Source organism: Astatotilapia calliptera, chromosome 15 (genome assembly GCF_900246225.1).
Source record: "Astatotilapia calliptera chromosome 15, fAstCal1.2, whole genome shotgun sequence".
Lineage (NCBI taxonomy): Eukaryota > Metazoa > Chordata > Actinopteri > Cichliformes > Cichlidae > Astatotilapia > Astatotilapia calliptera.
In genome coordinates, this window is record NC_039316.1 from 21,382,329 (window position 1) to 21,452,926 (window position 70,598).

Genomic DNA, 70,598 nt, shown 5'->3' on the forward strand with positions numbered 1-70,598 from the left:
TTAAACCTGTATTTCAGCCTTTACAATACATCTTTATTTGGCCACTGTATGCTCTCTGAACCACGGCTACGTTCTGGTCAAGCCACTCATCTCTCTGTACAATTTAACTGTCTCATTTCTCCACCAAAAAACTGTGGCCATCGCACGAGTGATTTATATCTTCCATGTGTGTGTGTGTGCGTTTCTCTCTCTCTCCCCTTCCTCTGACTTTTCTGGCAGGCTGAAATTGCTTTATTATTCCCCCAGAGTCTGTCAAATCCCCCAGCAGCTACAAACTCATCACCCATCACTGGCTCTTTGTCTGAAAGGAAATAAAGTGTCGGGATTTCCTGGGTGACAGATTTGTGTAATCGTCCTTTGTCCAAGCTGGGGGAACAACTCAGTGGACACAGGAGGAGAGAAAAGGAGAAAAGGAGGGAGAGAGAAGGGCGATGTGACAGGGTGGCAGATCAGTCTGCCTTTTTAAGTGAAAATTGAGTTTCTTTGAGAGGAGGCTCCTCGGGTAGTGGAGGTCTAAGACCTATTCTTTTGACTCCAGAAAAGTAGAAAGTCACCCTTCCAGTCCCTGGTTTAATGCAACACTTTATTATAGACTGACTGGAAAAAGAAAGAAGAAAGGAAAGCAGGGAAAAGCAACATTCGCTGGGACTTTTCTCTCTGCAATCCTGGGTGATATCCAGCAATGCAGATCAGTCATGTGTTACTGCAGTCTTATATTTTTTTTGTTGTTTATTATCTTCATCCTGTAGCTCAGACGAGGAGACGGGTAAGTCAGAGTTTGTGTTTATTGTTTAATAAACTAGGAAATATATTTGGAGGTAGCAGAGCTGAAGATTTTCATCAGGACCGATGATGATGGACAAGATTGGAAAAGAGTGCATCAGAGAGACAGCTCATGGTCATCAGCTTGGAGACAAAGTGCAGAGGAGGGACAGCTGCTGAAGATGGAGCTGCCAGGCACGAGGAGAAAAGAAGAGAAGGAGGACATGCTTGGGTCGGTGTTACAGAGGAGGATGTTAGGGACAAGGTGAGACGGAGGCGGGTGATCCCTAAAGGAAGCTGCTGAAAGAAGAAGAAGGAAATATCCGGACATTCATTTCGTGAAATAAATATTTCTAGTAGAAGCTGCTCCTCTTGTCTTCAGTTTCTCATTTTTAAGAAACAGGTTAGCATTTCATCATCATTGATGGCAGGCTCATATCTGTCCAACATGAGTTGGAGCGATTAGCTTAGCTCGCCATGTGGAGAGGTTGTGGAGGCTTTGGCCTGGAGCTCTGCTTTGTAGCTGTGGTAGTTAAAGGAAAGTTTACATTTTTGGGCAATAGCTTCATGGAGCTACAGCTCATGAGAACTATTGATTACACTAATTATATTATATTATAAGAACTTATTATATACAAAACAGAGTTATAGCAACGGGTATCCTTCTTTTTCTAGGGCGGCCATTCTGCTCTATTTCCAACAAGACAATCCTGGCTGCTTTCTTACTTGTCCAATGGTGTGCCACGTCCAGGGTGACTTTCTGTCAATGAGAGAGAGCTGTGGTTAGATTTTTACATTTCCCTTTAAATCAATTTAAATGCAGCTCCAAACTGTTGATGCAGCTATGGGAGTACTGCGAGTGTGACACATCAAAGGTCCTGGCTAACAGCAGAGCAGATAACAAAATCTGTGAGGTGGAAACCTGATCGCTTTCTTGTGTGGGAAAAAAATCCCAACCACAAGTGCAGATGACCCACATCCTGATGCTGAACTCTATGTGAAAATGGAGGCTGCTAATCCAGAGTCCAGGATGCCCTCTCAAGTCAGATATCCAACTCAGAAAGCCAGAGAAGCCCCACCGACCCCAAAGCTCACATCCACGATGGTGGATGGTGCAAACAGTAGTAAAGCTGTAGAACTTGTAGTCTGTGCGGCAACTGTTATGTATTTGTGACTCAATATAAATAAGCACAGGGTGTGAACGTGCTGCAGCAGCGTGTTTCTGAGAGTAGCGCCGACGTCCAACCTCGGAGGTAAATGTTACACAGCACGCTGTACAGCAACACAGCTGTTCTTTGATTTCAGTGGGACAATGCTGATGGCAGCCGACTCGAGTCCAACTATTTTCTGGAGAATTTGTTGAATCCTGACTCGGTGCCTGTCTGGATTTCTTTATGCGCCTTCGGTGGAGGTTTTGAAGTATCTTCGTTTCCTGTTTCTGCATTTAACATAAACGCGCTTTCTGGTTCACACAGTCTTCTGAAGCTGGTGCGAACAAAGAAAACACGTGTTTCTGTGATTCTCGGATTGCATGTAAGCACTTCCGCCTTTAATAAATGCAACACCATCTTTCTTGTACCATTTGTATTGTGACTATTTTTGTTTGCCGAGCAAACCTTAATTACAATAGGCAGCACTAAGTGACTAAGAAATATAAAAAACTGCAGCTGAGCTCACCAATGACCCCTTGATGGGTGCAGTTGTTCTCTATTATTTTCTGAAAGGTTCGAGGTTAAACCCCGCGGCCTTTCATTAAGAGTTGTGGAAAACTGGGGCGCTTTGAATGGGAGTAATCAACCTGTCATTTATTATGCACCCGCCAGGCACAACTATTGTCTGTGAAAATCACTCACAGGGGAAACAAAGAGGTACAGAAATTCAACTGACTGTTGATAGATGAATACCATGAAGATTTCAGCCAGGGCCAACTTTTTCTCAGCTTGTTGACTCTTCACATGTCAGCCAATTCTCTCTGGGCCCCGAGGCTATAGGAAATAAGAAATCTGGTCCAAGAAGACATTGGAGACAAACTGAAGGACCAGTGTAGTATGGTTTCTCACAACAGGGAATAGCGCCTGCTGCAGCCAACTAAAAATCTACATGTTAGAAATTCCTTTTAAGAATCACATCCCGAGGCAAGTAAGTGTACGAGGCATCCAGTGGAAACAAATCCTTGTGTGCAAATCGGGGGATTGGCGCTGATTCCCTCCCAAAGCTCGGAGATATTATCCGCGCTTAAAAACATCAGCATTTCTCGTCTTCTCACTCATCGGTCTGATTCTGCAGTCCGACTGCCGGGATGTAAGGTTTCACACACTGCAGCCCTGCAGAAACAAAGAAAAACAACGTGTTCCTTTGAATACTCCTATAATCAAGTAAAACTTGAGATTTCGTAAAGTAAACTCTTGTCCTTCCCCGAGGAATACACAAAGTAAATCAAGACTTTCATAATTTATGCTTTGTGATGATTGTTATTCTCATTTATTCAAAGACTGAATTATTGGCTTTGTCTTCTTTATCCACAATCAGTCATCTGATGTGTTTCGGTCGGAGATTCATATTTATTTTCTTGTTTGCTTTTGATTTCATTGTCAATCTGTCAGCTTTCTCAAACACCATGTGCTTCTCATTTTAAAGGCCGACAATAGTTGCAATCATTTTTATTGTTCTCGCTGTCACACATCGAACATTTGTGTAGGCTGATACTGTACTTTTAAGGAAGTCCATATAAATAAATAGTCACTTTTTAAAGGAACTGTTTGTTTTCAGTCTTGACAGAAAATGCCAAGCCAGACCAATGAGGTCAGATTTTCTCATACGCAGATTAACCTTAGAAACTGTGCACAGAACACACAGTATCACGTAAGAGTCTATTAAGTCTTCAAAACACGCAAACCTCAAACAGGGGAAAAGTTGACATAGTTGTCCATGTCCCACTATTGTAAATGCTGTGTGTGAGTGTGTGTGTGGTTTGTATGGTGATGGGCCAGGTCCCCAAACCGATATAGCCATCTAATTTATAAACAAAGATGGACTGCCAACACGTTGATACCAAGTCAGCCCTTCCCAGTGACCACAACTCATCTCCAATGTGTCACTTTTCCAGCGTCACTGGTGTGAATGGTCCTTTGGCCTAGCTTAGCATCCAACAGCAGCTAACTCAGCTAGCTAGCAGCTGACTGAGTGAAGTTACAGAGCGAGTGGAAACGTTTCTGTTTGTCTTTGAAACATTCTCATCATTCTCCTATATTCTGCACTGTCTGTGCGAATAAATGCATCATGTAAACGATTTCTGAGACAAATAGGTGAAACTACACGGTTTAGCCTTTGTTAGCGTAGTCTTCCACTTTGCTGTGTCATAGTTTTTGTCACGGCGGCAGATGCGTGGAGTTATAGAGAAGTGGGCCCAAACGCAGACAATGTGGATGGTATAACAGAAAACGAGCCTTTATTGGTGGCTGAACGAGCTGAAACCTGGAACCAGAGCTGAAGAGAAACACCGGGGATGATACACAGACGATCCGACGAGGACTAAAGGGAAACACACACTATCGAGGAAAGGGCAGGGAGCACCGCTGAGACTAATCAGACAAGACCGGGAGGAAGCAAAACAGACTGCACTGGCACAGGATACGGATTGCCAAAGTAAATCAGGAAATACATGAACGTAGCGCCTAGGACACTAGACGTAACACAAGGAGCACACGGTTGGCACGATGGCAAAACCTTGCAACAGTACCAAAGAGTAACTGAGGAAACTAGAACCATGAAAGACAAAAACATAAAAACACCATGAAGTCATATAAGAAAACAAAAAGACTCCAGTATGAGAGTATGAGAGTGCACAGGCCCAACATAAACACCCAAATCGCTCTGATTTCAGTTTGTCGCTGATTAGCTTTGGTCGATTTGATGGAGCTACAGGGTTCATATTTTCCTCAGCCAGACTCACAGATCTGATTTTTGCATCTGTTGTGGTCACGGAAACGTTGTTGAGACTCGGACGATAAAGGGCGTTAAGCTTTATTAGTAGAAACATCCACCTAATGAGTCACTGACGTTAGATTTTTGGCGAGGTTTTGCGTAACCGAAATCATAAAGCTTATGCAAATCTGAATCAACCCATTTTTTATTTAGACATGAAGAGAAGCAGGAAATGTGATGTTTTCGAACTCCCCTCACGCTGATATTTCTTTCTGTCTCTTTTCTTGGCTTTTCAGACCGTTGGAGAAATCTAACTTCGGTTCCACGAAGAAAAGACTACGAGATCAAACAAGAAATAAAAACTGTATTCCCATCTTCCTATCACAGCCAGCAACACAGCAGGCACCCCAGGATAAAAAGGAGAAGCTTCTGGGTGAAGCTGTGCAAGCTGTCAAGATCCAGTCATTCCAAATGAAGCAATGCCCGGTAAGAGGATTTTGGTTTATGGGAATATCATCGTGGTTGGGATATTTGTTTGAAAACTGCTGCTTCTTCCAAATGATGTCCCTGGGGACGTATTTACTCATTGATAAAACTTGTTTTTTAAAGGCAATAATCAATAGAGGTGGGCAGGTGACTGGCTGAGCCATTCGAGCAGCTTTATTTTCTTTCTGTAAAACCAGCTGAGTTTCCTGGGCTGTGTATTCAGGATCATTATTGTCTTGTTGAAACATCCACCCTCATCTTCATCCACCTGGTAGATGGCAGCAGATTTGTATCAAGCATGTCTCGGTACATTTTTCCATCCATTCTTCATTCAAATATATGAAGCGTGTCCATGCCGTATGCTGAGAAACAGCTCCACATCATGATGCTCCCACACGCAGCTTCACCGTTGGTGTTTTGGGCTCATATGCAGAGCCTTTGACCTCCAAACCTGGTGATTAATATGGCATCCATAGGGTCTATATTCTCCCAGTATTTCACAGGCTTCACTAAATATTGTTTAGCAAACTTTAAACGCCCTTCAATGTGCTTTTTCTGCCACAGTGGAATGTTGAGTGGGGTTTGTGCATACAGGCCTGAGAGCATTACTTATTGTTTTCTTTGAAACAATTGTACCTGGTGATTCCAGGTCCTTCTGCAGCTCTCCACAAGTGCTCCTCAGCTCTTAGACAACTCCTCTGATAATTCATTTCTGTCTGAAATCTAGTGTGGAGCCTGTTTGTGGTGAAATGAACCTCAGTGCTCACTGGATCCTTCAGCAGTTCTTTGGTAACCGATGCCATCAGTATGTTTCACATCAGAAAGGTTGTGAAGGTCTTGAGAGCTCAGTGGTTTTGCTCATCAGGAGATGTTTCTTGTGTGACACCTTCGTAATGAGACACCTTTTTATAAGCGATCAGTTGGGACTGAACCAGCTGATATTAATTTGCTGTAAGTGTGAAGCTTGTTTTCTAATTACTGACAGATTTCAGCTGGTGTCATGACTTTCCTGTTTTTGTGTGATGGTGACTGTACGTAGGGGGGCTGTGCATTTGACCTTGAGCTTCAGTGTTAGTGACCAACGTTATAGCTGACATTGAAAAAAGTTAAAGAAACTGTATAGCGTGTCTTATGAAAGGCGATAAAGAGGGACAGAGAGCTGCACAACGTTTTATTTTTTCAACAAGTTGTCCTACGATGTCACACTGATGCCATAACAAGCTGACGTCAGCATGTTGTCATTAAAAACATCGTAAAACATCAACGTTTTAGTACGGCCCGTGCTTCAAATATATAAAAGCGACGTTCCTGACCGCCTCTCTCTGCCGTCCTGCAGCAGCTGGGATGCTATTTGTCCCCAACCGGATCCCGACCTTCAAGCAACCATGGGTGGGGGTGCACACAACCAGAGGGTTAAAGGCAACAAGATTAAGAAGTCTATTGTACAGTTGCAGTAATTTTGGTTAAGCCATTGTCTCCATTCACAGTTGTCTGTAGTGTGACTGTAACACAAACTAAAGTAGCTCACTAGGGTGGATCATTACGTGCTTTACAAATCAGGCCTGAATCTCTCAGGCCTGATTTGACCCTGAACTGGATACGCATTTAAGAAAACCGATATATTGGGATACTAAGTCATGGTAAAGATGATATTATTTGCCATCTTGACCTTGACATGTACATCAGCCAATCATAAGAGTCGCTATGACAGCGCAGGTACTGATGTCATCGGGGAAATCTCTTGTTTAGAAACTCTTAAATGTTAGACAGAAACACACACACACTTGGGGTGGGAGGTAAAAACCACCTCTATCAAAATGTTTCACTGTGTGAATTCTTTTAAAGATGATATATCAATAGGAAAATCCAGCCTGACAGCTGTGTGTTGTGAAATAACTCTTTGGAGCAAAGTCAGTGCCATGTAGTACTGAGACTGAATTAACTGGAGGCTGACAAGCAAGTTATAAATACTCCCATGTTGTAGATGCATGCGTGCTTTTATTATTGCTGCCTCCCTCTGTGTGGCTCACTCACTTTGCATTTATGCCTCTGTGCTTGTTTGGGCTTCCTTACTATACCATTCGGGGATTCCTTTGGTTTTGCAGTTCCAATGTCCACAAGCTATTAAAAATGATAAGAAACAAACCACTTTACTCTTTTTCTCTATCTCATTGGGAAATAACTCCACCTCTCTTGGACCCACAGTAAGTCACGGCTACATCTCTGCTCAGGGGTATCGGCAGATGACAGAAAATGGTCAAATATGATGAATCGAATGAGGTTTTGCAAACTGTTTTTCCTTGGACGCGGTTTCTAATCCTCTATTTTCACCCAACAGTGTGATTAGTCACGACTGTTTATTTGTTGAACAGGTGAAAAACAGAATATAGGGCGAGTCTGCCTGTAATTTAAACAAAATATATATATAACATGTATGTTTTGAGTGTTGGTTTCATACTGACCCTGAAGACTTTTATTAAAATTTGAAAACGAGCACGCCCCAAAAACTGTAAAATGAAACTCCCAAGTGCTGCCCTCTAAAAATACATGTGCAGCTCTTGTCGTTTCCTGAACGGTTCAGAAGGGCTGCCTGTTCCACCAACTTGGTTTAATTACGCTGATGTGAGAAGCCAGCGAGAGCTTGTTAAGCCTCTCTGATTGTTCTCCTCCGGAGTCCTTCCCCTATCTCTCCCCCGACGATGACACTGCCCAGCATCACACCGGCTCAATTATCCGTGAAATATTCTCCCACATGTGTCCTCTGATGATGCATTATAGTGAGAATGACTCTCTGGTTGTGCTTTTTAGCTGTGCGACGATCCCACAGTGTGCAAATATAAAACAGAAGAAGGAAGACCTGCGTGTGAGATTTGAGCGTCTTTTTCTTACCTTTAATTATCCAGCTGATGTTACTTATGGCTGCTTGTTTTTGGTCTTTCTCTCTCTCCTTCTGTGGAGCAGATTGGTGAGTTGCTGGTCACGGTTGCTATGACAACAGCAGGAGCACCGGCGACTGGTGTTAAGTTTGCTTTTCATGGTATAGATTGGGCCCATTGTTCTATTTATCTACAAAAAGGGGTCGGTGTGTTGGACAATAGAAACGTGGCGTAAAAATAAGCTGTGGGCTGCGATGTGAATGGCATCTGAAGAAATTTGAAGAGATCCAGCTTTTTGTTATTCAGTGCCAGAACCACAATGTGATAGCAAAACTCCAGCCTCATCTTTAATTCATGTTTTACCACTTCACAAAAAAAATACACCCAGCTTTTCCAAAACAATCCAGCTCTACAAAAGCCCTGCATGTGTGTTCGAACTAAACCTGCTTCCTTGCTTGAATCAGGACAGGGAAGAAAAAAACAAGTAACAAGAAAGGAGCGGAGCTGCAAACGCTGTCAGGTGACCGAGGTTTTTCATCAAAGGGAGCGCTGTAACTGCCAGTGGCAATCATGCATGGAGCCTCTCCGGAGCCTGTAGGTGGTTGTCAGCGCCGGGACGAGAACTTCGCGGCTCATTCGTCTCCCGGTTGCTCGGATCGTCTCTGCAAACTGGGCCGCATTGCTGGGCACCGACGCAGACATGCAGGATCACTTCAGCTTGGGGACAAAGAATCATTTGCAGTACAGAGACACACTGCTAAGGTTGAACATACGGCAGAAAATATAAACTTGCACATGCTCACACTGTACACTCATTATCGCAAGTTTATGTTTAACTGAGTCCAAAGCAGTTGTTTGGTTAGAGGAGGGGGACGAATCCAGCATCCAGTGATTGATTACAGTATTTGGTCATGCACGCGGAAAAAGAACTGGCATATGTATAATAGCACTATTCTAGTCTCACAGGCAGCTTGAAGCTTCATTGACCTCACATCTGGACCTAAGGCAAACTTTGAAACACCAGTTAACCTACCGTGCACGTCTTTGGGCTTTGGAGGGAAGCAGGGCGCTAAAGCCCCAGGTGGTGCTAACCTCTGCACCGCTGTGCTGCTGATGCACAAGATGGAGATTGAATACATTAGATGCTTTGTCACTGAGCCTAAATAAACACCGTAAAATCTAAAAGTAAATTTAATATTTTCTGTCATTTACAGATACTGTCATTTAAAATCTAGGAGAAACGGCAGTTGTGCAGCTTTCCAGTCCTCAAAATAAGCCCCCAGAGGTACAAAGGTACAGAGCTGTGGAGACCGGGCTTAGTGCAGCTGAACAAAGCATCCGTGTTACGGTCTGCATTGCTTTCCATGTTTTTGCTCTTTTCTAATTATTGTTTCCATGTTCCACAAATTTATGGGTGAACAGGCTATTGCACAATCCGTTCCAGGAAACGCTGCTGCATAATGTTTGTTTTTAACCGCTGTCACCACAACGTAATGACTGTTACCGCACTTATATGCTCATTTAGAGCTGCAAGGTGTCCTTTATTGCAACGATTTAGGTCCCTCAGCTTGTCAGTCTTGTCCAAATGCAGAATAGATTTTGTTTTGTATTCATCTTCACAGTAGTGTTGATGTCATTCATATTAGGACAGTGTTCTGCCACCTAAAACTCAAACATGTGGTAAAACACACTGTGGCCGTTCTTCACTTCTGCTTTCACTCAAAATATTACAGCGGTGAAGTGTGAGTCTCTGTGTGCTACCTTCTCATCTCCATGTAAACTTGATATGCAGTCGGAGCACTCAGCATGTGTGGGAATGCATATGAAGGGATGCAGTCGCTGTGGGAGATTTTTGGCTCTCGACTCCAGACTGAAAGAAGAAAATCACTCTAAAATAACTTTGAGGGGAAGACTGCACAGGTTCATCCAAGTGGCAACCAGTGCAGCTGAATGTTAAAGCCAAATGTGGATGAAACTTAATACTGCACCAAACAATATTTCTTATATTATCAGTCAATCGATAATTGTGTTTGATGTGAAGGAGAGCTCTCTGGTTCCCACGCAGCTGTTTCGCTCCTCTCAGCTCTCTCTCGTAGTCTCTTAGGTCAGGCTAGCTGCTCAGCACAGGGGAGCATGCTATGGAGCCACACATTTCCTGTGAGAGTTGGTAAAAATGGCACTTATCTATATATCTATCTATATATGTTAAACTACTACAAGACTCACTCACATACGGGTGCTTTTGTTCTATGTCAAAGAGTTTTTAGAGACATCAACTCGAGGTTCATTTTCTCACCCAGTGATAATTTGACTTGTCGGTTGAGGGAGGTTATGATGAACTCCCCTGCTCTACTTCCTGAGCCACGACCATCACAGCTCTATTCTGGTGGAGACCAAAACAGAGCTAAAGGGAGACTGAACGGTAACTGTGAACCGTTTATAGTCTGGTATGTACAGTATTTTAGAGGATTGATTCATCTCAGCAGTGTTTTTAGGGAATTTGTCTAAATAAAACATGCTCTTATTTTGAAAAGGAATCTATGGAATATACTGTTCAAAAACATTTTTATCAGTTTTTTTAACAAATGCGAGCGCTTCGATTGCTCTAAGAATGCTTTTTACTTAATAATGTGATTTATGATCAATGCAGCTCAACAATTCACTCCACAGTTGTTTTGTATGAAGTGTTTTCATCATGTTGTGGAGTACATCTGCACCCAAATGACCAAAAATCCATTAATGCCACATTAAACTGCAATTTTTCTTTAATGTCCTCAGCTTAAATGTAATAGCTTACTTATTCCTGAAAGGGATTGTTTGATCAAGGGCACATTTACACTTCCATTAGCTGATGTCTTTAGCCACTCTGGTGCAGTTTCAAACAATCTGAAACTGTTGCCTAATTATACATCCAGCAGCATAAGGAGCAACATTAAAATTTATTCTGAATCATGTTTATGGCCAAAACTATTTTCTCTTTCCTTTCGGCTCCATATTCCTTTGGGTCTTTACTGCTAAATGCTGCACTATGTTGGGTGATTATTGATTGTCTGCTGTTTGCTATCAGGCTAGTTTTTGTTGTTTCTTTATTCATGGAGCATCTGCTGCTAAAAACCTGACGAGTAAAGCAGCGAGAGTGAAGACAAACAACAAAGCTGTGAGCGTCAAAACCAAAATTATTAGCTGAAAGATGCTAAAAAGCATTTGACAGCTGAGAGGAGCTTTACAGTCAGGTGGAAAGCTCTGCATTTCCCATTACACGCAGTCACTTTTCTATTCTGTCACTGATATAAAAGTTTCAAAAGTGCAACTTTAATAAGAATATTTTCTCTGGCTATGTGCTTTGATTAGCTCGTGTTCCTTCTGTGGTATTTCCTGCTTTGTCATCTCATTTCACCTCCGCGCAGCCCTGCCTCTGCTCTACAGTCCAAATTTTAATTTTGGATGAGCGTCACGAGCACAAATGTGTGGCTGAGGAGGAGAGACGGAGATCAATCCGAGCTGAGGGAACCGAGGCCGAAATCTGGAAAGCAATTCCTGCCGGTCAGGCCAGAGTTGGAGGAAGTAAAAAGCAGGCAACCCAGAAGGTCACAGCTTTTGTTGAAACTGTTGAAATGACATCTATTACCAGGGATCTGGAACACATTACCTTTTGTGCTCCGGGTAATAAACTCGGTTTAGCCGTAGATACGTTTCCGCTGTTTTCCTGCCCATCATGTCGGTCACATTCAAACTTTCAGTAACCTTGGCTTTGCCATGGGAGCTCATCATTAAAACCAGGTTCACGTGGAGCGGCGTGAGACTGTCGGATTCATCCGGTGTTACGTTAAGATGAGACGTGCGTGTGATGACATTTGGCTTAATCGAGGAGCTCCGGCTCACTTCTACATCTGAGAGGGAGAGGAGGGCGAATGTGAGGTGCTTTGTTTGCTTTGATGAATCATCTTTTTCCTAGATTAAATACATATCTGTCTCCAAAAGTGTAATTGACAGCGAGCAAGAGCATTTGAACTGTACCACCGGCCTCACTCTGCCACACTAATAAGCTACATTTCAGCTTTGATGTGCAAGTGTGTCACCTCCTGAGGAGAGCAGCAGAGGGAGGGGACGCACCTTCCCTCTCTCCCTTTTTCCAACTCCTCCACTCACAGATATTATCAGAGTATCTGTGAGACGCCATCTGAAGTGGGATACACACACACACACACACACACAGTTCTGTACATCAAATTATTAATCACCATAACAAGGAATCGTCAGCAGCGCCCACAAACTGGCACAACAGAAAGTGGCGGTTCTGACTGTGGCTAAAGGAGCGATATCCATAATTAACTGATTGCAGAGATGCCACATGGGACGGGCAGCCTTCCTGACAAATTGCAGAGCATAAAGTGAAGATCAATAGGATGGAAGGAATAAAAGTCACCCCGGAAAATTCATTTTTTTAGTCCGTCACAATGTTCCCGTCTGTGTGTGTCCATCAGTCTTTTCACGTCCCGCCTCTTTGTCATCCTCCCTCATTAGCATGCCTTTTAACGGCGACATATAAATGACATTTAAACATAAATCACAAACATTAACATTTATAAACATGAGGGTTTTATGATGGCTCGGTAATGAGGTTGTTATAAATCCCTAGGCCACAGTTCACAGTGCCAGCAGACGCATAAACTGCAAAGTGCACTTTAACAAGGGCGCAATGTGGTGTCTCGCCACCTCACTGTCCCAAAAGTCATTGACGTCACTGGATGACTGATTTATGGGCTCGTGCTGCAGGTGACACACATATGCATATATTCATATAATGCACATAATGAACCCAGATGTGCAGATTCAGGCTCAGATCCTTCTGAGAAGCCTTAGGCTCGGTGGGTTCTGGGGGAAACGTCCTGTTTGGCTCGGGCCTTTCTGTCTGGAATTTGCATGTCTGTCTGTGTCTGTGTGGGTTTCCTCTCAAAATCAGACATGCTGATTCAGCTAATGGGATGTAGGTGTGGATGTGAGACCGGTGGCCTGTACGGTGTGTACCCCATCTCTCACCCTATGACAGCAGGGGAGGTTTTCTTAAGCGGTTAGGAAAATGAATGGATGGGTTTTCCAGCAGAAGGCATCGGTGTTAACCACAAAGCATGTCACAAAGCCATTTCAATGCCAGAGCATTTGAAGGTCATAGATCTGTTCCCCCACACTTGTTTTTTATGAATGTGGCATGAACACTGTGCGCACTGAAAAAGTCAGGACCGCAAAGAGCCTCGAAAAACCCGAGGATGTCCCCGAACAACATGACCCTTAATCGAAAATCAGTGACCAAGTTGGGAGTTTCACATCCAACTAATCTGCCTTATCTGGATACATGTGACGAGCACACTTAGAAGCCCTGTCTTTATATTTTTGAATACCTGAGATGAGATGGACCCTTTTTGTCAAAAACGATTTCTCAACTCACGATTAGATCAATGCTGACAATCCTGAACAACAAAGACGGAAAAATCCACAAAGAGTCCGAATGAAAAAAAGTCAGAGACACTGACGTGCACGTCGCAATTAGCCACCGATAAATAAGTAAATACATAAATGATGAAGTTCAAATGATGTGGTGACACTACAAAATAACAAAATATTATTTGTAAGGACTGAGATGACATCAGATTATTCGAAAGTCTCCTTTATTTGAAGGGAGGTTTGTCTCGGACTGTTACACACTTTACTTTGAGCGATGTTTGTTCATCTACATTTTTATTTTTTGTTGCCATTATTCCCTCCCCATGTGATCAGAGTGTGATAGATCCCTGCGCTTTAAATTAAAAAACAGACGACCCCACACCTGATTGTCATTCCACTGACTGAAGAAAGTGGAAAATCAGAAATTAATCAGAAAATCGGGTTCTTTCAATCCTGCCAAATGCTGCTAATCCTCCAGGCTTACGCACACCCACAGATGTGCAACGGTTGATCCTCTTCCTCAATAAATAAATTAATGACCCAGGTGTTATATTTTATTTCACCTTTAATTCAATTCTCTTTCTCTGCTTTTGGGAGAAATTCTGATGATGTTTCACAATGATGCATAATGTTAGCAAATCTCAAAGATAGATAGATAGTAGGGGTGCAACGATACTCGTATCGATATTGAACCGTTCATACAGTGCTTTCGGTTCGGTACGCATATGTATGGAACAATACAACATTTGTAATTTATTTGATCAACTTTCCTTCTGACTATGCTGTCTGTGTTGAGCGCTCAGTGGATCTGCGCTCGACAGTGCAGCCTAGGCGGAGTAGTCGAACGCAGATTCACTGAGCGCAGCACAAGCTAGCAGACAGAAGCTAAGCTCTCCTTGCAACATGGCAAATTGAACCTCCCCCACCCTCATTCAGATCTGGCGTTTGGAATTATTTTGGTCTTCATGTGACGTATGACCCTGAAGGTAAGCGAGTCATGGACTAAAGTAAAACAGTATGTTGGATGTGCCACGCAATGCTCAATTACATGGGTGGGAGCTAGTGTGTTAGCGCAGTTAGCTCGTTAACGTGTTGGCCGTCTAGCCCCATGCACGGGGCGATCCGCGGTAGCTCGTTAACGGAGATTTGCCGTGTTGTGGCGTTAACGTCATTTCAGATTAACGCTGACAGCACTAGTGGGAACACAACGAATATGACTGCACATTTACTCCGACATCATCCTAGTGCAAAGACAAGTGGAAGCAGACAAAACAACAAGCACACATGCTACAAACTTTACCCGAGTCATTTAGACAGCTGTTAGCACAGGATTCTCCTTATGGGGACCTGATATGTTTAATATGCTGCTGAGAATATAGCCCAGAAGAAGCGTATAGTAGAGCTTTTATTTTGAAAGAGACATTTCTCTGTAATAAACTCTCTTTTCCAAAGATGAGTGATTCCTCAATCAGATATTTATTATTTTATTACTTTGTTGTTTCAGCAACATTACATTTAAAAACTGTACTTTTGAGTTAAAATATATATTTATAATTTTAATAAATGACAAATTAAAAAGGCATGAACATTTTTTTTTGTATCGAAAAAATATCGAACCGTGAATTTTGTGTATCGTTGCACCCCTGATAGATAGATAGATAGATAGATAGATAGATAGATAGATAGATAGATAGATAGATAGATAGATAGATAGATAGATAGCACTTTGGTACATTTAAGGATAAGTGCTGTAAGAAAGAATCGACGACTACAAAAACAACAGCAATAAAGTGCAGCTTGAATGATGCTTGTACAAGGAAAGCCATTACGGAGTGGGTCAATAGTGTAGGACAAGCAGCCTGCGTATTAAACTGATCATGACATCAAGCTAAAGACAGAAAAGGCCTCTGAAGACTTCCTTTTGGCAGCACTTTATTCATCTGCAGCAGAGCCTTTTCATTAGGCACTGGACATAATAGATGATCCATTGATTCTTTCGCTCTGTGTCACTCCGTCTATACCAGCGCCGTCAAAGACTCTGCAACATTTCTGAGTTTTCGACTGTGGCGAGCGATCAAAAACAAACATTAATCTTGATTATAGTCCACTCTGAGACATGAGAACAAGATCGTTTTTGTCTATTCATCATGCCGCCTCCTCTCTTAGAACCAGAGAACCGGGCCTCGGCTCCTTCTAAGCATTCAGTTCAGATTCTGTTTTCATGTGAAGGGTTAAAGGCAAGCGGAGAGGAGAAAGGAAAAAGGAGAAGATGCAATGAAATTTTGCCACCACCTATTTTCTTGAGTCGTGGCTGCACCTCAACAGTTTTGAGGATGTAATTTTTTACAGCTATGTGCTTCTGTGTGAACTCCCCGAGGAGGCAATAGTGGGCTTGTAATGTACCAGTTTACAGCAAGTACTGAGTGATGCAAGTCTTTATGGTTATATTACCTGTAGATGTTATTTAACTGCAACCACAGCGTCTAAGTGTTGGAGGAAAAGCAGATAGGTCTGGCCCGAGTTCGCCTTACAAACGATGCACGTTGAAGACTCAATTAGAGCTCAAAGAGGCAGCATTCACCGTTGCTAGGTGCTAAATGTTAGCAATCAAGCAAACATAGGACAAAATATATGATGAACAAAAGAACATTTAAATTCATACAAGTATATATAGATATACATTTAAAAAGTGTGTGACATTTAGCTAAAGCTACAGTAAAAACATTACTAGTGAGGTCCTCATGCTTAACTCCAAAGCCAAACTTCATGCTGCACAGCCCACACCAGCTGCCTGAAGGGCCGATGTCAGGTGGGTGTGAAATGCACTGCTGGTGGTATGAAAAGCACAAAAGCAGATGGATGACACGTCAATACTTCTGTGAAAGTAGCTCCAACTGGCTCAGTGTACCTGCCAGTGGCTCACCCCCCACAACCAGCCGAGTCCAATGTTTCACTGAGCACTTACAGTGTCATGAAGAAGAAAAAGAAGAAGAAGAAGAAGACATGTTTGTAACTCAACAACTGCAGAAGAAAAAAGCACTGATGAAAGAAGACAGGGGCGTGTCCAGATGGACGGCATGGGGTGGCACCGCCCCTCCCCACTCATTTAAGTGCAACAGTAAAGTGATATGCACAGTAATGAGTCTATCATTATAATCAGTGCATTAAGTCTAGTTTGTTGCTAAAATGTATGCCTTTAACTTTTAAGGGATCTTAACACTTGTTTTGCCAGTTTGTCAAACAGCCAATAAAGAGAAAATCATTTCAGAATTCTATTTTTTTATCACTATGCCTTGTTCATGGTCCACCGTGCTGATTGGTGGTGTGGTGTACTTTTTGTCCAAAATGTGCACCGTAACTCATTATGCAGGTACAAAGACTTCTCTTTGCATCAGAGTGGTTCGGTGATAGCTGCCAGTGCGTACAGCAAAAGGATAATGTGGATGGAAAATCATTCAATCTTATTAAGTTTCCACTCGCTCTCTAATGGCCACTTGAAGTTGGTTCTAAAAGCTCCCATGTTAAAAAGTCCAACTTAACAGCATTAAAAGGGATGTTTGCAGCCTGGTACATGAAGCAGTTTCAGTCTCTGTAGCTAGTTAACCCCTTTATAACCACTTTAACACAACTCACCTGTTTAAAATGCATTAAGACTTAAGTCACGCATTATTTGAGATGTGGCCACTTTAAGTGAAAGGGACTTACAGTGGCCTTGTTTGTGCTGTCGGTGCCTTTTGGAGCATTGTTTGTGCTCACTGTAATAACTTGGTTTACTCCAGGTACTCTCAGCCTGTGTACGAAATTAAAATTGCTGTGTTATTCTTATATCTTTTCATATTTTGCATCTTATTGGCTGGTGTTCCTGAGTGAGTGATGCACCCATACGGTTTCGGTTCATGAATAAACTTGAAACCAAGCTGCCTATTACCAGCTGATAAATTAGCACTTCACACTCCAGTCATGTGACGGACATTTCTGGCTCCAAGCATACATAACATAGCATAACAGTCATACTGTGTGACTTATATATATATAGCTCTACCCATATGGAAAAGATACATATAAATCTTATAAAGTTTGTATCTGTCTTGTGCGAAAACAGATATAAGATCCCTTGAAAAATTCTATAAATGAAACTTGTATGTTTTGGATACTTCCTAAAACAATATATGAAAGTAATGAGAAAGTGGCCACTTTCATGAGTAATCATATCAGCCTTATGATTCACTGTATGAAGTAGGTCACATCTGATGCAAGTCTTTTATAAGTGTTTTCCATATGTGTATATCCCAACACATTTCCCCTCAGGGTGCTTTATATTGTAAGTAGGTACCCAACAATAATACAGAGAAAGCCCAGTAATAATAACACAACCCCCTATGAGCAGCACTTTGGTGACAGTGGGAAGGAAAAACTCCCTTTTAACAGGAAGAAACCTCCAGCAGAACCGGGCTCAGGGAGGGGCGGGGCCATCTTTTATATAATGTGTATGATTACTAACTTCAGACCCAGCCCAGCTGTTTCCCAGCTGAGAAAGGTGTGTTGTTTAAAAATAAGACACAATATATAAACATATTAACATAACATAAAAAAACGTTTGTGTAAACAACAGGCCGTTACACCATCAACATGTTCAAAATGTCATACAGGTTCAGTTCTTAAATTGTGAAACTGTCAGATTTGTTTTCGTCCTTGTAGCAAAAATGTACATCAAATTACAAAATACAAAACAAACAAAAACAAATGACTAACCAGCTTTTGTTTAATCAGCTGTAGAGAACAGGTCAATCCAAACTGAGCGAAAACATTTTTCATGGTGATGTATAAGTAATGATTTCTAAGTCACTGAGTGTAAGCGATGTTAAATTATGATAGGACTGTGTGTTTAATGACAGTGCAGTAACTCTCATTAACATCTGACATCTGTCTGCATATTAACAACTCATTTAGTCTAAGGAGTTAAAGACACCTAACCGGCAATGAGACATAAAATAATACACGCCGAGTAGTTGAGATTTCTAGATTGTTACAAGAAATTCTTGATTACTTTGTGATATATGGCTTACTATTAATTACCCGTCAAGTAAAGTAGAGCGATGGATTAGCAGACCTTTCTTTCTTTCTTTTTTTTGGTCATAATTCAAGACAAACAGAAAGGAGACAAATGATTTGATTTACCAGAGTTCAGTTAATATTCACATCCATAAACCTTCTGAGGTATCGTCCATAATGTTAAAATGAACGTAGAAAGCTATTGGCATAATTACAGCCATATTAACATTATTAATTAAAATGTGTTGGGTTTTTTTAATTGTCTGAACCCACCATAAATCAGAATAGCTGTAACAGATGTGATAACAGAGCATGTAGCAGTTCACCAGTTAGCGTTAGCCGCTCGTTTGGCATACAGATGTGAATATTAATGTAAACATGCTCTGCATTGACAATGTTGTGTTTGTGTTGCTTTTTTGTTTGTGTTACTCGTGTATTAATTACGCAACGGGGGGCGAAATTAATTATTCAGCATTTATCTTATCTGGAAACCTATAAGCAGTGTATAAACTCACATACGGACTTGATTGTGTAGCTTTTGATTTTGTTCTTTTGTTTAATTTGATTGCTTCTCCTGATTCGTTTCCAGCTGGGTCTGCATCTCCTAAACACTCTGATCTTTGTCCCGCTGGTTTGTGTTCTTTTCAATGCTTTTTAATTGGATGGCGGCCATTTTTTTTTCATTGCGTTCCACGATGCTTTTAATGCGCTGCTGTTTCTCCTTGAAGACATTCACTGCATGTTTTTGCTCTGCAAGTTTAGAGTCGCAGCACAGCACATGAAGACTGTCTGTTGGAGATGTTCACGTTTGCAGAGCATTGTTTACAATCCTGTAAATCTTCACTGATTGCTGCTATCGTTCAGGTAGGTGGTTGGGTCATGTGTATGTATGTTGTGTGTATATATGTGTGTGTGTGCATGAATGTGTCTAGTAGCCCCGCAGCAATTTCACCCCACGTTAGATGTGATGGATCAGCCACACGCTGCCACACACCTTAGAGCTGCAGGTGTAAAAAACAGTCAACACATGTATCAAGGAGCCACAGAGAGCAGCGTGATTCTGCAGGGCTGATGCAAGACGACAAGGGAATAATAATGAAACACAGCTGCTGTTTTGCCACTGACCTGGATTGATACAGTACAAAGAGAGACACAGACGAGCTCAATCCTCCAACACAGCTGGTTCTCCGCTGAAACAAGCTGCCTCTAATCCCATTTGTCAACTGCAAAGATGCGCTTCGATTTTAGGGTCGTGGCGCCCAACAGCAAATTCAAACGCGTCTAAATGGCAGCCGTCACCACTCGGGATGGCTTTCCAGATGCGCGTGTTTTCGCGTGTAAGCCCAGACGTATAGGTCAGCACAGTTTACGAGCGATGTGCTTTGGACTGTCAGCGTAGCTTACTGTAATAAGACATCACAAGCATGTGCACGGCGCATACAAACATGAGTTTATCCCCTTTCTGCCACAGAGGCCTCAACATTAAAAGGGGCTCGATCGCTCACTGTACATCTCTGCCTTTGTGCGTGAAGGCAGCATAAATAATACACATGATCAGTTTCCTTATTGTTTGTCTTTGATGCAGCAGCAGCCTCCTTCTGTCAACCTGGCTTCTCTGCCTCGTCTTTGTTGGCTTTGATGCACATTTAACGAGGTTGTACTCAGTCATTCGGCATGTTAAGTGGATGCCACTGTGCGCTGTATACTCAGTGGATTGTGCGAGTGAGTCTTGTGTACTGGGGGACCGCTGGGTTTTGTTGTTGATGTGTCTCTGTCCTGGCAGTGGCAAACAATACCACAGATCTGTGTGAAGAAGGAGTCCAGGGTGCCTCTTTTGTGAGAGCTTCACCCTGAAACAGAATTTTTTAAACTATCCATGCTGTGATCTTGGACTTTATATTTCTCTAAATAAACAAGCTAGTTTTAGTTGTTGCAAACTGAAATTAGGCGCTAATCTGTGATCGACGCGCTGCCTTTTTTCCTCTGCAGAGACAGATTAAAGCTTTGGCTCTTGTTTGCTTGCTGGGCCTGTTTACACTGTCCAAGTTCTTTTAAAGCCTCTCGCGTTTTGTGCAGATCCCCCCTTTAATGTGTTTTCCCTGGCTGAGACTGTGGCACAGAAAGCACACAGATGATAACTGATGATAGGAGCGTGAGTCATTCCATGACCTTCCAAGCATTCAACTCATTTGACTTTGATGTGTAAAGTAGACCAATGAATGGAGCAGCGGCTGCGCTTTAATTTTGGTCTAAATTACAAACTCGAATGAGTAAAGCGTTAAGTGAACAAAAGCAAGGTGCAAGGGGCCCACTCATTTTCCCGTGACACAACAGTGCCACCTACTGGTGTCTACGTGTGACTATGTGTAATTGTGAGTCCTAGGAAGCGTTTGATTTTCTTCCTTTCACGTTTTTTCTCTAATGTTTGTTCATGAGTGTCTCAATGCTTCTGTCTGTGCGCTAAAACTCCACTTTACAAAGTTTTGAAAGCATGTAACGCTCTGTGTTGTGAGCACTCACTGCTTTCTTTGTGTTTTTCACCCTGAAAAAATCTGAAGTGCTTAAAGAAAATTCCCCCTGATTGAAATCGAGAATCTGTGAATATGTGCACATGCAGTATCTGCACAGCGTGAGTTCAAAGGTCAAGTGAACTCTAATAGATTGATTAGAAATAGGATGCACAGATGGGGATGGGAGCACGCTGATTGATTGACAGCCTTTAATTGTGCAAACAGACGGCGCTGCCTTTTCATGAGACCTTCGATTTCATCATATTCTGAGGCACACGTGGGTTTGTGTCGAAGCATTAGTGTGTTTGCACATTTAAAAGCTTAATTAATCAGCGCCCTGCTGTTCCCTCTATCCTCTCTAACTTTGCTATCTGTAAGCTGAGCTAATATAACTGGACTTTGGTGGACGATGACTTTTTTCCTTCTTTTTTGTTGTAGTTTTGCCTCGATTACACGATCAACATGTGATCGAAGAGCAGACTTCCAGCTCTAATTCCAGGGGTTTAACAGAAGTATTGCTTTCAATAAAACACTTTCATCCCTATAGACAGATTTAAATCCACAATCTCTTCTTTTCACCAAGATTTCCAAGAGCTGGACACCACAGAAAGGAGGGAGCGACTTTTAAGGAAAAGTCACGTGACATAAATAAGGAAACTCTGAAGTTGAGCTTCGTAGGTGTTCACGTTTCACCTGAAATATAATGGAGTGATACTATTATTAACTGTAACCTCTGAACATCAGTGAATTTCTGATTGCAAGTTCAAAAATAAACCCATAACTGAAAGTCCAAAGAAGGCAGGAAATCACGAGGAGTACTGGGAGATGTGTTCGTAGTCGAGCAGCCAGTGACAGTGACAGCCAAATGCCTTCCTGTAACTTTCACTTGCAGTGCTGTTGCTAGGCTGCCTAAATTGGCCTGTTGTTTCCTCATCCGTCAATGTTACTGTAACAAGAGCAACGCATGCAAATCATTGCCTGGAGCAAGCAGAATACAGTTTTCCTCTTATCTCTCTTCACTGGTCCCCAGATTCCTGGTAAATGAGATTAAATCATCACGAATCAACAGTCTTCACAGCCTGAATCTTATTATGTAATGATTGAAAACCTATGAAATCCCTTGATGCTGTCTCCATCAGGGAAATGTCTTATCAGGCACCAAGCTTCACTCCCTGTGCTTCAGATGTGTGCTACTTTTGTCAGCCAAACACAGTCACTGAAATGTCATTTATTCCACATGCTGATCTTTTCCCTCTCAAAATCAATACTGCACACTGTGCTTAATTCAAAGAGGCAATACAAATGTTTTTGTCTTAACGCATAAATCGCTTTCCTCACCAACAGACCACATGAGGCTTCAGCACTGTGTGAGGAGGTGGTATCAGGTGCTCTCTTCCTTCCTCTTTACCTTCAGTTATGTCACCACTAACTGCCACCTCCAGAGCTTCTCAGAGGATGCAGGCTTCGTTGGACGTGGACCTGAGGCGAAACGATCTTGAGCATAGGAAGGTTATCACACACTCACTCTCATCTGGCCTGCACATCAGCACCTGCACATCAGCACCAGCGTATCAAAACAAGATGTTGGTTGATTTCTGGAGAAAGCCAAGCTCATCGGTGCGCTCGGTCTCGGCTTCCTCCACAGAATTTCTCCACAGGTTGGACTGGTGCAAATTGCCAGGTGATAACAGATAACACTCGTGCTCTGCTCAAGAAAGGCCAAAGTTGGCTCCCTCTGCTGGACAGGCTGAGCTCTTCTGAGATGTGCAGGACAGTACTGAAGAGCTTTCATGACGTAGGTCCTTCATCTCCTCAGACTGTATAATACCCACACAGGATAAAGGTGTTTAAAAAATGCATGTGTGTTATCATCACTCTCACTGTGCTATATGTACATATTGTTTTACTTTATTTTACATTTTATAGAAACCATCTGTACATAGTTTAGTATTGTGGCCATTGTGCACTATTTGTACTTTATATCTCTCATTCACTGCTTCTTCCTCCTCCTCGTGCTCCTGTAACAAGGGAATTTCCCCAGTGTGAGATTAAATAAAGTCTATTTGATGTGATAGACATAGAAATAAACATTAATCACACAGTGTTTCAGGTATAGAGTAATTACACCATCAGCTGTTGGTTGATTTCCTGCTAGCCTTGCTCTGACTCTACAATAATAAACGGGTTCTTATGTCGCACTTTTCTATGCTGGTTGAGCTTCAAACCCTTTGGTGCAACATGCCTCGTTCACACTTAGATTAATGTAACAGAGAGCAACTCTGGGTTCTTTATTTTGCCCAACGATACTTTGGCATGCCAGGAAGTGAACCACCAACCTTCCAGTCAGAGGATGGCCAGCTCTACCTCCTACTGAATTTCCCGGAGGATAAAGTTTCATCTAATCTATCTAATCTGAACCACAGGCAATGACCAGCAGATCACAGGCATCCAGTATCTTTTGTTGATGTCATATGAATATGATGTGATATCCAAAGTGCGATTTACCTCTGAGAAACGCTCCTCCTCTCCTCGTATTACTGACCTGCTGCCAATTAACCTTTTAAAGCTACGATAATTAATTAGATTTGCAAATCATTGCATTCTGATATTATTATTATTAAGTCACAGACATTTAATCCCATATTATATTAGATATTAGAGAATAATCCCACACTGGGAAAATCCACGTTACAGTAGTTCACCGGTCAGGAAGAAAAGGGGAATTTGGGCTCTAGTTGTTGTCTGCGTGTCTTGGGCGGCTCTGCTTTAGTGTTTCTTTGAAATAGTTGAAAATAGCTGCCTGCCTAATATAGAGAACAACATTGGTATTCTTGATACAGTGCACTGGGCTGCTGGGACACGCTGGGTCCTGATATTGCATGTACTGCAGATAAGAATAGTTAGACACGTACCACTCACCTAAATGTTATTGCAAACCAATCTGTCTCCATGGCAAAAGCACTCCTGGTGGCAGTGGCCTTTCCCTTTTTCATCAACAGCATGCACTCTTAATATATATACAACAAAAACCAAGGCAGCTCCAGGGATGTCAGTGTGATCGAGCATCATTGGCAGAGGACGTCTGACGTGCAGAGACGCCGCTCGGCGGCCCACAGGTCCAAACTGGATGTGCCACTGTCCTCGTGCAAAGCGGCTCGCGGGTTACACATCCACGTCTTTCGTCTGTGTTTGGGAGGACGTGAGCAAACAGAATTGTTTTAAAGAGTTCCCTTTTTTAGATCACAGCAGTGTCTTTCCTGAGTGGCATGCATGTGCTGAGCGTTGGTGTGTTATTAAGCATGATGACTAAAGCCGGAGAACACCCAGTTCTCTCATCAGTTCATGTTTCCGATGCGCCTGTCTGTCAGTGTCACTGCAAAGAGACATGCTTTCCTTCCTCCTGTTGCATTACAAGAAATGCGCTGCTGTGTGAGAGCGGCACACTGAAATAACTGCCATTAGGACCCACACACTCTAACCCCGATGGCGAATGCATTATAGATGGCCACTTCACAATGTGTCAAATCATATCTTGATTTGCATGTGTATCACACATTTGATCTTCTTCAAGCAGGAATAACAACCAAAGCAGAGAGATCTGAGAGATTTTCAGCGCTAGAAGAGCGAGAGACATGGAGCTCAGCACTAATGAAGACGTCTTTCTGCTGAGGTTCAGAAATGATGTTGGGCTTGTGATGTTTTCCACAGCGAATGTGTTTGTGCTACAGAGCAGACTTCGCCTGTTCAAATGAATAGCAAAGGATGCTTTGCAGTGAGCGTGTGCTACTTCCCTGACTTTGTTTTTCAAACCTAAAATGAAATATCTGCAAAAGCCAGTGTTTAACAGCGATGACACCTACACCTCTGTAAATGCACAAAAGCCATCTGTTAAGTCCGTAGCAATGCCGGCAGTCTTGTATCCAGAGCACATCGAAGCACAAGCTGTGGGAGTGGTAATAAGCCTCTCAGCGTTTGCCAACACTGTTGTGTTGTACTTTGTACAATTAGTGCAGATAATTTCATTCATGGTTTAGTCTTCTGTCTACAGGAGCTTTCTTGGAGCCTGCCAGGAGGATTTACTCTAATCTATGGGTCTGTCTGGGATGCTACCTGGGTGCATTGTGACAAACGATTAATGCACAGCCGAATGTAGTTCTTAGAGACACTGGTCAAAATAAAATAGAGTAAAACATACAGTGAAAGACCAGAACACAAATCACATACACACTAAGAGCAATTCGCCTGTTTAACCATTTATGTCAGAGAGCAGAGCTGTCGTGGTCTGGGTGGTTTTCCACAGCACCCTCAGCTTCCTCCCCCACTGGGTGGAGTCTTTGTGTTTCCTCACCCTGATTGGCAATCATACCAGCAGTATTTTATGACCGGCGCACTCAACTGGTCGGACGCCAGAATTATCGTTGCCAACTTTAAGTCAGTTCTCGGCCTCTCCGTCAATTCATTGGTGACTCATCATACGTATTAATCGTAATCTCCTGTTTTTCTCGTCAGCCTCGGAACCCACACCTACCAAAGCTCTCCTGCGATACCAGTTTGCTGCCGCCGGGAAATCACTCGTCTCGTGTCGGAGCTAGCCACTCTGCTCCTGCCTGCCTCCCTTGCATTGCATGCAGCACCCACCTGGACCTGCTCCTGCCTCCCCCTCTCCACGCAACCCTCACCTGCAAGTTTGCCCTGGCCCGCCACAGTTATCCCCTGCCCAGTACCTGCACTCCATATCCCCTGCCATCGTAGTTATTATTCACAGTATTTTCTCTCGCCTCAGACATCTAGTCTTATGATTCATTGATTCTAGTCTGCACTTCTTGTTAGCTTTTTGAACATTGTAAAATAAAAATCTCGTTTTCGTTACACTTCACCCCTGGCCCTCGCGGGTTTGAATCTGCACTTGAGTTCATTCCATTTCCACGGGCCACTGCGCCTGACAAGAGCGTGGCGTCGTCTTCAATCACAATTATCTTGAGTTTGTCTAGTCCAGCCTCCTCACGTTACCCTCCAATAATCCTTCGACATTTCTCACACCTGAGTTTTTTTCCCAAACCTAAAATACCAACATCGTTTTCTCATTTATCTGGACTGTAAACAGGCTTTTATGCTTCTTCGATCTCACTGAGCACGTAACCAAAATGAAACATAAACCTTTAAACTGAGGACAACCGTCTCTACCCAACCAACCCGGTTACCCGAGCATTTGTATTCCACCGGTTTCTTTACAGTTCAACATACTAATTAATCCTGTTTGACAAGCAGACGGGATTATTGCGTTTCCAGTCACACTCTGATCAACTCATCCAAAGAGGCTACACACACTCCAACGTGTCCGGCTAAGTGTGCAGTGTTTGCCTGTCCCAGTGGGATGGAGCGTCTATGAATTTCCACTCCTGGAAATTAGTCGTAGTTTTACTATCTGTGTGCACACTCGCATAGGCCACAGAGATTTCAAGAATTTATGTGAAGTCCTGATCAAATTTAAACTGGTGGACTGCTCGTACTGGGACTTTCTGCCCAGTCAGCTTTTTGATTGGGAAACGTCCTGCCAACTTTCTTTACAGCAGCGATTGTATGTCAGCGCCAACAAGAGAGACAAAGTGTATGTGTACTCAATGTGTAAACACTCTGCTGCAACTTTTCCACTGACGGGTCAAAGAGCAAAGGGCTGTTTGAGGCCGATGGCCGTGGGGGGCACGTACTGTCCCATCTGAATCTGTTACAACCCTTTGAAACCTCTGGGATTCACCAGTTAATTCCCAAAAGTTTGAATCCATCTAATCTGCTAACCTGACATTTCTTTATTTGTTAGTTGATTTATTTAAAAAATGCTGGAATGATGCTTCCATGAGTTTAATCCATAAACAACATGTTTTATTTCATGTTCTACAGCTTTATTATGTAACTTGTTTTTTACATTTTTTATTGTTTTTAAGTGTTTTGGTGTTTTTAACTTGTATTGATATGCATCAGTTTTATTTATTTATCTCTTTATTTTCAAATAGCTGTACAGCACTTTGTTTGAAAGCGCTTCATAAATAAAGTTATTATTATTACTAACTTAAGCAAAGTGTTTTTAACAGTAATTTAGTCAAATATTAAAATGCTTCTGTGAAGACTGGTAGCCGTTACAAATATTTCTATAATGTAAATAATGTTTTCAATCGTGATCCTCAAAATGACATCATTACAGTGGCATCATCTCACAAGCAGCTGCCGTTATATAACTGTCAGGTTGGTGATATTGCCCATGAACAGTAGCTCCCAGCAGAGTTTTCAAAAATGAAAGCCAAGGAGGGCCCGTCATTTCTGACTGATGGTGGAAGGCTGAGCCAAGCTTTGGAGATGTGATGGCTGCTGAATCTCTTCCTGTCTCAGTGACACTGAGGGGGCAGTCTGGGGCTGTTTTCTAACTCCACTGTTAGTCTCTTTTAGTGTCTTAGAGCAGCGGTCCCCAACCCCCGGGCCTTGGACCGGTACCGGTCCGTGAGTCGTTTGGTACCGGGTCGCGAGAGTTGAGGCTCAGGTGTGAAATGTCTGGTTTTCAGGGTTTTTATCGGTTTTCAGCGTTATTTTGTTATCGTTTTGATCGTTAACTCTGTTTCCCTGGGTCTTTTCACGTGTGTTATGAATAAATCGTCTTTTTTTCGGTACCAGTACTAGTTTTATTTTGTTGCATTTATCTGCGACACCTTAAAGGCCGGTCCGTGAAAATATTGTCGGGCATAAACCGGTCCGTGGCGCAAAAAAGGTTGGAGACCGCTGTGGTAGAGTCCAGCAAAAGTAAAGGAGTGGGAATGTTCTAGCATTATTCCCTAATAAGAATTAAAAAAGAAAGTCAGCATGAGAAGCAGAGACTGGTGCATGCTCTTTTTATGGGGTTTCTGGGGCAGCTGTAGATCAGAAGTTAGAGCGGGTCATCATTGGATACTAATCAGAGGTTTGGTGATTGATCCCCGGCTGCTCCAGTCAGCAAATATCCGTAGGGGAAGATACTAACCCAAAGTTGCTCTCTGATGCATCCAGAATCGTCAATGTTAGATAGAAAGCTCTTAAGCATAGAAGGTTGGGCGTGTATGGATGGGTTAATAATAGATGCTGTATATACAGTGATGGTCAAGTTAAAAAAAAGTAATTAGATAACCTTTCAATAAACCTGCCAGTCCTATTTTTTGCAAAATCCTTCATATAAAATATAATCAAATGAAAAACTCTCTTTTAAAAATGCTCGTTTGTCATTGTGTCATGAGACACTCTCACAAAATCATAACCGCATGTTTGGATAATGTGGGGATTCTTGTTTGTCGCCTATGTTGTCAACACTTGCACGATGTGGACATACAACAGTTAATCTCTCTATTTTTAAACTACTTTTACCATTTCTCTCACATTTCAAAATAATATCAGGGAAAGATGGAAGGTCAGAATGACACCCAAATGAGTCTTTAACTTGTTTTAACAGGTTTCATTAAAAACTGCCAAACTGTTAACTCAAAGCCTAAAAGGATTTGAGTTCATTTGATCGTAGATTTGGGGTTGATGTCCACCTGAGCAGTTTCCCTTCCTTTTTTAACCTTGAACAGCCTGAAACATGAAATAACTACAAGAATATTCACATTTTTTTAAAACTTAAATGTTTATTGAACCTTCTGACAGTTTTTTTTAGAAAGAGAGTGCAATTAAACATCAGTTTTCACATATGGATCTTGATTTTTCATATTTTTGCTACATTTGTTCCTTAAAAATGTGCAACTTATTCAGATTCATTCATAAGTGGACGAGAGATGAGAATATTCTGAATATTTATTAGAATCTGTTGAAATGCTACTCGGCATCTAATGTCAGCGAGCGGGTTAGATAATAACCTTCTCCCATTGGAGGGAGAATTAAACAGAGATTTTCCTGGAGCAGTCGGGACAGTGACCCCCAAACTGAGCAAGTGGCTTCTGTAAACCCCAGAGTGTCTTTGTAAGTCTGGGATTTAGTAACTAGTTTTCTTGCCCTATGAGCCACATCTTAGTGGAATATCTCAGAAACAAACCACAGCAAATTTCTCATTTATTTAGTATCAATATTTTTAGTTAAAACTATGGTAGTCTTAAGATTTCTTCTTTTTTACCTGAGCAAAATGTCCTCAATATTACTTTGTAGACCACATAAATTAGTGTGTGCAGACTGACAAATATGTGTTTAGTGTGAGCGCTCAGTCTTTTATATCATGAAAGGATCCTTATGATGACAACTGTGATCAAACGTGTCATCTCACAACTGTGTGCCGTTATGAAGCTGTTGGTTTGTTGATCCTGCCCATGAAGAGGATGCTTCCAGTCGAGTTTTCTACAATGAAAACTAAGAAGGGCCTGTCAATTCTGACGGGTGTTGGTGTAGTCAGTAGGATCCATTCAGAAATGGTGATGGCTGCTGCCTCTGTTCCCATCTCGGTGACACTGATCGTGGCCTTGTGGGATGCCTGTGGGAAAAAATAAGAAAGCGGGCAGATCAAAGCTAATTTCTCAGAATTCAGTTTAACCAAAAGAGTAGGCATGCTCTAGTCCTGTTCCCTAAAAACAAGTAAAAAGGAAACTTCGCCCACCTTTGATACTTTAAGTGGAAACTTGTTTGACACAGCAGAGAAATCCGCGGTGTTTTCAAAAGCACTTGTGATGCCCATTTCTTGCAATATATTCCTCAAGGAGGCATTAGTGGCAATGGAAAATTTTGGCATATAAAGTTCCACATACCTGAGAAACAGAGAAACCATAATTATACAGTTACACTGCTGGTGGTTCCATCTTTTTCTAACTGGCTCAGCTCAATCTTCACTGCAACAGTCTTGAACAACACCCGCATTCCTGCTGACGCCAATCCGCCAGTGCAGCTTACACACCACCTTCACATCACTCATGAGGAAGCTTGCACGATACTTTAGCTCTCTTGCTTGAAGCTGGAATTGTTTCTGGGTCATTGACTTAGTGTTTTGATCTTTTCTTTACTGCTTTTGTAAGAAATGGTTTTTGTTTCTAGATTTTGTTTTCAGTACTTGGTAATTGTGTTTATTATAATCCTTATATCAGCTTTTGCTGCCTTCCCTGTGTTTCCTGTGTGCAGCTGTTAGGTCTCCCTCACTGTAGGTTGGTTTCTTCCCTTTTTATTTTGCCAGTCTCTGATCCCACCTGCTGTATGTGCACATCCTTACTACTTGGTAGTGTGTTTTCCTTGCTCCGGATTCTCTTGGCGATAGCGGGGTGTTAATCAGCCAAAGACCTGTCTCATTTTGGTTCAGCTCTCAGTTGAGAGGTGTCCCATCACCCTTACCATTAGCCACACTGAGGGTCTTCACCACTTACATCGGCCTGCAGCCAAGCCGCCTAAATTCTCTACATGATCATCGGCCTGTAACAGCCACCAGAAGGTCTTCTACACCTTCGTTGATCTCTGGCTGTGCTGCCAGAGGGTCTTTGCAGAGACCCTCAGCCTCCAAAGGACAAAGCTTTCAGTGGTCTCCTATCAGACCCTCCATCCCTATCATCCAGATTCATCTCAGCCACCAGGGTTGATTTGTTTCACAGCCAGCCCCTGACCTGGCTTCCCACTTCTGCTGGTTCCGTGGCCAGCACCCAGAGCTGCTCCACTCAACACCACTCAAAGAGTTCTTTAAGTCTCCCCTTTGCATTTCCATTCCTTCTCATGAGTCCTGCATTTGGATGCACATCCTGTCAACTACACTGGCAAATTGTGACAGACGCAGCCTCATTCTCCCAAACCAGAGGGTGCATTTCATTTGGGTGCAAACCACTCCAGTGCATGATGAAGGTGACACTCTGATGAAGCCAACAGTATCACATCGTCCACAAAAAAATACAAATACGTCTCCTCAGTCACTTCTCCAAGTCAACGAAACACACGTATACTGGAGGGTCAGCCTGCCATGATACCCCAGAAGTCCTGCAAAGGGTAACAATCTGGTTGAAGGTTCAATGATTGCCAAGAGCCTCCTTTCCAGCAGTGTAATAAAGCTATAACTTGTTTTTTTAAATGCACAGGCGATATAGGAAACGCTCGGGTCACCAGACTCAAAGTTCCTCAAAGTGCTCTTTCCATAACCCAAAAATATCCCCAGTCCAGGTCAGCATTTCTTCTGCCCAAACATGACCCGAGCCCAGCCCTGCTTTCACATTTATTCATGTAATATTGAGATATTTCAGTGTTACCTCATCATACCAAAACAAAGAACACACTTTTCCTCGGTTTGGGTTCTGTTAGTACACGTAATATACAGTGTTGAACTTACACAGTGTGCAGATTTATACTAATCAAACACAGAAAGTTGTTCTACTATTGCAAAATGATCATTTTGACTCCACAATCCTACAAGTAGCCACATCTGCAAATGTTTCTAGCTTGTTGTGCATCTGATCATATACAACATTAGATTATTCTACATACAATGGGAATTACTTTTTAACCTACATAAACGATGGCACAACACGTAGCATCAAAACCTGATACACAGCTGCCCATTGCGCCTGTTTGCTTCTTTAGCCGTCACAGTTGTTGTCTGAAAGCCAACAAAGACGGATTTTTCTTTACCAAGTGGATCATCACAGCCTTGCCGTGTTGGTCCATTTCACCGACTTTTATGGTTACTATTTTTATTGTTTTATTTTCTGTTGTTACAGACGGGACAGACATGACTGGGGGGAAAAAGGGAGAAAGAAAGATGAAGGAAAAGAAAAGCAGGGGGGAAGAGGGAGAGTGAGGAAGGACACTTAAAAAGAAAAGAAACTCCCGGATCACCTGCTGAGAGAGAAAAAAAGAGAAAACAAGCAAAACAAGAGAGCAACATAATAAACACAACACCATCGCATTAATCTAGCTAAGTGTAAATAACAGTAAATACTAAATATTGAATTTTGTTGTGCAGTGCGGCGCACAATGTGCTATGAGGTAGTAGCCAAGAAAGGTGTAGTTTGTGTCTGTGAACACCCGTGTGCACACCTGTGTGGATCAGCACGCTTGTATTCAAAAAGCTAAGGAGCTTCTTAGACTACGATGACCTGGAGGACTGAGAACCTTCACAGGCATATTGTATTCAAAAGGTTTCTCCACATAACGATCTGCTAGAGCAGGGGTGTCGAACTCCAGGCCTCGAGGGCCGGTGTCCTGCAGGTTTGAGATCTCTCCCTGGGTCAACACACCTGAATCACATGATTAGTTCATTACCAGGCCTCTGGAGAACTTCAAGACATGTTGAGGAGGTGATTTAGCCGTTTAAATCAGCTGTGCTGGATCAAGGACACATCTAAAACCTGCAGGACACCGGCACCTCGAGGCCTGGAGTTCGACACCTGTTTGCTAGAGGGTGTGGGGAGCTATAGCCCCGTCCCCCAGGGCAGGCATGGAGGAGATCCAGGCCCCAGACATCTACATGCCCCCAGAGTGCGAGAGCCCAAGGAGGACCGCCGGAGGGACATCCGAGCCACCCTCCTGGGAAGAGCTGAGGAGAGCCACAGATGAGGGGTCACCCAGCAGCCACAGAGCAGAAGCCAGAGGAGGGCTGCTCTGCCGGCAGCCAGCTGTGCCAGAGTGAACTGAGCCCCAGGCCCAGAGGCTGGAGGTCTGAAGACCCCCACCCCCCGGAAGGGGCCCGACTGAGCCATGGGTGGCAGGCCCTGCCATGCAGCCACCGGGAGTGAGCCGGTACATACCCAAGCACCCCAAGAAACAAGATCCACCAACGCACCTACGCCTGAGGGCATCAGCCACCGGCAGGGAGTGTGGTGAGGGGAGATAGGCCTCCATTCTTTGGAGGGGCTGAGATGTTCCCAGAGAGGTGGAGTCTGAGACCCGACCTGACGCATAGACAGACAAACAGGCACACACAGACACAAACTTGCATTCCCCCCTCATGCACACATATACAAACACTCGGCACTCAACCAATGTGGAGACAGACACAAATGGACACTGTACACACAATCACACTCCCCAAACATAGTCTATACCCCAGGTCCAGGTACCCTCGCCCGCAGAGAAGGAAACTGCACCTTGACCCAGAAGATGTTACCCTTCCCCCGGGGTGGAGACAAGCAGACCCTGCCCTGCAGCAGCAGGGAGGCCCAGCATCCCAGACCCCAACTGGACGGCCAACACCTCCGTCCAGCCCCTCCGCCCCAATGGCTATCAGAGAATGGGGGTGTGTGAAGACCCCATACCTCCCTCCTTCCGCTCAGTGTAGTGTTGCTGCGTGTTGTTCTAAAGTGCATTTAAAACATGGGTGGGCATGGTAAAATTTAGAAAATTATAGCCAAGATGACGACCGTTAAGGGAGAGAAGTGTACAACCTTCCAATGGTCACAAATAAACTCTATACCTTTAGTGCATTGCTCATCCATCTGATTCTCAGTGTAAATAAACTTTGGGTCTCGTAATAGCAAAGCTAAGAGCAGTTTTATGAGACACAGAAATGGGTAACACACTTCAGCTACTACCAAGAAAGAATAATCAGCCATAATGCAATAAGTCTTACATCATAGATGCTGAGTTTTGCCAGTTTCTTATATGGTCCTTGTTGATGTTTTCCTCTACACTCCTCATCCAGCCTTCATCAGGAAGGACAATCATCATGGAGGTTTGACTCTCGTATGGCAGCAAGATGATGCTGGTGTGGTTCGCTCTGTCCTCAAAGATGTGGTAGTATCCCGTCCTTACCATCATGTCAACCTGAACTTTGGTTCTGCTGTCAACATGGAAGTCCGCCTTATGTGTCATTTCACTATTAAATGGTTTCTTCCAGTATCCTGCCCGACACAGTGGAGAGTGGTGATGACAATATTGGGATGTGTCAGCATGAATCATACTACTTGTTGAAAGTATATTTCAATCATCAGCTGACATCTAAGCTGACCTTTTTTATTTAAATATATGTAATATTCATGTTTGTCTGTTGTAGCCTAACAATAGACTTGATCAGGCTGCTTACCTTTAAAATAGACATAGTTAATGAGCATCATCATGGTTTCAGGGTCAACATCGTTCACCATATCTTTGATCTTGTCCTGTGTTTTATTGGCAATGTGTCTGTTGATTTTATCTGCAGCCTCAGCAGGGTTAGTAAAGTTGATTTGTAAGACCTCACCAGAGTAATGCTGCTTGACATCATTCAGAAACTTCTCCAGGGGACTGAAACCTGAGTGCACTGCAATGGTATTGCCAACATCCAGCTTTTGGTTCTCCTGGCTTTGTCCAAGCACGTGGAAAAGATGTTGGTAGGCTTCATTGACCTGAGTCTGGTTTAAGGTGCTGTAGCCCAGGCTGGAGAACAGCTGGCTGTGGGTTTCACTATGGGCCCCAGTAGACAGTACGGACAGGGCAGTGGAGATGCCCAGTGGTGAGAAGAAAATGTTGTTTCCAGCAGCAGTCCTCGCATTCAGACGTTTGTACAGGGCAAAGGCAAAGTCAGCATTAGGAGCAGAGAGCTTGTGGCAGCTCATATGGTCTTCAGAACCACGGTTGTGGTGGAGATGGTGGTCTGCCGAGGCTACAGCGAGCAACAGTGCAATGAGTGCACAGCTACAGAAATGCATCTTTAGAGTCTGTGGATTGGAAATCAAAGAAGTAATACAAAATGAGTTCCAGTTAAAGTTTTTCATTACAGGCAGTTATCTATCTGTAAATCATAATTCCTCAACCTTTGGTAAAAAGAAGTAATCTAATTAAATCTTTCATCTACCACCTTTACAGGGGCAGCAGTCTGAGCAGAGAAGTACACACTTCCCTTACCCCAGCCACCTCTTCCAGCTTATCCGAGATAGACTGACTTGTTCCCAAACAAGGCAAAAATTATAATCTCTCCAGCAACTCCTGGGCCTGCCCTGTAGCCTCCTCCCAGTATGAGATTCAAACAGCTCACCTAGGTTTCCAGTAGTCATCCTAGTCAGATGCCTGTACCACCTCAGCTGGCTGTTTTCCATTTGGAGGAGCAACAGTGCTGCTTTGAACGTCAAAGCTCCCACCCTATCCTTAAGTAAGAGCTCAGACATCCTTTAAAGGAAACTCAGTGCTGTTGTTTGTATCCGCAACATCGTTCATTCGGTCGCTTCATGGGATCTTGTGACAATAGGACCATAGATTGACTGGTAAATTGACAGCTTTGCTTTTATGCTCCACGCTCCTCTCACTCATAAACAACACCTTGAGACCCAGGCCTGAGTAAGCTACCCCACCCTTTTCCTTCGGAGAACCATGGTGCTGATTCTCATTTCTGTTTCTTCACACTTGACCGCAAACTGCCCCCGATCAAGCCAACAAAACTCCATCATTGTTGTGTACATCCTCCACCACCGTGCAACATCGAAATATTCTGTCCATAAGAATTATGACCAGAATTGTGACAAGCTGTAGCAGAGATGGAAGCAAGTCCGGTTTACTGCTGAAGATACAAACTAGGCACTCGCCATGGCCTGCAACAACAAGCCAGACACCTCATAATCTCGAAGCACCGCCCTGCTCTAAGTCCACAAAACAGATGGTTGGGCAAACTCCCATCCCTTGAATGTCCTCAAGAGAATAAAGAGCTACTCCAGTGTAGGGATGAGTACCGGTATCCGGTGCCATCATGGCACCGGTTCTGACATAAACGGTAGTAACCAGACCAAAAGCAGCGCACATTTCGGTGCTTTTTTTCGGTGCTTTTTTTTCCTGAGCTGTGATACACTTTGAATTCTAGCCAATCATTTTACCTTTCCGAGGATAGTAGGCGGGTCCAGGTACGTACGTTCTTTTAGAGCAGAGCTACAGATTAAAAATGTCCCAAGGCGAAGCGGTCAAAAGTCTGGCTGTACTTCACAGCAAAAGATGCAAACTCAGCAGCAACAAGTGCTTTAAGCTGATACTGTGATACTGTCAAAGGAGGTAACACCTCGAATCTGATGAAACACCTGGCGACGCATAGCGTTTTTTTAAAAGCCGAGAAATGCGCCGTATTTGATAGCTTGCTGCGAGACCTCACACCGAGCACATCTACTGCGGTGTGGTGCCTGTTATCGGACCCGGAGTTAGCAACATCCCCCAAAAACCCAAAGAGGAGAGTCCTGGCCCCTAGCCCTGCCAGTGTAGCAGAAATGATGAGGATGATGATGCAGCAGCAGCCGTTCTTCTCTGCGTGAGTAGCTTCATGTTGTTCGTGTGTAATTTACGTTGAGTAGGCTAACCACGTTATTACATTAATGCATGTAAGGTGAACTAGCAAACATCATCATAGCTACATGAGGCTGTCTTCTTGTTTGATGGCAGATACTCCCTTCACCCTGGCCAAAAAGGCTAAAATGACCAAAGTGGAAAACAGTTAAACATGAGAGGTTTTTGGACAAAGTTTGTGTTTTCCATTGTTTAAGCACTGCTTCCAGCCAAGAGTGATACCATATATGCCCCATAGCTGCAGAAAAGGCTAACATTGTTATCTTTTCACAAAAAAACAGCTGAACATGAGAGGTTTTTGGACAAAGTTTGTGTTCTCCAGTCTTTAAGCACCGGTGTGAGCACCGTTTGAGCACCGGCACCGTTTCAAAAGTACCGATTTGGTACTGGTATCGGATAAAACCTAATCGATACCCATCCCTACTCCAGTGTTACATGGGCAGAATGATAACTTGTCCTGAAGGTATTCGAACCTGAAGGCACAGAACCACAGGCAGAGAACCAGGGGGATACAAGTAACCTACTCCTGCTCACTGCCTCTCAGCTGGGGCACCTCCAGAGTGGAACAATTATATTTTCTAATGAAATAATGCAGTTACAGTATCTGAAGTCTAAAGGGAGTTATTATTGTTTACCTTTATCTTTCATACTTTAGCAGACTCATTTTCCCAAATATTTCCTGGTAATGTAGTCAAAGGAGCTTTTAAAGAAAAGCGTCTGGACTTCTTTAAGTTGCTTGAAGACGTTTCACCTCTCATCCGAGAAGCTTCTTCAGTTCTAAGGACTTAGAACTGAAGAAGCTCCTTTGACTACAATGACCTGGATGACTGAGAACCTTCACAGATATTTCCTGTTAATCTACTGTCAGCTTACATTACTGTGGCTCAATGAATCACTCAAACATTATTTGCCATTACAGTAGCTTACAGTTGTACTATGATGGCCACACTCCCCTCGAAATACGCAAAATATCTGCACCTACAGTCAAAGAGGCAGAAAAATATAGCAGTACACCTTAAGAAAACTTGGTTGCGCTCTATTACAGCAGTAATGTTGCAATAGTGGGTGGAAACAAGGTAAACATATGGAAATAGCGAGTTACTATCACTTTATTAACAATGTAATATTCAAGTAATAAGCAAGTAACATCCTGCACCAGCAGTGGTGTCAGCCGCAAGTAGGTAGCAGGCGGCCACAGCACAAAACCACAAAATAATAGCAAAGTAATGTTTTGGTAAAACTTTTAAAACCTGCTGCCAGCAGAACAGAAACATCAGGGAAACTTTTCTATACTTACTTCAAAGTCGTAGCAGTTTTAGCATTTTGCAGTCCTGGTTGTTTTTGATTACACAGAAATTAATTCACTTTTTTCTAAGTAATCATCAGACTTTATGGATTTTGCTTGAATGCGTTATTAACATAGAATTAAAGCTGTATTTGTCAGGCTGGATTCTCTGCACAGAAAATACCAAACTTGCTTCCACATAACAGGAAACCAAAAATGAACAAAGACAAATGCTGGAGATAAAAGCATAAAATCAGTTCCGATATTATATTGTTGTAATCTGATCCTTAAAATGTTGGAACATCTACAATGATTAATTATTTATTTTGAGGTTTAAATCATTTTAATATTAGGAAACTCGAATGCACAGAACTTGATGTTTCCATATCTTCCCCTTCTCGTTTGTGCCGTATTGCCGCACTGTCACCTGTTACTGAAAGTCAGTGTCTCTGCCACAGTAGATGTTTGACTTGTACATACGGATAAAAACAAAGAGCAGAATGAACTGAAATTTTGAGAACAACTCATAACACCGTAATAAAATACAACGAATGAAAAGAATGAAAGAAGCAGTCAATTAATGGAGGCTTATGCTTACCATTAACATCTTATTTAGTGCAGTTTCCAGAAACTCTGTTTTTTGTTTTCAGCAAGATTAAAGACAGTTCGCTGACATTTCTGTTAAAGATTAACACAGATCAGCACTCTCTTTACAGAACTTTTGGATTGATTAATTTGACTTTGTTCATGCAACAAGACTTGCTCAACAGCACAGGTAAATAACTGAGTGAAGAAATGAAAACAACTGTTCGAAAAAACAGAAGACAGCAGAAATCTGGAGCCTTTTCATGAAATACATGGTACCTTCTTTTCAACAATCATGTTTAACTGAACTTGCAAATCATACAGGCAACAGACAGCAAAACTTTATATTGATATTTATTTAACCTCCTAGGACCTGGCATCCACATATGTGGACATCACATTTTGGGTTATTTAGACCAAAATACTCAATTTTGCTCTACAAGGGCCTGATATCCACTTACGAGGACATTATATGCTACTGTTCTATCAACATTTTAAATGAATATCCTCATATGTGGCTCTCATTTTTCTTAAAAACAAAAATAAGGTAAAAAAAAATCTGGTAATTCTTTGTTTTTACATTCATCGGGCCCCAATCAGCCCAAATATCAAAGAGAAATTAAAAATGCTGCTGTGGAAGAGTCTGGGTCTTAGGAGGTTAAAGATGAAGATGTTAAACAACATTTAGAATATATACACAACACATGCAGTATTATTAACCATGTTGTGTTTGGGGTGAAAATGATGGAGCAACTAAACGAAAACCAGACTGGATGGCATGTTGCTGCAGGATGCTGTGGTGGCCATGCAGGTTCAGGTTCTGGGAACCATTCCTGTAGAGACCATCCGTTGACCTTTTCTGCATCGCACAAAGACATTTCAATTCAATTTTATTTACACAGCGCCATATCAAAGCAGCAGTCACCTCAAGGCGCTTTATATTGTACAGTAGATCGTACAATAACACATACAGAGAAAAACCCAACAATCATATGACCCCCTATGAGCAGCACTTTGGCGACAGTGGGAAGGAAAAACTCCCTTTTAACAGGAAGAAACCTCCGGCAGAACCAGGCTCAGGGAGGGGCGGGGCCATCTGCTGCGACCGGTTGGGGTGAGAGAAGGAAGACAGGATAAAGACATGCTGTGGAAGAGAGACAGAGGTTAATAACAGGTATGATTCAATGCAGAGAGGTCTGTTAACACATAGTGAGTGAAGAAGAAACACCCAGTGCATCATGGGAATCCCCGGCTGCCTACGTCTATTACAGTACCTGTAATACCTACAGCATGTTCTAATCGCTCTAATAGGATATTATGGTCGACAGTATCGAACGCTGCACTGAGGTCTAGCAGGACAAGCACAGAGATGAGTCCACTGTCAGAGGCCATAAGAAGATCATTTGTAACCAGTGTAGGGACTAACGTGTTACTTAATAACGCGTTAGTCCCTACACTGGTTGGGACTAACACGTTATTAAGTAACGTGTTACAATAACTACGTTATTATTGTGGTAACGAGCACGGTAACTAGTTATTATGCCAAAACCAGGAACGCGTTACTCGTTACTGGGATTTAGATAGGGTCGTTATTCGTTACTTTGTGTGAAATCGAAACACGGACCTGGGAATAATGTCACACTCGAGTAAACGGCGTTCTGGTTAACCTCGTCTGAGAAGTCGGGATTCCAATATGGCAATGCCCTCGAAAACGGTTGTTTTGCTGGCCCTCTACAAAAAGAAATTACTGCTAAACACATATGCAGCCATAGCTGGACTCGGTGGGCCGATGGTGATATTTCGTTTTGATATGCTGGGGGGGGGTTTGTAACGGTATAAACAGTGAAAGGTGGTGGATTGGCCAGATGCTGGCAGATGTGTAAAAATAACTCAGTTGTTTGGTGGTGGCTATGGCGGAGCTTCCACAGATTCAGTAACATTAGCAAGTGGGCCTTTTCCCCTGGCTTCTGCTCCGCGGCTGCTGAGTGAGCCCTCATCTGGGACTCTCCTCAGCTCTTACTGGGACAGTGGCGCGGCTGCCCCTCTGTTGGTCTTCCTTGGTCTCTTGTGTTCTGGGGGCCTCTGGATGTCTGGAGTCTTGATCTCCTCCATACCTGCTTCATGCCCTGGAGGACGGGGCTGTGGCCCCCCCACACTCCCTAGCAGATCGTTACATGGAGAAACCTTTGGAATGCAAGCATGCTGATCCACACAGGTATGCACACAGGTGTGCACACAGGTATTCACAGACGCGGACTACAGCTTTCTTGGCTGCTGCCTCAAAGCACATTGTGCGCTGTCTATCCTGCGTGCTGCACAATATCGTTTATTATTTAGTATCTACTGATATCTACTGCTAGCTAGTTTATTGTGATGGTGCCGTTTTTTTTATTATGTTGCTCTTTGTTGTTTGCTTTCTCTTCTGTTTTTTTCTCCATACAGGTGACCCAGGTGTTTTGGTTTTTTTTGTTTATTTGGTTTTTTTTGTTTGTTTGTTTTTTCTTTCTTCTCCCCCTTCTCACCGTCTCTTCTGCCCTTTGGTTTTCTTTCTCTGCCTCTCTTTCTTTCATTCTTTCTCCCTGTCCTATCCCCCAGTCATGTCTGTCCCGTTTGTAGCAACTGAAAATAAAATAAATTCATAATTATAACAAAGGTCAATCAAATGGACCAATATGGCAAGGCCATGATGATCCACTTGGTAAAATAAATCCGCTTGGCATCTTTCTTGGCCTTAAGACAACAATTCTGATGCTAAAGATCCAAACGGGACACAAAAAAAAAACAAAACCATTAGCAAGTGGGGGAGGCCATCAGGTGGATGAGGGAAAGGGGAGGCAAGAGGAGGAGAGACCCGAGGTGCCGGCAGGTCCGAGTGTCAGGTGAACTGAACTTCAGGTAAGAAGTTATGAGCTGCAGTCTATCTGGGTCAGATATAAACCAAGTTTAGGTGGAGTTTATTTTCGTTGTGCTGACTTCTTACAGTCAGTTACAATAACTCGTACTGCTACTAGCTAGCATGAGGGAGTTTATATACAGCTGGGTGGTGCTATGATGTTACTGATAGTGAACTTTATTTTTATTCATAAGGTTAGTTTGTAGAGTTGCCAACGGCTCCTTAAAAAAACGGAATCGTCTTGTATTCGTAAGTAGTCCGGACTTGTAAGTCCCGGACTTCAGCTAGAATGGAAAAAAAAGACACAAAGCTGGATTTATTCTGTGTGTTTACGCTGCAGCGGCCTCTTCTTCTCTCATTCTCTCCCCCTCCCTCTCCTGTTGCTACTCAATCATGAAACTGATCAATGATCAAGATTTTCTCTCTTGTTTGTTTATCGCACACTTTGCGCCAGAAAGAGGAAACCACAGCTGTAAAGCTGCTGGTCATTATGTCGGTTTGGATATGTGGTGAGAGGGAAACATGAGGATGAAACCAGGAGATGTCCTTACTGAATCATCAGAGCTGAACAGGTGATGGAGAAACAGGTTTACCTTTCAGGTGACATGAATGAGTTGAAGTTATGAACTGTTTCTGAGAGACAAATAACACCAGGATCCTTTTCTAAGCAGCTGACAGCTGGTAACTGTGCAGGGGCGGGTCTAGCAAAGTGTTGCCAGGGGGGCATGTAGGGCATTAACAGGGAAAGGTGGGGCACAAAGAAATACTTTTCTTTCTTATTCTCATTTAAAATGTCTCACTTTTATTAAATAATTATCTGAATCTTACAACAAACGAATGATAGATTGATACATATATACCATCAGAACAGTGAACATCACTGTCACAACAGTGTTTTCATTCAAAGGCTTTATGATTTTTCCTATAATGGCGGCCGGTCTGTAGTCAAAATGCTCGGGCCGATTTTTTGTTCCAGTCCAGCCACCAACATGGTGTGACCAGCTCAGATCCTCGCTGATGTTGATGCCCAGGAATCTGAAGCAGCTGACTCTCTCCACCCTTGCTCCTTCGATGTGGATGGGGGTGTGGCCTCCTCTCTGCAGTCTCCTGTAATCCACGATGAGCTCCTTGGTTTTGCTGACGTTGAGCAGCAGGTTGTTGTCGCGGCACCGTGATGTCAGGGCTCTCACCTCTGCCCTGTATGCCGTCTCATCTCCATCAGAAATGCAGCCGATGATGGTGGTGTCATCTGCCAATTTGATGACGGTGTTGGAGCTGTGTGTTGCTGTACAGTCGTGGGTGAACAGGGAGGAGCTGATGTTCAGGTCACAAAGTTTCATGACTAGTCTGGATAGTATGACGGCAGGGAGTGAAGATGTGATGTGAGCTTTGACTATACGCTCAAAGCACTTCATGACAATGGAGGTGAGTGCTACTGCGCGACAGTCATTTAGGCAGCTCGCATCAGGGACAGGGATGACAAGGAGGACGGTGCTTGCCCATGTGTCCATGCAGTTGCTGGATGACATTGATGTGACATGCTCACAGAAGAACTGCGGAGTCATTTGAGTGACAGAGTGAATCTAATTCCTCAGACAAGCAGCAACTCCGGACAGCACTGACTGAAGTGTGGGTTGCCACCCCAGAGGATGACATCCCGAAATTATGCTTGTCCATATGGAGGTATATTAATGCCAAAATCAAGGGGGACACTAATTACTGATTGATTCTTTTATTGTTACCTGCAGTTATTTCACTTCAAAAATGTATTGTGCTTATGTTTCTTGGTATTTACTGATTCATTCCTTAAAAGGTAATGAAAAGCAACACACGAGTTTTCATTTGCATATAACAAAAAAGTGAATTTACAAAGAAATGCAGTGGCATGTTATTAAGTCCCTTGAGTCTATTTTCCCCCTTTTTGATTTCTTAGTATTTTTGCATATTTGTCACACCTGCACGTCTCATATCATCAGATTAATTTTACTACTAAACTCTCAAAGTAAACACAAAATGCTGTTTTTTAATCATTAATTGTATTAAGGGAAAAATATAGCCAAACCTACCTGGTCCTATGGGACAAAATAAAAGTAACTCAAAACCAGTTGAGATGCTTTGGCATGAACTTAAATGGGTTCAAATCCTCCAGTGTGGCTGAATTAAAACAATGTCACAAAGAAACGAGTGAAAATTCCTCCAATGGATCAAAAGAGTCATTGTTAGTTATTGCAGATACTTGATTGCAGTAGTGCTCTCAAGGATGGCACAACAAGTGTTGGGGAGTAAAGGAATACGTGTACCGGTTAAAATATGAGCAACTGTATTCCATTACAGTTACTGTTTAAAAAGGTGGTATTCAGAATACAGTTACTTTGTTGAAATAAAAGGTTTTCATATGTTAGGCTGTCCCCTCTCTATTTTTGGTAATTCCACGCCAAACAAACCCAAACAAAACACACATTGAGAGGCTCTCATGTCTGTGTCTCAACCTCACGGCCCATGTCACCTCTATTTGCGTGAAGAAAGACTTTTATTTATTTTATTCAAAAAATGTTTTAATATGAAGGCAATAGAGTGTTATAGGCATCGCCCTAAAGCATGCAGCCTGATGGGCAGTGTAGTCCGTGCTGCAGGGAGGATGGACCCGTTATGTGTCTGTGAGCGAGGGAGGAGAGAAAGGAAAAGTACGAGCTGTCACCGAGCAGAAACGGGAGCTGGAAGCATGTAAATATAATAATAACCACTGCAGCCAAACAGAGAGCCTGACGAGCCCAGCTGTAAGTAAGCTGTTAAGACTCGACTGTACGCTGTGTTCCTGTTTCCTCTGAAACAATAAGTTCTGTTGGAGCCTTTCAACGCCTCTCTCTGTCTCTCGCTAGTAAAGTCGACCCAGACAACAAAGTAAAGCTAGTTTTCAGCTACGAGCCGACACGAACCCGACGTATCAGCCAGAGGTCCTTTACTACGGTTCAGAGCCGCAGACCTGTTTTATATACGCGCGGAACAGTTTTCTATACGAGCAACCTTCAAATATAAATCAAATATTTGACATAATGTTTCCAAACTTGCTATTTACCTGAAAGAAAATGTCACTAATGTCGTTTTTGTTGACCAGAAAATCAACGTGTGCAGACAGATAACCTCATAAATAAAGGTCAGTGTTTTTAATCATGACAGGATCTTTATTATGGCAACTGTGACCTTAATATCATCTCACAAGTATGTGCAATTATGAAGCTGTTGGATTGTTGATCTTCCCCATGAAGAGGATGCTTTTAGTGCAGTTTTCCAAAATGAAAACCAAGAACGGCCTGTCAATTTTGATTGTTGGTGGCGCTTCGAACATTTCAAAGATGCTGACGACTGCTGCCTCTGTTCCCATCTCAGTGACACTAAGCGTGGCCTTGTGAGATGCCTGTGGGTGAAAAAGAAAGGAGACGGTCAGATGCTAATTTCTTACTCTGTAATGAGTCTTTAAGTGTCTCAGAATCAGAACCAAAAAGAGAAATGTTTGCCCACCTTCGAGACTTTGAGCCGACTGTTATTGGACAGACCAGAGAAATCGGCATGGTTCTCAAAGGCACTGGTTATGCCCATTTCCTGCAATATGTTCTTCAACGAGGCATCAGCGGTTATAGAAGATTTTGGAATCGTAAGATCTATATACCTGAGAAATAGAAAAACGGACTGTTAAATTACAGGTTGTTCCTCTTTTACTAACTGGATCAGGATCATAAGTCTTCATCACTACAATGTCCACATTACTGCTGACACCACACAAATCTGCCACTTCAACTTCGCATCACTCGTTTCCTGCAAAGAGAGGTTCTGACTCTTGTTTTATCTAGTTCTCACTAAGCCACCAACCACTCCTTTTTATTTGGAAAGACGTGCTCTGATGACGCCAACAGCACCACATTATCTGCAACAGTTAGGAATATTACTCTGAGCTTCCCAGAGTAGACGCCCTCTTCACCCTGAGGTCCTGTCCATGATCTCAGGGTGAAGCCCTAACAAGAGTAATCAGAGAATTCAAATCCTTCTAAAGATTTTTACATTTGATGTGACCTTGACCCAATTTTCTCCAAAATTCAATGTAAATGAAATGTGTTTGAGCTGCTATTATCTACCATCACACAAAATCTGAAAACTGTGAATGCTACCTGCCAACAAACAGACAGGCAAACAAATGGAACTGATTACATACTTCTTACCTTCTTATTATTGTTAGCTTTATCAAAAAGGTAAGTTTTTAGCCTAATCTCAAATCCAAATCCAAACTGGAAGCTGGTTCCACAGAAGAGGAACCTGAAAGCTGAAGGTTCTACTTTTAAATACCCCTGGAACCACATGTGAGGAGAAATTTGCTCCTTCTTGCTAGTCTCTGTCAGTACTCTCGTGACAGCATTTTGGACGAAATGAAAGGCTTTTAGGATAACCGGATAATAATGAATTACAACGATCCAGCCTGGAAGTAATAAATGTATGAACTCGTTTTTCAGCATCACTATGATACAGAACGCTTCTCATCTTTATGGACATTGTGGAAAGCACAAAAACATCCCTACATATCTGTTGAATGAGCACATTGAAGAACAGATTCTGGTCAAAAATGATTTAAAGACTATATGAATACATCATACGCTTGTAACGCATTTCATCTACAGTACGCATCAATGTAAATGTACTTGGACACTCAAAGTTAATAACAGGAGTGATATAAAACAGCAATAGGTCATTTTGACAACAGTCTCCATCTACTAGCAAGCAGGAATATTCAGACATAATGCAATAAATCTTACATCATAGATGCTGAGTTTTGCCACTTTCTTATGTCGTCCTTGTTGCTGTTTCTCTCCACAGTCTTCATCCAGAATTTATCAGGAAGGACAATCATCATAGTTACTGTTGTATGGCAGCACGATGATGCTAGCGTGGTTAACTGCATCCTCATAGAAGTGGTAGTAATCCATCCTCATCATCATGTCAACCTGAGCTTTGGTACTGCCGTCAACGTGGAAGTCGTCCTCATGTGTCCATTCTCTAATAAACGGTTTCTCCCAGTATCCTGCACGACACAGTGGAGAGTCGTGTTGACATTATTGGGATGTGTCAGCCTTAGTGCTGTCAGCATTAATCTCGCTGATACGACGTTAACGCCATAACCGCATTAACGCAGCAAATCCTTGTTAGCAAGTTAAGGCAAGCTAACCCTAACTCGCTAGCGGGGATTTGTCGTGTTAATATGGTTATGGCGTTAACGCCATGTTTGTCTGTTGTAGCCTAACAATAGACTTGATCAGGCTGCTTACCTTTAAAATAGACATAGTTAATGAGCATCATCATGGTTTCAGGGTCAACATCGTTCACCATATCTTTGATCTTGTCCTGTGTTTTATTGGCAATGTGTCTGTTGATTTTATCTGCAGCCTCAGCAGGGTTAGTAAAGTTGATTTGTAAGACCTCACCAGAGTAATGCTGCTTGACATCATTCAGAAACTTCTCCAGGGGACTGAAACCTGAGTGCACTGCAATGGTATTGCCAACATCCAGCTTTTGGTTCTCCTGGCTTTGTCCAAGCACGTGGAAAAGATGTTGGTAGGCTTCATTGACCTGAGTCCGGTTTAAGGTGCTGTAGCCCAGGCTGGAGAACAGCTGGCTGTGGGTTTCACTATGGGCCCCAGTAGACAGTACGGACAGGGCAGTGGAGATGCCCAGTGGTGAGAAGAAAATGTTGTTTCCAGCAGCAGTCCTCGCATTCAGACGTTTGTACAGGGCAAAGGCAAAGTCAGCATTAGGAGCAGAGAGCTTGTGGCAGCTCATGTGGTCTTCAGAACCACGGTTGTGGTGGAGATGGTGGTCTGCCGAGGCTACAGCGAGCAACAGTGCAATGAGTGCACAGCTACAGAAATGCATCTTTAGAGTCTGTGGATCAAAAAGCAAAGTTAAAATGATACAAAATGAGCTCCAAGTAAGGTTTTTCCATCATCAGTCCTTGAGTCATAATTTCATGACTTTATGAGTTAAAACCATTGAATTAGATTGAATCAGGTAGTTTCAGGATATGGCATTAAAAATAAGAAGAATGCTGATATTACTTATTACATTATTTATTTACTTATTTTTATGAGGTCACAATCAAGTCATCTTTTGTGATCCACAAATATTACTATGTTATTCCTAACATGTTATTATATTGTTATCAGTATATTGGTACATATAAGAGTTTTGACTCATATATATGGCGTATATTTGTTTCCACATTTCTGGATAAAACCACTGCTGATACAATATATTATTTGGTAGTTTCCTGGATTTTACATTGTAATTTCATAGTAATGATTTAATATTTCCATATCATTGCTTTCTTATTTCCACCTTACTGCACTATTGCCACATTATTACTGAGCTGTACTGAAAACCACTACTGACAAGTTCATCAGATGAAAAAAGTAGAATTTTCATGAGCATCTCTTATAACAGCATATTTCTGCAAAGCTGCTTGTAACAGATCCCAAAGCTACCAGCTGAGAAGTCACTCTGTGCAAACAACAAAGGCTGGATTTTAAACCCAAGAAGTTACCTGGACTGTCAGGCAGACAACTCGACTAAACGGTCTGATTGCCAGTAATACAGCACCTGTAAGTAGTTGAGTTACTGCCCATTAGATGACTGCTCAAAAACACCCAGTGAGTGTAGGTCACCACGGATGTATTTCAGCTTCCTCAACACAGCAGGTATTATAATAGAGATTTAGCTCTAAAAGATATTTGAGGGATTTGAAAGTGTCTCTCCCACAGCAGATGTACAACTGTGAGTTGAATCATGAGCATCACTAAAATAATAAAGTCATATGTCTGTTATTGACAGAATAGAAATAGATATTTAAAGGTAAAGGCACTTCACCCTTCAGTGATTTTTTGATACACTGGTAAAGTAGTAACCAGTAGTTCAGCTGTGTTGTAACATTGTATACAATATAACTGATGATACCAACGAAGGAAGCAGACAATGAATGCTGAGTAATGTCATGTCTGCTAAAACCACGTGATTACATCCTAAAAATCATCTTTAAATCTCTTAACTGTCGTTTACTTCTTACATTTAAGTACCTAAAACGTAGAACTAATAGAGACTGATGCTTACCACTAACATCTTCTGCAGTGACGTTTCCAGAAACTCTATATTTAAGCAAGCTTAAAGGCAGTCAGCTGACAGTTTACAGATTAACAAAGATCAGCCTTCTCTCTTCTGGATCGATTCTACTGACTTTGTTTAAACAACCTAACTTGCTCAACAGGACATGGAAATAACTCTGGGTGGGTCAGGGTGTTTTTGGTAAAAACAAAAAATCAGAATCACGCAAACATACAAGCCTGGAGAAGTCCTGGCAAAATACTCAAGATGGCAGAAATCTGGAGCCATTTAAAAATGTGGGAAAACATTGAAATCTGTCAATTCAAATTACTTCCAGTTTAAATCATTTCTGGAAAATAGACAAGCTGGCTTCCTTTTAACGATCATGATCAACTGGGAAGAGAAATCATACTGAGACCAGACAGCAAGACTGACCTTGGTATTAATATTCATTGAAAGCTAAAGGAGTTAAACAGCACGAACACTATCAGCTGTTTTGTCTGGTGGATAATAATGTATTAGGCAAGTATTAATGCAAGAGTTCAGATGACTGCTCATAGTCAACCTGTCATGCTTATTTAAAACTAACCTTTATGTTATTTGTTATTTGACTGGTTGCTTGTGTCATTGAGCAAACTTAATCACCTCCCCGACCGACTAAAGATCTAAAGGCCTGACAGAAGTAAACATATGCAAAGGTGAAAAGAAGACAAGCGATGCTGCTGTAGTTGTTCAAAAAAGATTGAAACTTACCAATGAACTGATGTTGTCCTAGGCAAAATTACTTATACTTTATATATACTTAAGTACATAATTTTTGACTTGGGCGCCCGCCCCCCAGAATATCTGTGCATGACTCTGTACCTATACTAATGATCCCTTGTTGTGGGTCTCCTGCTGTGCTCAGGTGCTGCTGTACTATATACATGTTTCTGTAGATGTGTCCATGTTGACCTCATAATATATGATAATTAATTAAAGGAATTTAAGGAATGTGTGTGTGTGTGTGTGTGTGTGTGTGTGTGTGTGTGTGTGTGTGTGTGCGTGTGTGTGTGTGTGTGTGTGTGTGTGTGTGTGTGTGTGTGTGTGTGTGTGTGTGTGTGTGTGTGTGTGTGTGGAAACAGCAAACCACTGTGAACACTGACAGAGGCCCTGGTGTGTTCAGGGAGCCCAGCTTAAATATGCAGCCATCATTCCTGTTGAACATGTTTACTGTGGTCGTTGACCTCCTTGTCTACGGCGGTGGTGATGATCCGAACTTTAGGGAAGGCGTAGGCCACCGAATGGACCCCCATCTCAGCCTAAGCAGGCGGGAAACTATCTCACTACATGTGTCCTGGAGAAACACAGACTTATTCTAGATGATTCGGTGAAGAACACATCCAGCAGAATGATAATTTCATATATTTACATAATAACTTAGCTTCATTAACAGGCATCACAGGTAATAAATACTAATGACCTACTGCCAATGTTGATAATGGATAAATATACTGCAGCACTATTTATTACTGAGCCTTTTAAAACCTCATTGTGCTAAACGACATTCAGCCTGAGGTGCTGCCAAACAGCTAATCCCTGCAGTAATCACACTAAGTAGCTTAGAGAATTTAAAACATCAGCACTATTTTGACACCAGTTATCACCTTTATTAACAGAGGAAGTCTGTTAGCATAACATGTCTTTTGCTCTTAAGAAATGCAATATTAACCTAGCACGTATTTTGAGGACGAACAACGAGTGTGAAACGGGGGCAACCTACAGCAGAACTTACGCATGGCGCAGCAGCTCCAGTGACACGGTGCTGTCCATAGGATACGTTATCTTCACTGTGTCTTGGCAGCGAGTAATGGCTGAAGCTTGTGTCATTCGGCGTGTGTGGAAAACACCCTGTGTTATCAGTTCAGAAGGAACACTTCTGAGGAATGTGAGAAACGCTTCCTCCATCCTGTGCAATGTTAACCGGGTCTAAATGACATATTGTAGTAATTACACAAAATGGCTAGCCCCACCCTTCCTGTATATCCGACTTAGGACTTCAAGCTGAGTTTTGTCATCTCTCAGTTGGAGCCCCTTTCACTGTCTTCTCTTTGGTGCCCTATAAACAGTGCTCCCCTTGGCCTCTCCCTTTCTACAATTCCCCTGTGGGGGATGGTCGGTGTCGTGCCCCAACACTGCAACACATAATGTATTTTTAAGCCACCCTGATATTTCTGATTGTTGTCTTTAAAGTTCAGTCATTGTGTCTGTCTTTGCTAGATGCTGTAAATGTAAATGTGCAGTACGTGTGTGTCACATGTGTTATAGGCACAGTCAGTGCTAGCATGAACAGGTCATTCTTGCTAGCTTGGGAGTTGTGGTGGGTGGAGCTGACCCTCTTCCCTACTGTTTGCATTTGGTTGTAGGAGCTGGAGCGAGGTCTTGGTTTCTTTTACCCTTCATTGTCAGACAACGCAGGAACACACCGGCTACACAAAGCCCGGGCTCGTGAGCAACGTCTCAGCTTCCACTATTAAAGCTTTCCTAAGACTAAGTGATGAACGACAGTCACTGTACGATTCTGTGTGTGTGTGTGTGTGTGTGTGTGTGTGTGTGTGTGTGTGTGTGTGTGTGTGTGTGTGTGTGTTACTGTTGCAAACCTAAAATGATACAGATGTCATAAACTTTGTAAAGGTTACAAATGGGTATTTTTAGCCTGTTGCTAGGTGGTTGCCAGGCAACATGACAAGTTTGTTTCCTCAACACTTGCTGTTCACACCATATTTCATGGAATCTGTTTCTTATTTTGAAGAGTTAGATTTAGATTTAACTGTAAATAATATAAATCTGTTTGATAAAATCATATAATAATGATGATAAAGTAATATCTTCTTTTTCTTTCATATATAAATATTTAGAAAACGCAGTCTGTGGGCATGTGGGTGTGTGCGAACAGGCTGGTGTCAGGTGTGAACGAGTTCCCGGGCCTTACAGAACACGTTCAGGTGAGGATGAGGACTGACTCTGTGGCTGGGATTTGATCGCAAACTGATCTTTGATGATGACTCACCAGGCAAAAAAATCCCCCAATTAATCTCAACCTTAAGTCCGAAATTAAAACGGCAGCTTCTATGGATACTCGGGGACTGATGAAATCTGAATGAAGTGTCTTGAGCTCCATCAGCAGGTCAGAGTGAGATCATATTTTTAATTCTGCCTAAGATTAACTGTAAATAACAGATAAGAGCCTTACAGCAATGACACTGACTTCATTGTAGAATAATAAAGATCACTGGACTGAAACAAATGAAATAATATAACATGGCCTGTGTTCATGGAAAGTTTTTATTTCACTTCATGTTGAACCAAATTCAAAACACAACCGGCCACACAAAAGCTGATGTGCTGTGTTAGTAGAGGCTTCTTTGACTTGTGTTTGTTTTTTTTTCAGACATCTTTGCCTCTGGCCAAGTTCGGTTTTTAGTAATAAATGTTTGATGCTGACAGACAGATTCATTTCTGTTATGTAATGACAGATGTGTTGTCATATTCATCACACTATTGGCTAAACATCATTTCCCCAGCATTCTTATTATTACAGCGGCACCTCCGCATCATTTTAAGATCCCGAGGTAAAGATAACCCCCGGAGCTACTGCTGCAGCGTGAAAATGGAACAAATGTGGCGCACTAAGGGCATCCTTAGGCTGTGGGGTTGTTGATCTTGCCCATGAAGAGGATGCTCTTTGTTGAATGCTCAAGGATGAAGAGCAGGAAGGGTCTGTTGAGTGTTATGGCTTGGGGCAGACTCATTGGCATGATCTCGACAGTGGTGGCAGCAGCAGCCTCCGTTCCTGTTTCATCCACGCTTAGCACCGCCTGGTGAGACACCTGTTGGAGGAACCAGGACACAAGAGCCAATGTCACATTTGAGTCCATGAAGTGGACAAAACAATGAAGTCATATTCAGTGATCCTACCTTTGAGACTTTGAGCGGGACCTCATTAGACATGCCAGAAAAATCAGCTTTGTCTCCAAAAGCGTCCGTTATTCCACTTTCTTTCAGCGTGTCATCCAGGGAGGCTTCGGCAGAGATGGAAAACTTTGGCATGCCAAGATTCACGTTACTGAGAAACAAATACAAGAGAAAAACACCCGTGTAAGAGTCCCAGAAAAATACGCAACCACAAACAGCCACTTACGAGGTGCTCTCTTACGTCCTGAAGAAGGAATCGTGCCAGCGCCTGAGCTGATCTTTGCTGATGACAGCCTCCACCTGATTCATTTTGTCTTCATCGGGGAAAACAATCATCATGGAGGTGTTGCCCTTGTACGGCAGCTGCAAAATCGTGGCGTGGTTCCCGTCGTCTCTGTAGAAGTTGTAGCGTCCCGTCCTCCTCATCATGTCCACCTCAACTGTGGTGCTTCCATCCACATGGAATTCCTCTTTGCGTGTTCTGTTACCGTCGAAAGGTTTCTCCCACTGTCCTGTAACGGGTCACATCAAGTCGATATTGATAGTGGGTACTTATTTGAAATCGTTGCATCCTTCAGACTTGTTTGTTTCGTGTATTTGTGCTAATCTCTATCTGTGAAAACCTTGAACCAGAGAACACCTGGCTGACACTGTCTGTTCTGTCTGCATGCGTCTTACCTCTGAAGTAGACGTAGTTGATAAGGACCATTGCCATTTCAGGGTCCAAGTCCTTCACCATGTCTTTGATCTTGTCGTTGGTTTTGCTGGCAATGTGCTTGTTGATTTCAGCTGCAGCCTCTTCAGGTTTGGTAAAGTCAACTTGAAAGATTTCACCAGAGTAGTACTGCTTGATGTCATTTAAGAACTGCTCCAGAGGACTGAAGCCGGAGCGCACCGCAGCAGCATTGCCAACATCCAGCTTTTGGTTCTCCTGGCTTTCTCCAAGCATGTGAAAAAGATGCTTGTAGGCTTCGTTGACCTGAGTCTGGTTTAAGGTGCTGTAGCCCAGGCTGGAGAACAGCTGGCTGTGGGTTTCACCGCGGGCCCCAGTAGATAGCAGGGACAGGGCAGTGGAGATGCCCAGTGGCGAAAAGAAGATGTTGTTTCCAGCAGCAGTCTTGGCATTCAGACTTTTGTAGAGGACAACAGCAAAGTCAGCATTAGGAGCAGAGAGCCTGTGGCAGCTATCTTCCTCCTCGTTGCTCTGTGCAGAGCTGTGGTGGTGGTGGTGGTCGGCCAAGGCTACGGCCAGGAGCAGTGCAGCGAGCGCACAACTAGCAACGAGACCACGCATCTTTAGAGCACTGTCAAGAGAAATACAAGCATTTAAAGTTAACACTTCCAGGGATAACAGTGGGAAATGAATTAGGACACAATCAGAGCAGGATCTGGACTGTCTGCACTTCATTTCCAAACATAATGTTTAAGTTTCCTGAAATCCATTCAGTGGTTGGCTAATAAAGCAATGTTCTTACCTTTAAAGTCCTCTCTGCTGCAGGCAGCTGCTCTGAAACGTCCTCTTTATATACAAGAGCGAGAGTCAGTTTACAGTCCAGTTAAAAATTAACCAAGAGTGATCTCTCTGCTCTGTCCCATGCTGAGAGGCTGAGCCAGCTTCAGTGATGCAACACAGCTGATAAAAACGAGTGTAAATGCGTCTAATCTATTTTTTATTTTTCATTTCGTGCCTGCAATAATCATCAGAGAAGATCTGACAAATCAGATGTGGAAGTTGAGTTAATTCTATCTTAGTGCAAATTTTCCTGTGAAAATGCATTTTGGAAGCAATACATTTTTTAAAAAGGGAGGTTCTATTAATTGCATTTACACGTATTCTTAGCGTGCAGCCGTTTTATCTTGTTCGTGTTGGTGGCACCCTGGCACAGTTGTCCTCAAACTTTAGCTACTTCTCTGTAAATACTGATGTTAAACTGAGCAAAGTTGATTCAAAAATCTAGAACGAGCTGGTTAGTTACGGACAGCAGACGACCAGCTGCTGTCAGCTTGTCATTTAAATTCTATGATCTCACATCTGCCATAAAAATGTGATGCAGGCTAAATGACTGTTTTTAATAAAAGAAAATGCACAGCTCTGCATGATTGCAGTACCGTGTTGAAATGTGTCTCCATGTAACACAGTTTGAGGTTGTTGGTTTTGTGGCCGTGCAGCCGGTGCTCGTTTTATCAGTTTGAACTCTTGTCTCTTCTATCGATAAATTAAGTTAATAAATAATGAAGGACAGTAAGGAAAAAACCACTGAAGCTTTTTCACAGACAAAGGTGGCGTGAAAAGCATTCAGCTAAAGAAGCGTGTGATGTAATAATCATTTAAACATGAAGACGATGTTCAAATCTTCAGCTGCTTTTAAAAAGTGACAGATTTAACTGGAGGACAATAAGGTCGCCTGGAAAAGTAGCTCGAACCCTGCTGACCATCTCACAGAGCGCGTCCTTTGGTGGAGACAAACACAGTAGTTATGGAGCTTTGATTTTATCTTTGTTCACTTCCAGTTTAACAAGTTCAAACTTACCTTTTCAGGGTTTTGTGCTACCAGAGTTCTACATGAGTTAACAGCTTCCTGTTTCTTGCTGCGCTTTGCATGTTTGTTTGTTTGTTTGTATCAGGGACACTTTTTCTGTTACCACCATTAACTCGTCGGTTTCTACCTCTCCTTCTGTGAAAGGTTTGGGCGCACGTTATCCTTTAACTCTCACATCACTAATGTCACTCGATCAGCTTATTTTCACCTCCGTAACATCCGTCGCCTCCGCCCCTTCCTCACTCCACATGCCACTGCTATCCTCGTCCACAGTCTCGTTACCTCTCTGATCTTATTATATTGGGGCGACCATGGCTCAGGGAGTTGGGAATCGCATCTGTAACCGGAAGGTCGCCGGTTCGATCCCTGGGCTCTCTGTCCTGGTCGTTGTGTCCTTGGGCAAGACACTTTACCCTACTTGCGCGATATGGCAGCCTCGCCTCTGTCAGTCTGCCCCAGGGCAGCTGTGGCTACACCTGTAGCTGCCTCCACCAGTGTGTGAGAGTGACTGAATAGTGGAATTGTAAAGCGCTTTGAGGGGTCCCGAAAAGTGCTATATAAATGCAATCTATTATTATTATGATCAACTACTGGAACTCACTCTTATCTGGCCTGCCAACAAAAATCCATCAACAAGCTCCAACGTGTCCAACGTGTCCCGTATTGTGTCCCGTATTATTACTAGGACTCCCTCTACTCACCACATCACCCATCCTGAAGCAGCTTCACTGGTGTTCAACTCCACATTAATTTTAAAATACTCCTCTACACATTTAAGGCGATTCCTTCTCTCTCCCCACCATATCTCTCTGATTGGTACAGATCTCCATCCCATCCCGGTGCCTCAGATCCTCCTCTTCTCTTCTTCTTTTTGTTCCTTCCTCTCGTCTCGTTTCTGTGGGGGGCGGGGCTTTTAGCCGCTCTGCCCCTCGACTGTGGAGTTCCTTACCCCCTGACCTCAGAAGCATCAGTTCTTTCCCCTGTTTTAAGTCCACCCTCAAAACCCACCTGTTCAAGAACCAGAGCCGACTCTGTATAACTACTGCATGCTCTTAAACCTTTTATTATTATTCTGTTTATTTCCTGTTTTTATGCTTGTCTTATTTGTTCTGTGAAGTGTCCTTGAGTGTTTTGAATTATTATATTACATATTATGATTATGATGATGATGATGATGATTATTAATACTGTAGCTTATCGAGCTATGTGAAGCTTAAAGTCAGAGTTTTCTGAGTAACTCTCTGGCTGAAGCACAAATGAAGACCAGCAGCACAAACAGCGTGTCGCATTGGTGCTATAATTTACACTGCATCATTTAGTGATGCAGAAAATGTGAAAATGTTTTTATACTTGGTCCTAATCAGATGCTAATTTTATTTTACATTGACGGAAATGCCGCTGCCAAAACACATAATAATGTGCTGGGCTCAAAGAAAGCCTGGCTATGTTAACACACACCACAAAAACCTGTTCAGTCACTAAGAGTCTTTTCACTTTGACCTGCTGACGAGCGAGACCGTGTCCTGCTGTGGGACTTAATGCTTGAATGTTCAAAGAAAGGAAAAGTGTCAGAGCTAACTAGAATTAGAATTAATCAGTATGTATTATTATTGCTCTGTGCACTGAATCAAACAATAACTGTTTTTCTGCAACATTCATTCCCACTCTTATTTACATTAGGAATCATTAATGTGCTCTTATGTATGTTTTTAACTGCCTTCAGTCTTGCCCCGCCTTACCTCTCTGAGCTTCTTCTTCCCCACACACCCTGTCGGTCTCTCAGGTCAGCTGACCAGCTGCTCCTGGAGGTACCGAGATCCAGGAGGAAGCTCAGAGGGGGCGGGGCCTTGTCTATCGTGGCTCCTAAATTATGGAATAATTTGCCCATGCATGTTAGAGAGGCCCCTTCACTGTCCACTTTTAAATCACGTCTTAAAACCCACTTTTATTCCTTGGCTTTTAACCTCAGTGAGACTCAGTTTCTCTTTTAATTGAAGTAGTTATTTAATTAATGATTTCACTCTTCTTTTATTTGTGTTTTATTTATATCTCATGTAATTTTATTTTACAGTTCCAATGTACAGCACTTTGTGTCAGCTGTGGTTGTTTTAAAGTGCTTTATAAATAAAGTTGATGATGATGATGATGATTAACAGCTCAAATTTAATTAACGTGTAAAAGTAGGGTCACCGGGGGCTCGAACCTGTTACATAGTAGTAGAGTTGCTATGACGGCACTGCCCACATTAACATTAAAATTAAGCAGCCTTTTATATCACTGTTCATTTGTTATCACTTGAATCACCGTTTCATTGTCATCGTGACTGCCCTGGTGTTTTTGGTTCAGACGGCCCGCCATCGCTCAAAAAACGGCAGATGGTGCCGTTAAATATGTGCACATATTTGTGCAAAGCAACGACAGAGCCGAGTAGCACATGCAAAAAGCAGAAATAGAACAAACATATCAATGCAGCCGCTTTAGGTGAAACTCTTCCTTCCTGGACCAGGACAAAGGTGAGCTGGATTAAAGGATCCATGGAAGGAAAACCCGGATATTTTTATCCAGATTACACCTCTGGAACACTTTGGTCTGGGGTTTCCATCAGTCAGTGCTCCTGATTAATAGGCTGACATCTGTGTTGCGTGTGATAAATCTGTTGTCCTGTTAATCAAACTATTATCCATTCATCATCTTCTCAGTCAGCTTAAGATCATCACAATATCACACAAGACCGAGTGAGGTGAAAAGTACGAGCCGCTGTCACAGAGCTGCTAAACCTTAGCGTGCTAATGTGACACAACATCGTGAGCATTTCTCTTCTGGTGTTGGAGAATGATGCTATACGCTCTTGCAAAACAATTTCCAGTAATTGCCAAAGATGATGAAGAGATGTTACAGGAGGAAATAGCTTTCAGAGTGAAGAAGTGACAAAAAGAGAAAATGCTTTTGTAATGAGAGAAAAGCATTTTTATGTTTTACTTTTGCAAGAATAGCAGAGATTCAGTCACGGGGATAAATTGCTGCCATTTAAATCTCTTTTCATCATTTCATGAAAATGGAGAAATAAACCATAAATCACCCTGTAATGTTTGAAAAACCAAACTCCCTCTGCAACTTCAGTGAAACTGCTGTAAACGCCTGTTTTCCTGCCAGGAAATGATACGACTGTCACTGTGTGAAAACAGTGAACACAAGAAAAAGAGAAGAGTGTGATGTTCACTCATGACATCGGTGGGATCCACGAGTCTTCCAACAAGCAGGATGAGCCCCACGTCACAGATCATGAGCATGAACGAGCTGCCAAAGGTTACTCATGGGGGGACAGAGAAGTCGAGCATGGTGTCAGGTCTCCCCCCTTCCTTTGCTTTAGTTTCGTCCACCTTCAGCGTGACCTCATGGGGTGTCTAAATGTAAGGACATGGAAAAAGGAGCAGTTAGAGGACAGAGTGAAGAGAAGTGGATCTCTAAATGAGGTAAAGGAGACAAGGGAAAAGTAAAAATCCTTTGTTGTGTTTCAGTGTGTTTGGCAGCTTCATGGTATTCATTTATTTGGTTCTTTCTTAACCTCGAGGAGTGACGGCATCTTTCCCTCCAATAATCCAGAGAAGTTGGCTGAGTGGGAGAAAGTGGATGATACCCCAGCGCTCCTCAGGAGACTTTGTAAACTGAAGGATTTCCTGAGTTGAAACTTAGGGAAACGGATTTCTGCCCACCTGTGGAAACAACAGTCAGTCTGTTAATGCGTTTGCTCTGAGAAGCCTTGTTACAACCTGACATTTCACTCACTGACAGTAATTATATCCGACTAGTAAACTACTCCACCTCGTTCATCGTGATACCTGACAACAGGAAGCAGTTGGACTGACACAGCTCCACAGACTGTGGATTCAGGAGTGAAAACTCTTATCAGTGAACATATATCACAACGGGGTCACACCTGGACTCACCTCTGCATAAATATGCATGTAACGTGGTTGTGGTGTTCACAGTGTTTTCACCTCACTGTTTCAGAGGTGCTCTAAGGATTATCCACAACGACACAACGCACAATCCCAGTTTGTGTACCACTTTAAGAAAAGTGATTGTTTTTAATTTGATGGCACCAACAAATCTGATAAAAGTTGGGAGAGATTAACAAAAGGCTGGAAAATAAGACGACTGGTTGTTAAAAGAGCATCTTTGAGGCAGAGGTTCACCAATCTGCAAAAAAAAGAAACACGTGTGTGAACACAGTTTCCCACTGCGTCCACGGTGGCAGGTTAAGGCTCTGTCATGCAAAGAAGCCACGTGTGAACATTATGAAGAAGCAATGATGTCTTATCTGTGCCAAAGCTTGTTTAAAACAGACTGAGACAAAATGGAAAACTGTTCTGTGGTCGGGCGAATCAAAATCTGAAATTCTTTTCCAGCAAACATGGACACCACACTTTAATCCAGACACTCACCACCTGAAAATAACAACAGCTGCTCAGTTGCACAGCAGTGAAAATGTCCCGATCTCAACTTTTATGAGATGAGTTATTGCCATCAGGTTAACAATGAGATATTATTCTTTCTCAAAATTTTACATTTTCTCCATCTTAACATTTTATGTTTTCTAAATTCTATTGTGTATAAAATATAAGTTAATAAGATTCATAAATCTTTCCATTCTGCTTGATTTATATTTTACACAGCATTCAAACTTGGGTTATCAGGTAGGATTCTGTGTACAGGTACTGTTTCCTGTGTTTGGATGAACGAGTCCACATTTTTACATTTTTAGATTTAAAGCCTTTATTTTGCAAACTGTGTTGGAGGAAGTACTCTGATCCTTTAATTGAAAGTATATTAATATCAGAGTATGAAAATACTCTAATAATCTAATTACTTTTATTTTAATTTAAAAAAAATACCTAAATTATGACACATAAAAGTGCTTACATTATTGCATCAATATTCCTGAATCATTCTTTGGCTCTTTGCTCCGGTATTTTGCTGGTTGGAACTGTTGTAAATAGTTTTTCATTTATGACATTACTGATTATAAATTTTGTAAAAAAAAAAAAAAAAAAACTAGTACCGGTACAGAAAAAAAGAATATATATAAAATATTTATATATATATATATATATATATATATTAGGGGTGCAACGATATTCGTATCGATATTGAACCGTTCGATACAGTGCTTTCGGTTCGGTACGCATATGTATCGAACAATACAAAATTTGTAATTTATTTTATCAACTTTCCTTCTGACGATGCTGTCTGTGTTGAGCGCTCAGTGAATCTGTGTTCGACTACTCCGCCTAGGCTGCACTGTCGAGCGCAGATCTGCTGAGCGCTCCACACAGACAGCATCGTCAGAAGGAAGAGCGCAGGGCAAGCTAGCGAGACAGAAGTTAAGCTCTCCTTACAACATGAACCTCCCCCACCCTCATTCAGATCTGGCGTTTGGAATTATTTTGGTTTTCATGTGACGTATGACCCTGAAGGTAAGCGCGTCATGGACTAAAGTAAAACAGTATGTCGGATGTGCCATGCAATGCTCAATTACATGGGTGGGAACTAGTGTGTTGGCGCAGTTAGCTCGTTAACGTGTTGGCCGTCTAGCCCCATGCACGGAGCGATCGGCGGTAGCTCGTTAACGGAGATTTGCCGTGTTGTGGCGTTAAGGTCATTTCAACGAGATTAACCTGAAAGCACTAGTGGGAACACAACGAATATGACTGCACATTTACACCGACATCATCCTAGTGCAAAGACAAAAACAACAAGCATGCTACTAACTTTAGCCGAGTCATTTAGACTAGAGATGGACCGATCCGATATTACGTATCGGTATCGGTCCGATACTGACCTAAATGACTGGATCGGATATCGGAGAAAAATAAAAAATGTAATCCGATCCATTAAATATCACGAAAGCACCTCACAAAACTTGCAACACGCCGTAACTCACCTCAGAACGTTAGCACGTCGGAGCAGTATGCATCACGTGATAGAGCGACTGTGGCATGCGGGACCTGTCGGTGGTCTGGATAGCATGTGGAGCTTCGCTAGCAACCCGGCATTTCATCTCCGACAAAGTTATCCCGAGAGAAGTAAAGCAAGTGTGTAAGTCCATCTCTGAATGTTTGTAAAGCATTCCTGCGTTAAGCTTAACAAGCGATATATGGAGCGACTGCCTCTCGCTCTCCGGCTGCTACTTCAATCATGAAACTGATCAATGATCAGCTGATCGGCTTTTCTGTCGCGAGTCCATGTCTCTAGTTTGCTTTTGACCCACTTTGCACCAGAAAGAGGAAACCAGCGGCTGAACAACAGCAGCACGTTTAAGCTTGATCAGCTGCTGTTAGAATTTATTTAATATTTCTTTCTACACCAGGATCTTTTTCTACGTAGCTGACGTAACTGTGCAGGGGCGGATCTAGCAAAGTTTAGCCAGGGGGGCCGATAGGGCATGAACAGGGAAAAGGGGGCACAAAGACATACTTTTCTTTCTTATTCTCATTTAAAATGTCGAGCTTTTAATAAATGCATCAAATTAAGGTTGATTACGTCGATTAAGCATCATGAGGTGGAGCGTGAGGGGTGGTTCCCTATTTTTTATTTATTTATTTTTGTTGTTGCTGGGAGTTGGAACCCTATTAGTTAGGTTGCTTAATATTTATGCTAAGTACTCTTTAAAATACCAGAATAGGGAGGATGGTGTAGGTTCAAGTTTATTAGATTGATCAGTATTGCTGAACTATGAAATATTTTTTTTTGCATACAGGTATAACAGAATAGCTTTAGTGTAGTTGTTGTTTTAAACTTGAGTATGAACTTATACAAAATGCAGCAAGATATTTAAAAAACAGTTTTGTTGATTAAAAAACACTATATCGGATTCATATCGGTATCGGCAGATATCCAAATTTATGATATCGGTATCGGACATAAAAAAGTGGTATCGTGCCATCTAATTTAGACAGCTGTTAGCACATGATTCTCCTTATATGTTTAATATGCTGCTGAGAATATAGCCCAGAAGAAGCGTATAGTATAGCTTTTATTTTGGAAAGAGACATTTCTCTGTAATAAACTCTTTTCCAAAGATGAGTGATTCCTCAATCAGATACAGGGCTTGCAATATCGCTAGCCCGACGTCCCGGGGCTAGCGATTTTTTTCAGTCGGGCTACCAAAATCTATCTCTGCCCTGCCCGTCGGGCTATTGTAGGAAGGAAAAATATATGTCAATGCTTTTGCATTCTTTCAGAAATGTAGCTGGGTAATTATGTCATTGGCATCGGTGAGCCACTGTCAATATGTGACATATTGAAGTCGCGTTTGAATTTGCGCTTGTTTTTTTGCTTTCACTTTGCAATCGCTCGAACTGTGTATAGAGAGCGACAGCACTGATCTGTGAGTGATGATAATTTGTGCACCAATTCCTCTGACATCGTCTTATTAATCGTTAGCTTACTATGCAAACATGACAAGTGAAATCTCCCGCAGCTTAAACATGTGAGAGGTTGATCGCGCAGAGAATCGCTGAGCTTATGTGAGTGCGCGTGTAAAAGCAGGAGGATATATATTTGACTACGATGACCTGGATGACTGAGAACCTTCACAGACAGATATATATTTTAGTTCTGCTGAGCCAAATAAGACAGGTCAGGGTGAAGAAGTGACAGCCAAAGAAAAGCTTACCACAAAACGGAGAAGTTATGACAAATCAGACTATAAGGCAAAAAGAAAGTGCAGCTTTATGGTTTCATGGACAAAAGAATTTCTGTGGCTGCAATATGACGAGCTAAATAACCAGGGCTGCACATAAGTGGTCCGCAGGTGTGCATACGCTGTCAAAATAAAAAACACGCACAAGGGTTAGGGTTAAATTTAAAAACTGTACTTTTGAGTTAAAATATATATTTATAATTTTAATAAATAACAAATTAAAAAGGCATGAACATTTTTTTGTATCGAAAAAATATCGAACCGTGACACCAAAGTATCGAACCGAACCGTGAATTTTGTGTATCGTTGCACCCCTAATATATATATATATAACTAACGGAGTTGCAGAAAGGTGCGGCAAAGAAGGTGCATAAGAAATACAGCAAGCTGTCCATACCTGAGGCCTTGGAAACTGCCAAGCAAAGACTCACAGCCTTGGCCAGCCGCTTGAAGAGGTACACCAGAGAGATAGAAGGCAGGAGAATAAACCAGCTGTTCTCCACAGAACCAGCAAAGGTGTACTCTCAGTGGCAAGGGAACAATAAGAGAACAGCACCACCAAGGCTGGAGACGGAGCAATACTGGAAGAGCATATGGGAGAAGGATGCAACCCATAACGGCAATGCTCAGTGGCTAGAGGATCTGAGGGCAGACCACAGCGACCTCCCTGAACAGGGTCAGTAACCATCACAGTGGCAGATATCCAAGAAAGGGTCTCCAGTATGAAGAGTTGGACAGCACCAGGGCCCGACATGGTTCACGCCTACTGGCTGAAGAAGCTGACTGCACTCCACGAGCGTCTGGCAGCACAAATGAACCAGCTGCTAGTTAATGAGAGACACCCGGAATGGCTAACTGAAGGCCGGACGGTCCTGATCCCCAAGGACCCCAAGAAGGGACCGGTCCCATCCAACTACCGACCAATAACCTGCCACAGTACTACATGGAAGCTCCTGTCAGGCATCATATCGGCTAAGATGAACAGGCACATGGGTCAATACATGAGTGGGGCACAGAAAGGGATTGGCAAGAATACCAGAGGCGCAAAACACCAGCTACTGGTAGACAGAACAATCAGCCGAGACTGCAAGACCAGACTGACCAACCTGTGCACTGCCTGGATTGATTACAAGAAGGCCTATGACTCAATGCCCCACAGCTGGATACTGGAATGCCTAGAATTGTACAAGATCAATGGGACCCTAAGAGCCTTCATCAGGAACTCAATGGGGATGTGGCGTACAACACTAGAGGCCAACTCCAAGCCCATAGCACAAGTCACCATCAAGTGCGGGATCTACCAAGGAGATGCTTTGTCCCCACTGCTGTTCTGCATAGGCCTGAACCCCCTCAGTGAGATCATTAACAAGACTGGCTACGGATACTGACTACGGAACGGAGCAGTTGTCAGCCACCTCCTGTACATGGATGACATCAAGCTGTATGCCAAGACTGAACGAGACATCGATTCACTGATCCACACCACCAGGCTATACAGCAATGACATCGGGATGTCGTTCGGACTGGAGAAGTGTAGTCGGATGGTAACAAAGAGAGGGAAGGTAGTCAGAACTGAGGGGATTGAACTACCAGAAGGCAACATTGCAGACATAGAGGACAGTTACAAGTACCTGGGGATCCAGCAGGCGAATGGGAACCATGAAGAGGCCGCTAGAAAAGCTGCAACCACCAAGTACCTGCAGAGGGTCAGGCAAGTCCTGAGGAGTCAGCTGAATGGTAAGAACAAGATCCGGGCCATCAACACGTACGCCCTGCCCGTGATCAGGTACCCTGCTGGGGTAATAGGCTGGCCAAAGGAGGAGATAGAAGCCACTGACATCAAGACAAGAAAGCTCCTTACCATGCATGGAGGGTTTCACCCCAAGTCCAGCACCCTGAGGCTGTACGCTAAGCGGAAGGAAGGGGGCCGGGGACTGGTGAGTGTCAGCACCACAGTCCAGGATGAGACAAGGAACATCCAAGAATACATTGATGGCCCCAACTGACCGAGTGCTCAGTGAATACCTCAGGCAGCAGAAACCCAAGAAAGAGGAGGGAGACGAGGAACCATCATGGAAGGACAGGCCCCTGCACAGTATGTACCACCGGCAGATAGAGGAGGTGGCTGATATCCAGAAATCCTACCAGTGGCTGGACAAAGCTGGACTGAAAGACAGCACAGAGGCACTAATCATGGCAGCACAAGAACAAGCTCTGAGTACAAGATCCATAGAGGCTGGGGTCTATCACACCAGGCAAGACTCCAGGTGCAGGCTGTGTAAAGATGCCCCAGAGACAATCCAGCACATAACAGCAGGGTGCAAGATGCTAGCAGGCAAGGCATACATGGAACGCCATAACCAAGTGGCCGGCATAGTGTACAGGAACATCTGTGCCGAGTATAACCTGGAAGTCCCGAGTCTTAAATAAGGGAATATTTAAGCAAATTTACACATCCATTCAGTGTGATTGCAGTATCTGAAAAATGGATTAATAAACAGAAAGGAGAGGACTTTGTAATAGATGGATATGAATTAAATCTTACAAATAGAAAGAATAAGAATGGCGGTGGTGTGGCCTTGTTTGTGGATAAAAATTTAAAATACAAGATGGTAGAAAAAATGACGATGGCGGTAGATAATATATTAGAGTGTGTAACAATAGAAATTAGTATGGGAAAAGAGAAAAATGTCATTGTAAGCTGTATATATAGAACACCAGGTTCTAATATTGAAATTTTTAAGGAGTGGGTAGATAAAACATTCATTAGGACAAATCAAAAAGTCATGTTCATTTGTGGGGATTTTAACATAGATCTATTAAATCCAAACAAGCAGAGAGCGACAGAGGAATTTATTAATACAATGTATAGCTTGGGACTTTTTCCAGTGATCACTAAGCCCAGCAGGATTACAGCACAGTCGGCAACCCTAATAGACAATATATTTACTAATGAAATAGAAAATAGAACCATAAGTGGTCTCCTAATTAATGACATCAGTGATCATCTACCTGTTTTTATAGTGTATAACAGCAATTACAGGAAGGTTAAACAGCAAAACACAATAAAATACAAACGAGTGAGAACAGAAGAGTCAATAAACGCATTCAAAAGTGATTTACTCAAGCAAGAATGGGAGATGCTGTATAAGGAAAAAAATATTGATAAAGCTTATGAGATTTTTTTAGGAAAATTTAAACTGTTATATAATAGTCATTGCCCAGTAAAGAAATATAGTAAAAAACAAAAATATGCAGAGTGCCCATGGATTACAAAAGGATTGCAAAATGCATGTAAGAAGAAAAATACCTTATACAGAGAATTTATAATGAACAGAAGCACAGAAGCTGAAAATAAATACAAGAAATATAAAAATAAATTAACGAGTATTTTAAGGTCATGTAAAAAGGAATACTATGAAAAATTACTGATTATGAATAAAAATAATATTAAAGGGATCTGGAAAACATTAAATACCATCATCAAAAAGGGCTCGGGGCAGGCAGACTATCCTTCGTATTTCGCAAATAATGATAGAAATATTACTAATATGAGAGATGTGGTAAATGAGTTCAATAAATTCTTTGTAAGTGTTGGGCCAGACTTGGCTGAAACAATTCCTGATATAACAGATTCTGTAGAGAAAGAAACTAGACTCATTGACCGCAATCCTCATTCAATGTTCTTAACGGTGGTGGAAGAAATGGAAATCATTGATATTGTTGGGAAATCACAAACAAAAAACTCTACAGACTCTGACGACATTGATATGGAAATCGTTAAGAGAGTGATAGAGGGCATTTCCAAACCCTTAACACATATCTGCAATTTGTCCTTACAAACTGGTACATTCCCAAAACAAATGAAAACAGCTAAAGTAACACCACTGTTTAAAAATGGTGACAGACACCAATTCACAAATTATAGGCCTGTCTCTCTACTTTCTCAATTTTCAAAAATACTGGAAAAAGTCTTTAGTAATAGACTTGAGAAATTTATAGATAAACACAAAATAATAATGGATAGTCAGTATGGTTTCAGATCAAATAGATCAACATCATTGGCATTAATGGAACTGATCGAAAATATCACCAACAATATAGATAAAAGACAATGTATAGTTAGTGTATTCATTGACCTAAAAAAAGCTTTTGACACAATTAATCATGACATATTACTTGATAAACTGGAGTACTACGGCATTAGAGGAGTGGTGTTAGAATGGGTAAAGAGTTATTTGAGAGACAGGCAGCAATTTGTGAAAATTGGGGAATATCACTCAGAGTGTGTGGACATTGTTTGTGGAGTTCCGCAGGGGTCAGTATTGGGACCAAAGCTGTTTATCCTCTATATCAATGATATATGCAGAACATCAGATATACTACAGTTTATTCTATTTGCAGATGATACAAATATTTTTTGTGCTGGAGAGAACTTACAGCAGCTTTTGGAAATTGTCACACAAGAAATGATTAAACTGAAAACATGGTTTGATAGAAATAAGCTATCATTAAATTTGGAAAAAACTACATTTATGTTATTCGGAAATTGTAAAAAAGATGCAGGAGCAAAATTATTAGTAAACAATGTTGAAATAGAGCAAGTTTCGGATACAAAATTTCTGGGTGTGATAATAGATAACAAAATCTGCTGGAAACCTCACATAAAGCATATACAAGCCAAACTGTCAAGAAGCATCTCCGTACTAAGTAAAGTTAAATATTTTTTGCCTTCCAAATCACTCCGGGTACTTTATTGTTCACTTATATTGCCATATTTGGAATACTGTGCGGAAATTTGGGGAAACACATATAAAACTGCACTTCAACCAATATGTAAAATTCAAAAAAAAGCAATCAGGATGATTAATAAAGCAGGATTTAGAGACCATACTAACATCATGTTTTTGAAATTAAAAATACTGAAGTTTATGGATCTTATAAAATATAAAACTGCAAAAATTATGTACAAGGCCAGATACAATATGTTACCAGGAAATATACAGAGGATGTTCTATGACAGAGAAGGAGACTATGAATTGAGGGGGAAATTGAATCTAAGGATTCTTAAAGCACGGTCAAAGGTTAAAACCTTTTGTGTCACTATTTATGGGGTAAAACTGTGGAATAGTTTTACTATAGATCTACAGCAATGCTCAGGAATTAGTAAGTTCATGAAAATACTTCGAAAACTGATTTTGGAAGAATATGATACCGATAAAGATGATCACCCATTGTATGTATAAAAATATCAAATTATATCCAAATTATATCAATCACGGTAGCCAAGTTTATATAGGTTCTCCTCGTGTATCGTGTGGAGTATGTGATGATGGGAATTAGGTGAATTATGTGGGATCAATAAGATGTTGAGCAGGGGTAGGAATTAATCAGTATGTTCATACTTCTTCCTACTCCTTTTCAGACCAAACATTGTTACATTATGTCAGACGATTTTGTTTTATTTCATTATATATTTTTTGTTTATCTGAACACATACGTGTGTGTGTGTATATCTACATATATATTCGTATCTGTAAATGAAAATATATGTAGTGTGTATATATTGTTTTTTGTTTTATATGTCTGAAACAAATAAAGATACAATACAATACAAGACCCCAGGTGCAGGCTGTGTAAAGATGCCCCAGAGACAATCCAGCACATAACAGCAGGGTGCAAGATGCTAGCAGGCAAGGCATACATGGAACGCCATAACCAAGTGGCCGGCATAGTGTACAGGAACATCTGTGCCGAGTATAACCTGGAAGTCCCGAGGTCAAAATGGGAGACGCCCCCAAGTATTTAGTATTTAGTATTTATTTATTTATTGTCATTGTCAAGAACAATGAAATTGCGTTTGGGGCTTCCATACAACCCCAAAAAAAGAAGAAAATAATAAATACCCCTTAAAACCCAAGTGTACATATTTAACCCAGTGTGACTCCAATGCAATAAGACAATCCTTAGCAATAATGTTCGTAGAAATTCAGACAAAGACCTGAGAAACATGACAAAATACAACAATGCAACCCATTCAATATTATTGTACTGTGAGATATGATATCAGATATGATAGTTATCTATTTAAGAAAGAGGGGGGGGGGGGCAGGAGGGGGAAGAGAATAAAGATATGATGCACCAATGCAGACCAGTTCATTGCTATTAAGAAGTTGGATATGGTTATTGTCCGTGAGAGGGGGGCAGAGAGTTCAGGAGCCTCACAGCCTGTGGATACAGGCTGTTGGCCAGTCTGGATGTTCTGGCCTGTTCTGGATGTTCTGGTGGTGGAGAATGACCGAGCTAAGATCCTGTGGGACTTCCAGATACAGACGGACAAAATGGTGGTGGCTAACCAACCGGACATAGTGGTGGTAGACAAACAGAAGAAGACGGCTGTAGTGATCGATGTAGCGGTTCCGAATGACAGCAATATCAGGAAGAAGGAACACGAGAAGCTGGAGAAATACCAAGGGCTCAGAGAAGAGCTCGAGAGGATGTGGAGGGTGAAGGTAACGGTGGTCCCCGTGGTAATCGGAGCACTAGGTGCGGTGACTCCCAAGCTAGGCGAGTGGCTCCAGCAGATCCCGGGAACAACATCGGAGATCTCTGTCCAGAAGAGCGCAGTCCTGGGAACAGCTAAGATACTGCGCAGGACCCTCAAGCTCCCAGGCCTCTGGTAGAGGACCCGAGCTTGAAGGATAAACCGCCCGCAGGGGCGTGCTGGGTGTTTTTTTTAATTATTAATAAGAATAAAATAAAATAAAATAAGAAAATCCCCAATATCCAATAGATGGATTTATGTTTATGTTTTATACACAAAACTAAACTGGAAACATAAACTTGCATAAAACAAAATAAGCATGTTTTCATATTCAGAAAGATGGAGCCATGAAGTAAAAGTATCTTTGGGTAACAAACAGTCCTCCTACGCTGTGTTAACTTTGAATACTTTGAATCTCTGTATGAAGAAAGGATGCAAAATGACACAGATGCAGTCAAACATCTTGATGTGCTACAGTAGGATATCATAAATCTGTGCCTAAAATACTACTTGCATATTTTAGATTCTGTATTCACGTCATCACTTAAATACACCATGCTGCATCCCCTTTAAGTAAAATATTTCAGCACTGTTGGGAGATGTTCCAACGGGGATGCAAAATGACTCAATCACAGCCCGATGTATCGCTGGTAGATTGACGTGCTGTGGTTTGAATTTTATTCTTGTTTAACCAGCTGCATTCCCAGCTGGCCCAGGCTTCATGTTCTTGATCCAGAAGCTCTTACAGCTGTCAGAGAGGCGGTCCTCCAAGGGCCGCAGGTCTGCTTTGGGAAACCAGGAGCAGTGAGGTGGTTGCAGCATTCAGCCTGAAGGTCTGTGTGGGGCTTTTCAAATGGTTGAATACCTGATGTGTTTGTTATTGACATGATCAACACATAATAACAAAGCTTCATTCCTATAAAGAAACACTTGGTTTATACTCTAACCACATATTCATGGATAAAAACAAGCAAATATAATCTTTGGAGCGTAAATACTTATAAGCTACCGTTGAAATACACATGATTGTTAAGTATAAGTTTGTCAGAGGGCTGCAGGTCTTTCCTCCAAGTCTCAGAGCTGACGGTGCAGACAGAGGACTCAGATTCATGAGACCTGGAAAATAAATTTTTATGGTGTAGTGTAGCTCGTCCATCAACATGTAGGCTGCTCCGCAATCTTAACTGACCCCCAGTTCTTTTTTTTGCGCCATCATCTGCCTGAGCTCCAATTTGCCACTCCTGCTGTGGCACCACCAATCTCAGCATCTGTCCTGGCTCCAGCCCCAGTCGCCTTCTGAAGCCCACCTCCACTCCCTCCCTCCTGGAGATGAGGCTGTATTGCAAATCTGTGAGAGCAGATATGGTGGCCTGCAGGCTGTGTTCTGTCTAGTCGGCCACCATCCCTGGGGCCTCCGGGGCCGGCTCTGGCTATCAGACCCAGAAGCTGGGCAAGCTGAGCCAGAGCTGACCCAGGCCCGAGGGTGAGAACAAGATGCTGTGCTGATGCTGCTGCTGGACGTCAGGCTCAGTAGCAGTTCTGCTGGCAGGGTCACGATACGGTTCAAAGGTCGAGGCCGTGTTTAGGGCTGATGTACCGAGCTGCTGCAGCTGATCGGCCTCTCTCTCCCTTCGCTCAAGAGTTTCAGGCCTCGGTACAGCTGATCTATACGCCGAGGGACACGTTAGCAACACTAGCA

General features: G+C 42.3%; 2 protein-coding genes, 1 long non-coding RNA gene and 1 pseudogene across 3 annotated transcripts; 1 reads left to right on the forward strand and 3 right to left on the reverse strand.

Moving 5' to 3' along the window:
* Positions 1-19,295: 19,295 nt before the first annotated feature.
* LOC113037168 (uncharacterized) lies at positions 19,296-25,588 on the forward strand. The gene is made up of 3 exons (XR_003274595.1): positions 19,296-19,406; positions 22,397-22,847; positions 25,562-25,588. It is a non-coding gene; the product is annotated as an uncharacterized LOC113037168 (long non-coding RNA).
* Positions 25,589-28,675: 3,087 nt separating this feature from the next.
* LOC113037160 (alpha-1-antitrypsin homolog) lies at positions 28,676-38,241 on the reverse strand. The gene is made up of 5 exons (XM_026193916.1): positions 38,140-38,241; positions 34,041-34,653; positions 33,588-33,858; positions 29,652-29,799; positions 28,676-29,528 (listed from the first exon to the last, which is right to left on the reverse strand). Exons 1-5 carry the CDS (start codon positions 38,146-38,148, stop codon positions 29,337-29,339), a joined length of 1,233 nt encoding a protein of 410 aa, XP_026049701.1. The 5' UTR covers positions 38,149-38,241; the 3' UTR covers positions 28,676-29,336.
* A 5,946-nt stretch (positions 38,242-44,187) lies between these two features.
* LOC113037162 (alpha-1-antitrypsin homolog) lies at positions 44,188-49,167 on the reverse strand (annotated as a pseudogene).
* Positions 49,168-51,461: 2,294 nt separating this feature from the next.
* Positions 51,462-53,646, reverse strand: LOC113037161 (alpha-1-antitrypsin homolog). Its single transcript, XM_026193917.1, has 5 exons — positions 53,586-53,646; positions 52,789-53,414; positions 52,352-52,622; positions 52,114-52,261; positions 51,462-52,025 (listed from the first exon to the last, which is right to left on the reverse strand). The coding sequence occupies exons 2-5, from the start codon at positions 53,402-53,404 to the stop codon at positions 51,837-51,839; spliced, it is 1,224 nt and encodes a 407-aa protein (XP_026049702.1). The 5' UTR covers positions 53,405-53,414; positions 53,586-53,646; the 3' UTR covers positions 51,462-51,836.
* Positions 53,647-70,598: the final 16,952 nt, after the last annotated feature.

Coding starts and splice junctions, on each gene's coding strand:
- LOC113037160 (XM_026193916.1), bottom strand. Junction 33,859..34,040: donor TAACTATGTCTATTTTAAAG/GTAAGCAGCCTG, acceptor TGTGTCGGGCAG/GATACTGGAAGAAACCATTT. Junction 29,800..33,587: donor CAAAACTCAGCATCTATGAT/GTAAGACTTATT, acceptor TCTGTTTCTCAG/GTATGTGGAACTTTATATGC.
- LOC113037161 (XM_026193917.1), bottom strand. CDS start 53,404: ATGCGTGGTCTCGTTGCTAGTTGTGCGCTCGCTGCACTGCTCCTGGCC. Junction 52,623..52,788: donor CAACTACGTCTACTTCAGAG/GTAAGACGCATG, acceptor GACCCGTTACAG/GACAGTGGGAGAAACCTTTC. Junction 52,026..52,113: donor TCCCGCTCAAAGTCTCAAAG/GTAGGATCACTG, acceptor TTCCTCCAACAG/GTGTCTCACCAGGCGGTGCT.